Here is a 72,089-nt window from a genome sequence, read left to right as displayed (position 1 = left end):
AGCTGACCAATTAAACGACTCTGTTTTAATAATATCAGATTGGTATTTGAACAACTAAGCTTGTTTAGCTTGATGGGTGGAGCAGTGCTATTATGACACGAAGCACGTACGCTGATCGTATAGTGATCATAAAAGGGGGAAACCCTAAGCATTATTTTTAGCAAAAGAGGGTTTACCCTCCGATTTCTATAAAAGAAACCACCATGGAACCAACATGATCAATTAAACCCTAAGCATGATCAATTAAACCCTATTATGACTGTGCCATGGCAAATTTAAAGCTGCAAACCGAGAAATGCTATTTAGCATCCATTGTTTTCTTCGAACTAAGAACTAAATTCTAAGAGCTGAAAAGAAAGTACAATAACCAAGTTACGATCTATTTTTTGGTTGAGATCAAAAAGTTGAGCAGATACGAAGTACCACCTCTCTTGCGGCGCCATGTAGGCATCGGGGGTGCGATGGCTGTCGGTGGCGTTGAAGCAGATCTGTGCCGATAGGCGGGTGCATCCGGGGATAAGTCCCGTTGCGGTGGACGAGAAGGTCGTGTGAGCGGCCCCAACAAAGAGGATGACGACGCCGATGAAGCGAGAGGACGCGATGCAAGGCTCCTGGTCCGTCGCCGTGGATGAGAAACGTCCATCTCTAGCAATGGACGACGCGGTCTTGGTAGGCGCTCCGGCGTGGTGGAGGACGGTGGCGATGGATGGGGTGGAGGACGGCGGCGATGGATGGGGTGGCGGACGGAGGAGGCTGGTGTGGGGATGGTGTTCTAGCGCGGACGGTGTATGAATGGGAAAATGGAGGGAGAGGTACGGGGAACCATGTTTTTGGGACGCGCCTGTCTGAAATATGGGAAAGTTATGAACTTAGCGCTCGTTTAAAATTTGGACGTCTCCTTGGTTGGGGATAGGACGGTAATCTCGCATCTCCCCAATACTTGCCCAGAGCTATTTCGGGCGAGGAGAGGGTGTTTTGGCGCCCACGATTGGCGCCCACGGTGTATGAACGGGGTTGACAGGTAGGGCAGTTGTGTCAAGTCTGAGTGAAGTTACAAACCTGCCCCTATTGAAAATATTTGCCTACATCGATTTCGGCCGAGTCAAGTTTGTTTTGCCGCCCACCGTGTATGAATGGAGAAATGGAGGGAGAGACAGAGGTCTTTTGGACGAGCTTGAATCAAATGTGTTTTGCCGCCCATGTTTGGCGCTCACCGTGTCGGAATGGGCTCAAAGGCGGTCGTGTCACGTCTAATTGAAGTTACTAACCTACCCCTATTGAGAGCAGTGGAAATCGAGCCGATTAGGATGTCCGTGTAAAGGGTAGACAGTAATTTCCATCTCCCAAACACTGGCTTCGGGCAGCCAACATGGGAGTAGACATTTTGCCGCTTCTTTCTAATTTTGGGACAATAAGCATCCACGTTTAGCCTGGCAATTAAATTCGAATCCATTTTGTATTCCTATACGAATCTTTATAAATCATTCTATGTGTTTTTATATATCTTCAAAAGCACGACAAAGATCTATTCCACTGTCATATATGAATATGATTTACAAATTCCGATACTCAAATTCAGAAGCTAGAATCCAGTTTAAGGTGAATTCGAATATTCGAAACCACTTTATGTCCAACTCAAGTGTCACACGCAGCATAATGTGTACTCCCATTTAGATATGTACACAAGCGATGTATCAAGATTCAAAATACCGAGTCAATCAACCAATAATGTACAAAACTAACAGACATATAAACACTTATAGAGTATATGGATCAATAATCACTAGTATGCGTCAGTGCTATACAAATGGTTTAAACCCCTTTCCGCGACGGCATTTGGAACCGTCGCCTAGTGAGTGACAGCGATAGAGGGGGTCCTTCCCACACGACCCAAAAACCGTCGGGGATAGGGACCCTACAGTACTCCTACTCGTTTGTGCTTGCATTGCCATCGCAGTCGGTATTCTGTGGTGCTACGTTTACGATGCGCGGCCCATCACAAATGGTTCACTATTGTAGAACGTGTATGATAAGCATACAATCACACACATTCACTTTTCCCAAACCGTATGCGATAACTAATTAAGAAGATTAGCTAATCATCGTACGAGTGTCAGACAGGATTACGAAACGCCGGACCGTCGTAACATCGTCGTACACGACAACTATCGCACACGCTATTCTGTGGTGCAACGTTTACGATGCATACTTCATCAGAAACAGTTCATGGTTGCGAATCATGTATGATAAGGCAACTAACACAAACGTTTAGTTTGCTCGCACCGTTTGTGATATTGTCTGACATCGCACACGCTTTGCAAACGGCAACTGTGTGCATGCTTGCACACGTTTCCTCTCTGTGAACCGTCTCGGATTATGGTGTATATCGCAAACGTTTGTGTTTACCAACCGTGTGTGCCGTAACGACCTGGAGAGCGTAATTTGACCATAATTTAATTGCCGCTGTTTCAAATTGTACCGGATTTGAATTTGAATTTGAATTTTAATGTATGCTATAGCTTTATTTATATCCATCAGGTTCAAACAACCAATGCATTATTGGATTCATAGGTACGTATGTTCAAGAATTACATAAGAACCAAATAAAGAATGATGAACCACAGTTGTATACTTGTACTATTAAATACGGTAAAGAAAGGGGCGAAATACATTCTGGTTGCTGAACAAGGTGAAGCTGAATGCCCATATTGTGCCCTCCTCCATGCAGAAGGCACGCACGACTCTAGTCCAACCCCTTGTGATGGCCGACTGCCCATCCTTCACGGTCTTCATGAAAACATCTAGATAATCATCGTGTTCTGGTAGAAATGCTTTAACCTTTGCATGCCCACCAATCATGTAGTTCGAGAGGTAATCTTGAGTAAACTGCTTTGGCAACCACTGCAAAGGAAAAAGATTCAGACATTGTCATCTAACACAACTCATTATGGGCAGTAAAAAGAAGGCTGCTGAGTTCTTACTTACCATCCTGCAGTTCGCTATTGTCTTGGATAAAGTGTAAACAAATAGTTTAATTGCCATCTTTGGACCCATTTTACTAACAATCTTTATCAGCTTCCTCACTTGATGCTGGTACATAGATATCTCATTGCCCCATACACAGAAAGGGTCGAAGCGCGGATCTTTACCAATGACATATGTACCTAAAAGCACCAAGTTAATATTAGAAGCTAAACAGCAATTGCACAATGATGTAGTACAACACTCTTTTATAATACTCCCTCCGTGCCTAAATATTTGTCTTTCTAGCAATTTCAACAAGTGACTACATACGGAGCAAAATGAGTGAATCTACACTCTAAAATATGTCTATATACATCCGTATGTGGTAGTCCATTTGAAATCTCTAAAAAGACAAATATTTAGGAACGGAGGGAGTATCTTATAACATCCAATATACTCACATATTATATGAATTAACATCTTATATTATGGGCCGGAAGGAGTTTAGTGCATTCTTACAAATTATCAGCTGATTAACAACTGTTGTATCCATGGGTTACAGTTAGTTTGAGCTAGTTCGGGCTCAAATAGCCCTAAAGTATATCTAAACATGAGGGCTAGTTTGAGCTAGTTGCATCTATAACCCACCCAAAAAAACTATCCAACCCAAGAGGTGCTAATTGGAGCTAGTTCTCCTAGTGTATTTATTGTCAATCTAACCCTGCCATCCAAACAACTCTTCGGATGGAGTTAGTTCAGGGTTAGTCATGAGCTAGAAACTAATTCTAACCTCTAGCTAAGTTGGCTAATTTTTTTTAAATAATACATTTTTTTAAATTACAGAAATAATACGCAAAAAAAAAGATTTTTCAAAAATAATACACCATCGGCCTACTGCAGGCCGACTGAGCCCAGTCAGCCCACAGCAGGCCGACTGGTGGCCCATCAGTTTGCTGCTGGCCGATTGGGCTGTCGGCCACCAGATTCAAGCCCAGTCGGCCTGCAGTTGGCCGACAGGGTCCAGTCGGCCTGCAGTACACCAATAGGCCTGCAGTGGGCCGACTATGCTCAGTTGGCCTCCTGTGGGCCGACTGGTGCATGCCTATTTTTAATAATACATGATGATATTTTTTTAAAGTATATATTTTAACACGTTATGAATACATGGTAACATTTCTTCAAATACATTTTTAATGGAAATACCATTTTTTTAAACCACAAACATTTTTTAAAATGCTTTTCTGAAATTTTCACAAACTTTTTTTAGAAACACGCGAATATTTTCTAAAAATGTCATGATCCATCTAAACATTTGTTAACCCACGTGATATGTGAGTATATTGATTGTAATATCATCTTATATTATGGGATGAAGGGAGTACCATTTTTTACAATGTCATGGATATTTTTTGGAAACACGAGAATATTTCCAGCAAAGGTGACGTACATTCATTTAGTGGCACGAACCATTTCTTTTCATATTTTCCAAAAAAATGCATGCATTTTTTGAAAGGCGGGAACCTTTTTCCATTGTGATGAACATTTGTTTTGAAAGTTATCGACATTTCCAAATTGCGCTTTTCCCGCCACCCATTTCCCGCCACCCATTTCCCACCAACCCTTTCCCGCCACCCATTTCCCGCCACCCATTTCCCGCCACCCATTTCCCGCCAACCAATTTCCCGCCACCCGTTTCCCGCCACCCGTTTCCCTCCTCCCATTTCCCGCCAACCTTTCCCGCCATACCGCAGTCGTTCTTTCCCGCCATTTTCTCGTCTCTACCTATAAAACCCCCTTCAGACGGAGCTGGATAAGCATTGCAGTGTAGTGTAGTTGAGATGTCCCATTATCCTTTCGATCGTAGTTTTCACCCTGGGATGAGCAGGACTCTTCTGAGGCTAGCTACCGATTTCAGGATGGATAATAGGATAGTTCCATGGGACGAACTCACCGGTAGTGACACCATAATGAATGAGTTGGCTCACCAATTACGTAGGTCTGGGTGGCCTGAAAGGACCTATGAGGAGGTACGTAAAGAACTTCTTAGGTTGCATGACAGGTGGAAGAAGGTAGTGGTGCCGAAGAGTGAAACTTTCAGAAGGATTGCAGCAAATAATCCATGTTTATGGACTGAGGAGAGCGAGGACGAAGATGATATCTTCATGCCGCCGCTTCCGGGTTCTGCATCGTCGAAGGGCAAGAGTTCTTCATCATCGAAGGGCAAGGTTTCTGCATCGTCGAAGGGCAAGAGTTCTTCATCGTCGAAGGGCAAGAGTTCTGCATCGATCGAGGATGACGATGATGACTTCATGTAGTTTTTATGCTGTATGTTGTGAGTTCAGTTACGTGCCATTTAATTTAGATGTAGTTCTATCTAGTTGTTTGTAATGTCTCGTTGTATGAATATTATGTTCTATCTAAATATGATCTTGTACTTCCGATAACAGAGTACTAAAATAGAGTAGGCATATGTCTCGTACATAAGTACATACTCATTTGTCTCATACATAGAATAGACATAAGTCTCACACAGAAATAGATGGTAATGTCTCTACTGATAGATAGGAGCGGCAATGACGACGTCTGGCCTGCCGGGGAGGCGGATCTCGAATGACAAATTCATCACATATAACTCGGTTTCCTATAGCAATGCAACTGAACAACCCTTTTCCATTCCCATTCGCTCAGCATTTCTTGAATCTTGCCATCATCAGTTATGTCAATCAATTTTCTTTCCCCAGGGCCATCTGAATGCTTCCTGCTGACGTAGTACACAAAATCGTCTTCCTTCAACCCTTGCTTCAACATGAATTTAGTCTTCAACCAATCAAAAGTGAGGTCCACTTCACTAACTTGCACAACACTTGGAGACAAGCCTTGGACATGAACAATAGGGCTAAGCACCCACTGAGTACCCTCAGCCATCTGCAACACACAAATCGCATTGAGTACCTAACCTACCCCTTAATATCCCCACTAACAAATATTAGACATGTCTATATATTACGAAGCTATATATTACAGAATATTAACGGATCAACTAATACAATTCACCCACCTACAAGTATATTACGAATATTTGCCGTAGCAACTACAAATATTGACAGATTAATATATTTGACTGGACTGCCTATATTACGGACCTTTTTTCTGGACTCCTACATATACTGACACTCCTAAATACTTGACATCCACATATAGGACGGATTATTACCGGAGCAACTACACATTTTTACACAACTAATTAGTTGACATGTAAATATATTAACAAATACTACCGGAGCACCTACGAAAAATAAAATGTGGGCTGAAATATACCCTTGAAGCGTGCTTGCGAAGGAAGAACGACGAACAACAGCTTCACCTCCACCACAGTGCCCCAACTTCACCACCAGCACACTGCAATGCTTATCCAGCTCCGTCTGAAGGGGGTTTTATAGGTAGAGAGGAGAAAATGGCGGGAAAGAACGACAGCGGTATGGCGGGAAAGGGTTGGCGGGAAATGGGAGGAGGGAAACGGGTGGCGGGAAATGGGTGGCGGGAAACGGGTGGCGGGAAATGGGGTGGGAAATGGGAGGAGGGAAACGGGTGGCGGGAAACGGGTGGCGGGAAATGGGGCGGGAAATGGGAGGAGGGAAACGGGTGGCGGGAAACGGGTGGCGGGAAATGGGGCGGGAAATGGGAGGAGGGAAACGGGTGTTTATGCTATATGTTGTGAGTTCAGTTACGTACCATTTAATTTAGATGTAGTTCTATCTAATTGTTTGCAATGTCTCGTTGTATGAATATTATGTTCTATCTAAATATGATCTTGTACTTCCAATAACAGAGTACTAAAATAGAGTAGGCATATGTCTCGTACATAAGTACATACTCATTTGTCTCATACATAGAATAGACATAAGTCGTACACAGAAATAGATGGTAATGTCTGTACTGATACATAGAAGCGTCAGTGACGACGTCTGGCCTGGCGGGGAGGCGGATCTGGAATCGGGGACCATCCCAACCTGTCGGGTGCCCTAATGTGACGAGGAGGAATCTCAGACTCTCCCTGGTCATGCTGTGTATCCTGTGTGGGGCCTGGTGGAGGAGTCGAAAACATGTTCATCCACTGGGTGTGCTGCGACATCTGAGCCTGTATGTTGTCCTCGGGATGTTGATCACTCCCCCACGTATCATGTGATGCCGACATAGACGCCTGATATCCATAGGCCCCTACGCGATGGAACGTTTCATCATGAAGAATGAGGTCGCGTCAATTAATATTGAAAACAATAAATATGAAGACACATACCTGCTGGGTGTGACGTCTGCTCTGGCTGAAACACGAAACTGGACGAGGGACCGTGCTGCTGTGGCTGTGGAGATAACACGAAGCTCGACGAGGGACCGTGTTGCTGTGGCTGTGGAGAAAACACGAAGCTCGACGTGGGACCATAGTGCTGCGGGTGCCACGTAGAACTGCCAGGTTGGTCAGGACGGGGAGGCCTGGTTGTCGGGTGCTGTGCTAGACGTGGACGTGGTTGATGTCGGTGCATGGAGTGACGCGGCTACTCCTGCTCGTGCTGAACAACATCGGTTCTCCGGGTGCACGTGATAGCCTCGTACACAGTCCGTATCTTATTCTGAATTCTTTCCAAGAAGGGCTATACCACTGGACGATGATGAAGAAGAGGTCCAGACGATAGTGATCGTCCAAAGGTGGTCACGTCGTCGTACAGTTCGCGTGTCAAGGTAGCCTGCAAATTTCCATGTCGATTAATAATGTCGGTCTCTTGCACGTCAAAGTATGTGACAACGTTACGTAAAGAAAAAATATCTTACCGCGTACTGCCTAGAGCCCGAAGTATCATAGCTCGGGTACATATCCGACGGAGTAGGATCCGGTAACTCCTCTGGGTGGGAGTACTCAACAATGCGTAACCGTGTTCCGGTCATGTAGCGCCGCAAATAGAGATTGAATTCATCGAGATCGAAATTGTGATTCTCATGCCATAGATTTGTGTTTGCTGTCTCCCATTCTATAACATACGGAACTAGCCAGTCAGCAGTTGTCCTGTTCATGCCCTTCCTTGTCGTCCTAAAATTGTGGTGTGTGTTCAACAATTACCTAAAGCTTCGAATGGAGTACTATGAAATAAAATGCAACATTGAAAAACTGGTTAATACCTATGGATGTGTGATGGCACCGGGTTCTCTATAGGGGGAGGTAGCTCCAACTGCAGAAGACCAAATTGCCTCATAACCCTCTGTTGTGCCATCTCCTCGACGAAGACATCGAAGATGATCTTCGATTTTGTCATCCAGTAATCTCGGTCCCTTGTGCATAGCACAGACATACCAGCAGGGTATCTCGCTTGTATGGCTGCTTCCGTGTAGGGCTGCGAGATGACCCCGGTGTACGCATCGAACTGCTCGTTCAATGCTGTGTATGCCTTCCTGGTCTGATCACTAGCAAAGCGTCTCTGCAGAGAATAAAAGTTAGTAGCCGCTAGCATCGATCGATCTCTTGTGCAGAAAAAGTTGCATTAAACTACAACACGGTGCATACCTTGCGACGAGTCCAACACAGACCGAAAGTAGGCATGTCGATGCCGTCAACATCAAACATGGCGTCTATAGGCTCATGAACACGTACATCTGGTCGCCCTATAGAGAACCTCTCCCACGACCACAGCTGGAGGAATAGAGGGCATCCAAGAAGGGCTAGCTTTCTCGATGTAAGCTGGCAACCGTTGCACATACCTCGGTATGTAGCCGCTAACACCGCCGAACCCCAACTCCTCTGTCTGATCTGATCCGCCGTCTGAGCGCTCGCTATCTCGAGTGCCATAGGGATGTAGAGGGCGCTAATAGTGGTGACATGGTTCTCCGTGAACATCACCTTGCCGAAAAGCCACAGTAAGTAGGCCTCGAGGCTCCGAGTGATCTGTTCCGCAGTCAACGGCGCCCGGAAGTTCTGGATCTGCATTAAGCGAAGAGAAAGTTTTAGTAAGCCGCAATTATTTTCTGTAAAACTTTATGCGCGATAACTTGAAGATAATAGGTAGGGGAAATTACCCAGAAATTTAGAAACCACTCATACTTAGGTCCGTGATGCTCCCATACCGGATCCGGAGCATCCGGAAAAACACCGTGAAAACGTTCTGTAAGAGCTCGCTCCCAACCAGTCGGTGCGTCCAACGGTCCTACGGCATGACCTGCCAACGGTAGTCCAAGCAAAAGTGACACATCCTCCAAAGTAGGAGCCATCTCTCCCCATCTGAAGTGAAACGTGTGGGTCTCTGGCCTCCAACGGTCCACTAAGCAGCTCAGCAAAGACCCTTCGATGGCGACGCGTTTCTCACCCGGGATAGACTCAACCAGACGCGCGAAAGGTAAAAGGCCGGCCCATTTCAATCTTCATCAGAGAACTTTTCAGTTAGTGTCTCCATTTCAACCATTAATATGCATGTCAGTGTGCAAATTAATAAAGCACGTACCGCTGAATCCATCCTGAGTGTATCTTCCAGTTTTCCTTAGGAGTGCGAGTGACCAGAGGCTCAAGCTTGCGCTCATACCATATCGCAGCACGATGACCCCTATCAATGTCCCCATTCAGCAACCACAATCCCGACATTTCTGCACATACAAAATTCAGAACGTAGTGTCACACTTAATAAAAATTCAGAACATAGTGCCACACTTAATAAAAATTCAGAACATATAGTGCCACACTTAATAAAAATTCGGAACATAGTGCCACACTTAATAAAAATTCAGAACATAGTGCCACACTTAATAAAAATTCAGAACATACTGTCACACTTATTACAAATTCAGAACATAGTGCCACACTTAATAAAAATTCAGAACATAGTCCCACACTTAATAAAAATTCAGAACATAGTGCCACACTTAATACAAATTCAGAACATAGTGCCACACCACACTTAATACAAATTCAGAACAAACTAGTGCTAGCTTAGCTTCTTCCTCTCGCCCTTACTCCTCTACTGCCTCTACCTCCTCTTCTTCCCCGGTTGCCTCGTCCACGCCCAGTGACGAAAGTAGGACAATTAGTGTCCCTATGGCCAAATTCATTGCATAGAATGCATTGCCTAGTCGGACCTCCTGCTTCAGATTCATCCACATCATTTCGGATGCGCTGACACTGCCGTCTGCCTCTACTTGTACGCATATGCTCTGGGTTTGGAATGTAACGCCTTTCGGCGGGGTTGACGCTGTTGAAATTACCCATTGATCGAAAACCCATCAGCTCACCTGTCCAGGTATTGAGGACAGCCTCTTTCAGAAAATATGGAGACACAAACGATATTGCGTCCATTCCAAGCTGCCCGCAAGCAGCAAGTACATGTGAGCAAGGTAGGTGAAGCAATTTCGGTTTATTGCGTGTGCACTCACACGTTGGCCAGGCTTCATTGCCAATTTTCACCTCATGCGTCCTCAACTCATTTGCACATCCGAATTTGTTGTTGGCTAAGCGGACCTCAAACCTTCTTTCTTGATTACCGATGGCGACTACAGTGTGTGACCTAGCTTTTTGCATCTTGTTGTCCATGTACTTCGTGACTCTTTCACAGTACCGTGTATTTGGGTTGTTCAAGATATGCTGCTCTGCTATTTGACGTCTGTCTCTGAAATACTTGACGGTGCCATAGAAAATACCCTCAACGATGGCTGTAAGTGGCAATGCCCGGTTTCCTCTGAGGACAAAGTTGTATGTTTCCGCGAGGTTCGTTGTCATGACACCGTACCTTGCTCCATGTGTGTCATGTAGCAAAGACCACCTCTCAGAGGCTCATGCTCTATCCACTGCTCGAAGGTTTTAATCGACCTCCCGAGCCTTCTCCTAGTACTAGGTGGGTCAAAGCCTGGCAGGTCACATAGCCCAACAGCCTCCTCCTCCACGGCCGCTGTTCCTGTTGCCAACTGTGCAGCTACTGCTTCAACATGTGCCCTCACCGCTGCATCTCTTGCAGCTTTCCTGTCCCTCACGTGTCTCTGCGTGCACACATTAAGTCTGTCGCGTATCAAATTGTACTTCCATAACTGGTTCTGCTTGCAGAGTTTTTTGAACAGATTCATCAGGTTCTTATTTCTAAACTGCGAGAAGAAATTAGCCCCGAGATGGCGCATGCACCAACGGCTCTGCAAGTCCTGCCATGGAACTTGTTCCTCAGGGCCTGGGTTTGTCAGTGTCCTTATCGCACTGAGTATACCTGCATGCCTGTCATGAAGGATGCACACATTGGGCTTCTCCTTCACAACTGATATTTTCAACTGCCTGAAGAACCATGTCCAACTTTCAATGTTCTCACTCTCCACAAAAGCAAATGCCAGTGGGACGACTTGATTTTGGCCGTCTTGACCTATGGCTGTCAGGATCTGACCCTTGTACTTGCCTGTGAGAAAAGTACCGTCAACACATATCACCGGTCGGCAATGCCTGAAAGCTTCGATGCATACACCGAAAGAGAAGAAGAGACGATGCAAAACCCTCACAGTTGGGAACTCTGGCATGAACATGTCTTGGATATCGATATAGGTGCCTGGATTCCGCTGCTGCAGGGTGTGGAGGAGGTGGACAACAGAGTCATATGCATCAAAATAAGAACCAAATCTCCTCTCAAGCGCTGCATGCTTAGCCCTCCAAGCCTTGCCATAAGAAATTCTGTACTTCAACCTGGCGAACACTTTTGTCTGCACTGCCTTCACTTCCATAGCTTTGCCTTGCACTATCTCATCGTAAAACAGTCGAGCAATAAGCGTGGATGAAAGGTTGGCATGATCTTGAGGGATGCAGGGAATAAGACAAGTGTGATTAACTAAGTCACTTATCACCCAACTTGTGCCATACTTAGGGAGAAAGCCGTGCACCCTTGCGGGACAATCTGCGTTCTTGCATACCATTGTGAGGAATTTCTGACTGGACACCTCAGCTTTGAAAACCCTTTGCGTGGACATTGCCCAATTAATTATTGCATCCTTCAGGGCTTGCTTGTTCGGATACATAGCACCCGTCGCAATATTGTTCTGATGATATTGCCAGGCTGAATCATGTCCATCATTCACGGTCATTGCAGATGATAAGTCATGATTCCACCATGCAGGATTCGGGACCTCCTCTGCATTTTCTTCTTCATCTGACTCGTCAGAATCATCGGCATGACCCCTTTCAACATCGGTGTCTTCTTCTTCCATCTGGTTCTGCATGTGCCCATCTACCTCGTCAGCGTCCACCTCGCCATTGTAATCAACATCGGCATTTCCTCCTTCTACCTGACTACTCTGCCCTGGTTCATAACCATAAGCATTTCCTCCTTCTACCTGACTGCTCTGTCCTTGTTCGTAACCATAAGCATTTCCTCCTGCTACATGACTGCTCTGTCCTTCGTCGCCACCCTCCCCTTCATGTGCAGTGACCTCCTTCACGACGAGAAGCACTAAAGCAACAGGATTGCATCCCCTTCGTTCACAACCTTGTAACCACCGCACCCAATCGGAGTCTCCCTCTATTGGCCTCAAATAAAAGTAAATTTTTGAACTTGACCGTGTCCACAATGCATGAACACCGACGGTGTGTGTTTCAGTATCAAGACCTAAACTTGCTGCAATCCATTCTTTCAACTGACTAACAGACCATGTTTGCGGTGCGCTGATTGCCACCTCTATGTGAGTAAATTCACTCAGATCTGCTCCCAACTCATTTGTTTGGACAGTACCAGGACCATAGTAAAATCTCAACTTCACTACATCGGACATCTCGACTCACCTATTTTTTTTCAACATAGAAATACAAATATTAGACATGTCTATATATATTACCAGGACCATAGTAAATTTCACGATCAATCTAATTTAATCTATGTGGACGATTATGATGAGTTGCTTGACTCTTGTTTTAATAATAATATAATAAATAGGCCCATGTTTACTAATAATAAATAGGCCTCAAATAATAATAATAATATAACCGACAAATATGATAATTCAGTTTATTTGAATTATATGGCCCATGTTGATGTATTTTTTATTTTAATCTATGTTAAGAATAATTTAGAAAAAGGCATGCATCTTATTTCTACGATCATGTGAAATTCTTCCTTGCAAAGAAGTTTTTTTGTTAAACTACAGCGTGGCCGTTTAAAAAAAACAGTGTGGCATTGCTTGTTATGGGTTAAACCTTAGAAAATACGCATAATAAAGGTTAGCGGGTAATCCGCTTCATATTGGCATCGAGTACGGACTGAAACGTTTTTTAACATGTAGTTCTACTTTTCCTATTTTTTGTTTGCTTGTTAAATTTTCATCACACTAACATGCTATGCACATGCCGACCCCAACTCTTCAAAAAAAACTTGTCTCTTCTTTCCAACTTTTTATTCATGTTTCCAACTTCTTATCCCGCACCTGTGTACGTGTCAAGTATTAAGCAACAACTTATTATCCCCACTAAGAACTAATACAATTCACACACCTACAACTATATTACGAATATTTGCCGTAGCAACTACAAATATTTACGTATACTACCGGGGCAAATAACAATAATCGCACACAAATTTATTTTCACATCGAACGAAGCGTGCGTGCGAACGAATAATATTTACGTATACTACCGGGGCAAATAACAATATTTCCGTATACTACCGGGCCAAATAACAATAATCGCACACAAATATTTATGTATACTACCGCGGCCAATAACAATATTTACGTATACTACCGGAGCACCTACGAAAAATAAAATGTGGGCTGAAATATACCCTTGAAGCGTGCGTGCGAACGAAGAACGAAGAACCACGAACGAAGAACGACGAACGACGAACGACGAACGACCTCCACCACCACCTCCACCACCTCCACCACCTCCACCACCACCACCACCTCACCACCCCAACTGCCCCAACGACGAACACTGCCCCAACTTCACACCACCACCTCCACCAAAATGCTCACCACGACCACCACGAGCTACCCCGTCAGTAGATCGACACCTCTTTTGGCTGCCCTAAATGAGTTGAACCCATTCACGGTGCCAAAATCGCGAAAATGTAGCTCATTTAGGTGTACAAATGTGTGCCATTTTTCTGTAGAGAGAGGAGGAGGAAGAACACAGCAGAAATGAGCCACGGGAAAAAATAATGGAGTAGGAGAGGATAAGGGCGGGCACGGGAGAAGAATAATGCAGGAAGGAGAGGAAGGAGAGGATAAGGGCGGGCTGGCCAGCGCGCGTCAGGTCGGCAGCACCCTGTCGGCCACCAGGTGGCCGATCGGCGGGGGGCAGGCCGACAGGGGCGCACCACGCCGACAGGCCGCTGCCTCCCCCCTCGCGACGTGGCCCGACCAACCACAGGCCGCCGCGTGCCAGCCCGGCCTGCAGTCGGCCTCCTGATAGCCGATCGGCCTGCTGTGGGCCTACTGGGCTCAGTCGGCCTGCAGTGGGCCGACGGTGTATTATTCTTGTAAATTCTTTTTTCTGCGTATTATTTCTGTAATTTAAAAAAATGTATTATTTAAAAAAAATTAGCGCTAAGTTGAGTATCCAAACAGGGTTGTGTTGTTGTTGCTGCTCTTCTACGTATATCTAGACATCATTAGAACATTAATATAACACTCTTCCTTGTAGCTATGTAGCCTAGGATTGCATATTTACACATTAAGTATAGTGCATGTTGCTATGTAGCCTCAGATATACATATGGCCCTAGTTAACCTAAAGATAAATGGGTGCAGATATATTCAGTTAAAAGTCCGATTCACTGGTTAGTCCCTTATCAGCCGCCGGCCTATATGGTACCAGCTACCGATATCCTGAACAGTGAGCAAATATAAGCCATGGGATGAAACTAACCTCGATGGAAAAGAGCAGTCGTTCCCAAAATTGTCCTGTGTAGGTACATCGAGTAGCATGTGAAGCACAACAGGCTAAACATTGATATGTCTCCAACGTATCTATAATTTATGAAGTATTCATGCTATTATATTATCCATCTAGGATGTTTTATATGCATTTATATGCTATTTTATATGATTTTTGGGACTAACCTATTAACCTAGAGCCCAGTGCCAGTTTCTATTTTTTCCTTGTTTTTGAGTTTTACAGAAAAGGAATACCAAACGGAGTCCAATTGACGTGCCAATTTTTTATGAGTTTTTATGGACCAAAAGAAGCCCCCGGAGTAAAAGAGTTGGGCCAGAAGAGTCCCGAGCCATCCACGAGGGTGGGGGCGCGCCCACCCCCCTGGGCGTGGGCCCCTATCTCGTGGACGGCTCGGAGACCCCCCCTGACGTGAAACCGACGCCAAAAATTCCTATAAATACAGAAACCTCCAGAAAATAACCTAGATCAGAAGTTCCACCGCCGCAAGCCTCTGTAGCCACGAGAAATCAATCTAGACCCTCTCTGGCACCCTGCCGGAGGGGGCCATCATCACCGGAGTCCATGGAGGAGGATCCCGGAGGGGCCATCATCGCCATGAAGGCCAAGGCCAGAGGGAGAACCTCTCCCCATCTAGGGGGGAGGCCATGAAGGAGGAAGCACAAGGGGGAGAACCTCTCCTCCTCTCTCTCGGTGGCGACGGAGTGCCATCGGGAGGGGAATCATCGCCGCGGTGATCGTCTTCATCAACATCACCATCCTCATCTCTTTTACGCGGTCCACTCTCCCGCACCACACTGTAATCCCTACTTGAACATGGTGCTTTATGCCACATATTATGATTAAATGATGTGTTGCCATCCTATGATGTTTTGAGTAGATATCCTTTGTCTTTGGGTTGATTGATGATATAGATTGGTATGAGTTGTATGTTTTATTTTGCTGCTGTCCTGTTTTTCCCCCCGTGTCGCGCAAGCGTGAGGGATTCCCTCTGTAGGGTGTTGCAATACGTTTATGATTCGCTTATAGTGGGTTGCTTGTGTGACAGAAGCATAAACCCGAGTAAGGGGTTGTTGTGTATGGGATAAAGGGGACTTGATGCTTTAATGCTATGGTTGGGTTTTACCTTAATGATCTTTAGTAGTTGCGGATGCTTGCTAGAGTTCCAATCATAAGTGCATATGATCCAAGAAGAGAAAGTATGTTAGCTTATGCCTCTCCCTCATATGAAATTGCAATGACGACTACCAGTCTTGTTAACAATTGCCTAGGATAATTCCGCACACCGACCCATCATTATTACACACTAGCTATTTATAATATTTAGTAATATATTCTAACTTTATGATAACAGCACCTACTTTTATGTTTTAGCTCTCCGATACCATGCAAAGTTATCCTCTTCATACCCACAACTTAGTTTTATTTCTCGTTTCTAGTTGGAAGCAACCGTTCGGTGTACATAGAGTCGTATCAGTGGCAGATAGGACTTGAGAGAATATTGATCTTACCTTTAGCTCCTTGTGGGTTTGACACTCCATACTTATCACTTCCACCATTGGGAATTGCTACGATGATTCCCTGCACTTGGGGATTATCAAGCTCTTTTTTGGCGCCGTTGTCGGGGAGCAATAGCGTGGGGTTGATATTCTCGTGTGTGCTTGTTTGCTTTCTCCACTAAGTAGATTTTGTTTTTCCTTTTTGTTTCTGTTTAGTTGTGGGTGAAACATACAAAAAAAATTAAAGAATGAAAATACAAAAAAAATTACTTGCCTATCATGCCTAAGAAGTTTTTCAAAAAGAGAAGTGATTGGAAAGTTATGCATTGAAGAAGTGAGGGTCGACCTTGAGGACTTGTGCTCATGCTCATGGAAACAATGTAGAATTTTTAATAGTAGTTTCTCTGTAAATAATTATCCCCTTGATTATATCCATTGTATATAAAAATAATGTGCCAAGCTTTGGTTTTAGGATGATTAGATTGCTTGTTTACTATGTGCAGAACAAAAACAAAAACTTTGGCTGTAGCGCGTGATTTTACATTTTTTTACTGGAAGGTCAAATGGGTCTGAAACTTTTTGCACATTACTTCTGTACAAATTGTTTAAATTGTCATATTTTGTTAGAATTTTTTTGAGTTACAGAAGTTTACTAAACTTCCAGATTACTACAGACTGTCCTGTTTTTGATAGATTATGTTTTTCGCGTGTTGTTTGCTTATTTTGATGAATCTATGGCTAGTATCGGGGGGTATTAACCATAGAGAAGTTGGAATAAAGTAGGTTTAACACCAATATAAATAAAGAATGAGTTCATTACAGTAGCTTAAAGTGGTAGTTTGCTCTATTACACTAACGGATCTCACAAAGTTTTTGTTAAAGTTTTGTGTGGATGAAGTGTTCGAAGATCGAGGAGCTATCAATATGAGAAGAATAAAGAGAGGCAAGAGTTCAATCTTGGGGATGCCCAAGGCACCCCAAGTAAATATTTCAAGGATACTCAAGCATCTAAGCTTGGGGATGCCCCGGTTGGCATCCCATCTTTCTTCTTCAACAATTATCGGTATACCTCAGTTTTTGTTTTGTTCACATGATTTGTGTCCTTTGTATTTTTATTTTTCTTTAAGAACCATGCTAGTATGATATGTCCCTTCATCAATTTATAGAATGATTCATGTGCTTCACTTATATCTTTTGAGTATGACCTTATAGAATGCTCTTTGTGCTTCACTTAAATCTTTTGAGTATGGTTTTATAGAATGCTTCGTGTGGTTCACTTATATATTTTGAGCTTGAATATTGGTTAGTCTATATTAATTGTAGAATGCTCCATGAACTTCACTTATATCTTTTGGAGTATGAATAATACTATCATCTAAAGCAGGTTTGGAAGAGTGTCAACTTTAGGAATTAGTGATCCCACTATTCCGAATGAGAAGAATTTTGCTTATGTGGAGAGTAGAAAAATTTCTATGCTTGTAGATCATGAAAAGAATGCTTTATGTGATGGTCATATTGTTGAATTCATTCATGATGCTACTGAAAGTTATTATGAGGGAGGAATATGTGCTTGTAGGAGTTGCAATAATATCAAGTTTCCTCTCTATGTGCTTAAAGTTTTGAAGTTATACTTGTTTTGCCTTCCTATGCTAGTTGATTCTTGTTACTATAAATTATGTGTTCACAAAATCCCTAGGTATAGGAAGTGGGTTAGATTCAAATGTGCTAGTCATATTCTTCATGATGCTCTGTTTATGTTTCAATTCTTTTCTTTTATGTGAGCATCATTGAAACCAGCATGCCTAGCTAAGAGGCATTAAAGAAAAGCGCTTGTTGGGAGACAAACCAATATTTACCCTTACTGTTTTTGTGTGTTTACATGATTAAGATACTGTAGTAATCATGTTTTATAGCTTTTTTTTCAATAAAGTGCCAAGTAAGACCTTTGGGAAGACTTGGGTGAAAGTTAATGTGATCTTGCTGTAAAAAACAGAAACTTTGCACTCACGAGATTAGCTGTCATTTTTTATAGAAGAGTGCTTCTGAGTTGATTATTTTTGAAGAAGATTAATATACAAATTACTCACGTCCACCAATTTGTTTCATAATTTTTGGAGTAGCATAAGTATGGTTGATGTTCAGATCATTACAGACTGTTCTGTTTCTGACAGATTCTGTTTTCATTGCATTGTTTGCTTGTTTTCTAGTTTCTATGGCTCATATTTCTCAATATAAATTGTAGGAATGATATGGTACAGTAGGCATTGTGTGAGAACAATTATGAACCTTATCTTTGACAGTACCAAAGTGAATGTTTTACTCTTTATCATACTAACCTATCTCACGAAGTTCCATTAAGTTTTGTGTGATTGAAGTTTTCAAGCTTTGGGTGAGATATCGATATGAGGAGAATAAGGAGTGGAAAGACCCTAAGCTTGGGGATGCCCAAGGCACTCCAAGGTAATATTCAAGGAAGACTCAAGCGCCTAAGCTTGGGGATGCCCCGGAAGGCATCCCCTCTTTCGTCTTCAAAACTATCCGTATACCTTACTCGGAGCTATATTTTTATTCGTCACATGATATGTGTTTTCCTTGGAGCGTATTTTCAATTTTACTTGCTGTTTGAATAAAATCATTTGATCTGAAATCTTGAATGAAAAAGAATCCTCCCATGGCTAGCTAATTATTTGACTACTCAGTGTTCTTCACTTATATCCTTTGGAGTAGTTTTTCATTTACTCACGTGCTTCACGTATATCCTATGAGTAAATGGTTAAATAAATTGAATATCATAAATCTGAATTTATATGTTTCATATGCTTATACCATGGGGAGTAATGACTTCACACAGAATAAGTATAGGTAGTAAACTTATTGAAAGTTAGCAAACGCAGAATTGGTCACTTGAACAATTCATGAAACAATATTGAAGGAAGAGAGATTTCACATATAAATACACTATCTTGGACATATTTTGTAATTGTGAGCACTCATTAAAATATGACATGCTAAAAGGTTGATGTTGGACAAGGAAGACAACTTAATGGGTTATGTTTTCCTATATCCGAAATGTTATATTGTCTTGGATCATTCAACATGTTGAGCTTGCCTTTCCCTCTCATGCTAGCCAAATTCTTTGCACCAAGTAGAAATACTACTTGTGCTTCCAAACATCCCTTAAACCAGTTTTGCCATGAGAATCCACCATACCTACCTATGGATTGAGTAAGATCCTTCAAGTAAGTTGTCATTGGTGCATGCAATAAAAATTGCTCTCTAAATATGTATGATCTATTAGTGCAAAGAAAATAAGCTTTATACGAACTTGTGATAGGGAAGAAATAAAAGCGACGGATTGCATAATAAAGGTCCTTATCACAAGAGGCAATATAAAGTGACGTTCTTTTGCATTAAGATTTTGTGCATCCAACCATAAAAGTGCATGACAACCTCTGCTTCCCTCTGCGAAGGGCCTATCTTTTACTTTTATCTTCTACCCTTATACAAGAGTCATGGTGATCATCACCTTTCCTTTTTACACTTTTTCCTTTGGCAAGCACTTTGTGTTGGAGCGATCCGGATATATATATCCACTTGGATGTAGGTTTTCATAAAGTATTATTGTTGACATTACCCTTGAGGTAAAAGGTTGGGAGGCGAAACCATAAGCCCCTATCTTTCTCTGTGTTCGATTAAAACTTTGAACCCATAAATATCACATGAGTGTTAGCAATTGTGAAAGATTAAATGATAGTTGAGTATGTGGAGTTTGCTGAATCAAAGCTCTTACATAGACCCTTCCTGAAAATAAGATGAATTGCAGTTGTTTGATGACTAAGAGCATGGTTTGTTAGTTTTCAAGAAAGTTTATGATCTATACTTTAACATGTGAATAGCTTGTTACTTGATCATGAGAAGTTTTATGAGTTGAGCTACTGTTATGATATATAATGATGCTAGAAAAGGTGATTGAAATTATCATTGATCAAACTTGTGCACCTGCTAGCATTCACACTTCATAAATTATTTCTTTTATCATTTACCTACTCGAGGATGAGTAGGAATTAAGCTTGGGGATGCTGATACGTCTCCAACGTATCTATAATTTATGAAGTATTCATGCTATTATATTATCCATGTAGGATGTTTTATATGCATTTATATGCTATTTTATATGATTTTTGGGACTAACCTATTAACCTAGAGCCCAGTGCCAGTTTCTGTTTTTTCCTTGTTTTTGAGTTTTACAGAAAAGTAATACCAAACAGAGTCCAATGGGCGTACCAATTTTTGATGATTTTTTATGAACCAAAGAAGCCCCCGGAGTAAAAGAGTTGGGGCGGAAGAGTCTCGAGCCATCCACGAGGGTGGGGGGCGCGCCCACCCTGGGCATGGGCCCCTATCTCGTGGACGGCTCGGAGACCCCCCCTGACGTGAAACCGACGCCAAAAATTCCTATAAATACAAAAACCTCCAGAAAATAACCTAGATCAGAAGTTCCACCACCGCAAGCCTCTGTAGCCATGATAAATCAATCTAGGCCCTCTCTGGCACCCTGCCGGAGGGGGCCATCATCACCGGAGTCCATGGAGGAGGATCCCGGAGGGGCCATCATCGCCATGAAGGCCAAGGACCAGAGGGAGAACCTCTCCCCATCTAGGGGGGAGGCCATGGAGGAGGAAGCACAAGGGGGAGAACCTCTCCTCCTCTCTCTCGGTGGCGACGGAGTTCCATCGGGAGGGGAATCATCACCGCGGTGATCGTCTTCATCAACATCACCATCATCATCACCATCCTCATCTCTTTTACGCGGTCCACTCTCCCGCACCCCGCTGTAATCCCTACTTGAACATGGTGCTTTATGCCACATATTATGATTTAATGATGTGTTGCCATCCTATGATGTTTTGAGTAGATATCCTTTGTCTTTGGGTTGATTGATGATATAGATTGGTATGCGTTGTATGTTTTATTTTGGTGCTGTCCTATTGTGCCCTCCGTGTCGCGCAAGCATGAGGGATTCCCGCTATAGGGTGTTGCAATATGTTTATGATTCGCTTATAGTGGGTTGCTTGAGTGACAGAAGCATAAACCCGAGTAAGGGGGTTGTTGCGTATGGGATAGAGGGGACTTGATGCTTTAATGCTATGGTTGGGTTTTACCTTAATGATCTTTAGTAGCTGAGGATGCTTGCTAGAGTTTCAATCATAAGTGCATATGATCCAAGAAAAGAAAGTATGTTAGCTTATGCCTCTCCCTAATATGAAATTGCAAGGACGACTACCGGTCTTGTTAACAATTGCCTAGGACAATTCCGCACACCGATCCATCATTATTCCACACTCGCTATTTATAATATTTAGTAATATATTCTAACTTTATGATAACAGCACCTACTTTTATATTTTAGCTCTCCGATACAATGCAAAGTTATCCTCTTCATACCCACAACGTAGTTTTATTTCTCGTTTCTAGTTGGAAGCAAACGTTCGGTGTACGTAGAATCGTATCAATGGCAGATAGGACTTGAGAAAATATTGATCTTACCTTTAGCTCCTTGTGGGTTCGATACTCCATACTTATCACTTCCACCTTTGGGAATTTCTACGATGATTCCCTGTACTTGGGGATTATCAAACATGAACCAAAATTATCCATGGCAGACAAAATAATCTCCAAAAGATAGCTTCAGTGTGCAGGTTTAAGCACGCTACTAAAGCAAAACAAGTGGAAAGGTGTGTTAACTACAACAGGCCTAACATTTAACAACAAGCAAACATAGTCATTCAAACTGGTATTGTGCCGGTCTAAGTACACTGGTTATTGTTAAATAAAAATGGAAATGCATGTTAACCACAAGATGCATCAACCAAATGTAGTCATTCATAGTGGTATTGTCGAAACGGGTACTGATGAAATCTAACTGCACAGTTCATACTTGCACATATAGAACATCACATTGTGAATAACTGGAATAAACAAGGCATACTATGAACAACCAAAGATAGCATTTGAAACTGGACATTTGCTAACTACAAACAACCAAACAATCAAAAAACTTTAAAAGAGGCACATGCTAGCTATAACAGGCTTAACAACAAGCAAATATATGCATTCCTATCGGTATGTTTGAAACTGGGTTGATGAAATTTACTGCATAGTAAATAATTGCACATATAGAGCATTACATTGTGAACAACTGAAATAAACAAGGCATACTGCAAACAACCAGATATAGCAATTAAAACTGGACATATTCTCACTACACTACAAAAGGGACTCGACAAAACAAATCATGGGTTTCCCCCTGTGAAGAGGCACGGTAAAACAAATCATGGGTTTCCTCACTTGTCACAGATGGGCTCGTTCCCATGGGAAGAGCACGGACCCGTCTATGATGCTAATTTCGAAAGGTTATAGATGTTGCATGTGAAACTTGGTGCTGATGCAGTTGTGTAAAGGGGTAGCTGAGTGCTGAAGCTATATGATGTTGTACTCTGATGTATTTCAATGATGAAATCCTACTTCCTTAATATGGAAATGAAATATATTGCGTGCTTAATATGAAATGTCAATTAGATTAATAAATGAATTATTAATAATAGGACAATTAGCCTGCTAATGGCCAATTAGCCTACTAATTGAGTTTTTCTATTGCAAACGGTTATTGAGAAAACACTGTGGGCGATGACCTCAGGCAACGCATACAGTTTCTAGGAATAAACTGTGTTGGATCAATAAATAATCACACACGACATCCTCTTGAAAACTGCTTGCGTTAGGCCAGCTTGCGCAAGCGTTTACCACATAAAAGGTGTGTGTGTGTTGGACAACCTTTGCCACACAGTTTCTTCTACGCACCGTGTGTGATGCATTCAATAATGTAAACGATAAATTTTTTAATATCCTGTGCAATGGCAACGCTATCACAAACTATTTAATGTGGAAAATTGTGTGTGATGTACCTGCGAACGAAAAGGTTTTCCTTGGAGTGACTGTGTGGGATGTATATACGAACGGAAACGTACTTCTTAGATTAACTATGTGGGATGTACATACTAACGGAAACGTATTCCTTGGATTCACTGTGTGGAATGTACATACGAACGGAAACGTTTAGCCGGCACTGACTGTGTGGGATGTACTTACGACCGGAAACGATTTGGCCTGTATAATTGTATTTATTTAGCATAGTTGTATGTATAACCGTATTTCATCGCTCGTCCGTCGCACACGACCTCATTTTGCCGACCGTGTGTGCCAGTAGGGCCTATCCCCGACGGTTTCTGGGTCGTGTGGGAAGGACCCCCTATCGCAGTCACTCACTTGGCGACGGTTCGAAACGCCGTCGAGTAAAGGGGTTAAAAACCGTTTGTATAGCACCTCATTGTACCAGTGTATAACTTGTTTACTCCGCTCCTCCTGTTTTCTGTTTTAGCCATGCTAGCGTTATACATAGATCTGTCTGCAATTAGCCTAGTATGTGCTTGCATGATTGAATATCAGTATGTGATTATTTCTGTTCATGCCATGCTAGTGATTTACTCATGATTAAATTAATCGAAAAATTGCCTATTTACTTAGCAATCCAAAAACCTATTATGTGTAGGAATTTTTCGGCATTTGGCTTACCGTTGCACTGAAACCAGATAAGTTTATTGGTACGTACTTTAAGTGTTGGCAGACTAAGACCACTTTATGTCTCACGTCTATGAACATGTTCTGGGTCACCGGTGTCTCCACAGGAACGATTGCTCCTGAACAGGAGAAGGCATTCAAGGAGGCCACCGTCCTATTTCTCGGAGCACTTTTTTGCGTGATCGGAGATAAATTGGTCGACTCATATTTTACATGTGCATGTTGCCAAGGACTTGTGGGAGGCGCTCAAATCTAAATTTGGGGCCACCAATGCTGGGAGCGAAATGTATATTATAGAGCAGTTCCACGATTACAAGATGGTTGAAAACCGTCCTATACTGGAGCAGGCTCATGAGATAATATGCATCGTTAAGGAGCTTGAGCTTCTTAAGTGCGATTTACTGGGCAAGTTTGTCGCGGGCTGCATAATCTCTAAGCTCCCTAATTCCTGGAGGAACTTTTCTACCACTCTGAAACATCAGAGGCGTGAATTCTCAGTGGAGGATGTCATTGGCCATCTGAGTGTTGAGCAGAACTCGAGAGTAAAGGACTCGAACGGGAAAGGGGTCGAAGGAACTTCTGTCGCCAACATGGTGAACCAGAGGAACTTCAACTCCCACAAGCACAAAGGAAAGAGCGTTGTCCAACACAATACCGACTTTAAGAAGAAAGGCAAGAAGACCTTCAAGAAGAACAAGAAGGATGTGGGCTGCTTTACTTGTGGTTCGGTTGAACATTGGGCCAACAAGTGCCCAAACAAGTATAAAAAGTCAGGACAAGACTCCAAGTCTATCAACATGATTGTCGGCAACAATGAGAATGGTGCATCTGGGTACGATAATTTATTTACTATTTTTTCAGTGTTTCAGCCCACCGATTGGTGGGTGGACATAGGTGCATGTGTTCATGTGTGTGCTGACATTTCATTGTTTTCTTCTTACCAGGTCACAGGCCACGGGTCCGTATTGATGGGGAATGGTGCGAGTGCTTCTGTTCATGGTGTTGGCATGGTCGATCTGAAGTTTACTTCGGAAAGGATCGTGCAGCTAAAGAACATGCAGTTGTCCCCGCCATCAAGAAGAACCTGTTAGTGCCTCCCTTCTATGTACAGAAGGGTTTAAGTTGGTCTTCGAGTCTAATAAATTAGTTGTTACTAAATATGGACTATTTGTTGGAAAAGGTTATGAGAGCGGAGGGATGTTCCGCCTTTCCCTCGCAGATTTTTGTAATAAAGTCGTGAACCATATTCATTCGAGTGTTCGTGAATCTGAAGTTTGGCATTCACGTCTTTGTCACATTTGTTTCGGTGTTATGACGCGGCTAGCTAAGTTGGATTCAATCCCAAGTTTCACTTTAGCGAAAGGTTCTAAGTGCATTTCATGTGTGCAAGCTAAGCAACCTTGGAAGCCTCACAAGGCTGCGGAGGAGAGACACTGGGCACCATTAGAACTCATACATTCTGATATTTGTGAGATGAATGATGTGTTTACTAAAGGTGGAAAGAAATACTTCATGACATTGATAGATGATTCCACTAGATATTGCTATGTGTATCTGTTAAATACTAAAGACGAGGCTCTACACTACTTTAAAATCTATAAGGCAGAAGTTGAGAATCAACTTGAAAAGAAAATTAAACGAGTCCGATCAGATCGTGGTGGAGAGTAATTGTCGAGTGAGTTTGATTCTTTTTTTGTGCAGAACACGGCATTATTCATGAGAGGACGCCTCCCCATTCACCCTAGTCAAACGGGGTTGCCGAGCGGAAAGACCATACTCTAACTGATTTGGTTAACACCATGTTAGATACATCGGGTTTATCCAAGGCATGGTGGGGCGAGGCTATATTGATGGCATGTCATGTCCTGAATAAAGTTCCAACAAAGGATAATGAGATCACTCCCTATGAGAAATGGGCGAAGCGAAGGACAACACTCTCGTACTTGTATACTTGGTGCTGTTTGGCGAAAGTCAATGTGCCTATCCCCAAAAAGCGTAAGCTTGGACCAAAGACTGTGGACTACGTTAATTTTGGATACGCTAAGAATAGCGTTGGCTATAGATTTGTAGTAGTGAAATCTGAGGTACCTGACCAGAGGGTCGGTACAATTATGGAGTCTAAGGATGCTACATTCTTCGAGGATATTTTTCCTATGAGAGAGAGGCAAAGCACTTCTAGACAGGAATCTGAGGAGACTCCCGAACCTGCCATTCCTATGGAATATTATGAACAAACACATGATGAATATCCTGAGGAGGATTACGAGGAAACCCTTGGCCGGGGCAAGAGACAAAGGACTGCAAAGACCTTTGGTGATGATTTCTTCGTGTACCTCGTGGATGATACTCCCACTTCTATTTCATAAGCGTATGCCTCTCCAGAAGCTGACTACTGGAAGGATGCGGTCCGTAGCGAGATGGATTCCATCATGGCTAACGGGACATGGGAGATCACTGACCGTCCCTATGGTTGCAAACCATTGGGCGATGTAAGTGGGTGTTCAAGAAGAAGCTTAAGCCCGATGGTACGATTGAAAAGTACAAGGCTATGCTTGTGGCCAAGGGCTATGACCAGAAAGAAGAGGAAGATTTCTTCGATACTTATTCACCTGTGGCCAGACTGACCACCATTCTGGAGGAAATATGCCCTAGAGGCAATAATAAAGTTGTTATTTTATATTTCCTTATTCATGATAAAGGTTTATTATTCATGCTAGAATTGTATTGATTGTAAACTGAAATACATGTGTGAATACATAAACAAATACCGTGTCCCTAGTAAGCCTCTACTAGACTAGCTCGTTGATCAAAGATGGTTAAGGTTTCCTAACCATAGACATGTATTGTCATTTGATAACGGGATCACATCATTAGGAGAATGATGTGATGGACAAGACCCATCTGTTAGCTTAGCATATGATCGTTCAGTTTATTGTTATTGCTTTCTTAATGTCAAATAAATATTTCTTCGATTATGAGATTATGCAACTCTCCGATACCGGAGGAATACCTTGTGTGCTATCAAACGTCACAACGTAACTGGGTAATCATAAAGATGCTCTACAGGTATCTCCGAAGGTGTTTGTCGAGTTGGCATAGATCGAGATTAGTATTTGTCACTCCGTGTATCGGAGAGGTATCTCTGGGCCCTCTCGGTAATACACATCATAAGAAGCCTTGCAAGCAAAGTGACTAAGGAGTTAGTTACAAGATGATGTATTACGGAATGAGTAAAGAGACTTTCCAATAGCGAGATTGAACTAGGTACGAAGATACCAACGATCGAATCTCGTGCAAATAACATACCGACAGACAAAGGGAATTACGTATGTTGTCATAAGGTTCGACCGATAAATATCTTCGTAGAATATGTCGGAACCAATATGGGCATCCAGGTTCCGCTATTGGTTATTGACCGGAGAGGTGTCTCGGTCATGTCTACATAGTTCTCGAACCCGTAGGGTCCGCATGCTTAACGTTCATTCGATATAGTGTTATATGAGTTATATGATTTGGTGACCGAATGTTGTTCGGAGTCCCGGATGAGATCACAGACATGAAGAGGAGCTCCGGAATGGTCCGGAGGTAAAGATTGATATATAGGATGATACTATTCGAACACCGGAAGAGTTTCGGAGTGCATCGGGTAGTCATCGGATCACCGGAAGGGGTTCCGGACAACCCCGGGAGGTCTATGGGCCTAATGGGCCAAGGGGAGGGACACACCAGCCCAGAAGGGGGCTAGCGCACCCTCTCCCTGGCCGCCGGCCCTAGGGGAAGGAAAGGGCGAGGGTTGGCCCCTCCTGCCTTTCCCTCCTCATGTGAGAAAGGAAAGGGGGGGCGCCACCTTTCCCTGCCTTCCTCCCGCACACAAACATGGCAGGGGGGCGCGACTAGGGGCAGGAGCCCAAGTGGGATTCGTCTCCACTTGGGGCGCCTCCTGGCTGCCTCCCCTCTCCCCCACCTATATATATGTGGGAGGGGCGCCACACATAGCCCACGACAATCTCTTAGCCGTGTGCGGCGCCCCTCTCCACAGTTTCGTCCCTCGGTTATATTTTGTAGTGCTTAGGCGAAGCCCTGCGAAGATAACATCACCACCACCGTCACCACGTCGTCGTGCTGCCGGAACTCATCCACTACTTCGCCATCTTGCTGGATCAAGAAGGCGAGGACGTCACCAAGCTGAACGTGTGCTGAACGCGGAGGTGCCGTACGTTCGGTACTTGATCGGTTGGATTGCAAAGAAGTTCGACTACATCAACCGCGTTACTAAACGCTTCCGCTTACGGTCTACGAGGGTACGTAGACACACTCTTCCCTCTCGTTGCTATGCATCTCCATTGATAGATCTTGCATGTGCGTAGATTTTTTTTGTTTTTCGATGCAACGTTTCTCAACAAACCCACATGGGCCCTTAGAGATTTTTAGAAATTGTTAGATGGACCCTAGGCCCACCCTAATATTTCAATAGCTACTCCTCCATGAGCGAGGGGACAAGGACCGTGGTGGCGGCGGGGTGTGGGAGAGGCTGCGAGAAGTCGAAGCGAAACACCTCCATATCGAACACAAAGGCTATACGCAATCCTGGCGACCCCTGCTGCGAGTTGACCCCAACGACCTCCCCGACTTATAGGTGGGGCCGAAGTGACTTTCACCAGCCACGATTAACCAGAGGGCTACATTTCTCGGGAGCTTAATATCCGTAAGGATTTTATTATTATGTTTGTGTAAACAAGATTTTTTTTATTTGGCCTTGCAAAGGTTCTTTGTTGAACATAGCTTCCTCTATCCTGGGCAATGCTGATAGAAGTAACCTGCAGAGAACATGACCAAAGATAGTGATCGAGCAAGGGCGGAGCTGAGTATGCCACACTCGAATATGATGGTTTCTCCTCTGTTCTTTTTGGCAATCCTCTTCATCACTGACTCAATTGTTTATGGGTGGGCCAACAAGCTGGTATTATGTCTTCCTCTTTCTTTGTAAGTGAATGTTTCAAGATTGTTGGGCATTATTCAACCGCTATACATGTGAAAAACATGTACAAAACTATAGTAGTAAATTACTATTCAATTTTTTTGTTGGTCTGATAATAATTAAGCTTAAAAATATATGTCATCTTGCATTACCCTAATAGAGTAGAGCCAAGGTGGCACAAGTACATGGCCCTGTTTTTTTAGGACGGGTCTAGCGGGTGGCCGTTGGCCCGCTAGCCCTCCGTGGCGGTCGGCCGAAAAAGGAAAGTTTTTTTCTCCCTAACTCATATTAAGAAAAGTAAACATGTGTGGACATGTGTGAACAGGATAAATAATTGCAAAGAACGCATTTAATTCATATTTTCAATTAAAAAAACCATAACTTCCAAACCTCGCATCGAAATTAAGACCCGTTTTCACTGTTGGAACCCTCGCGGCGTGCTCTTCGAAACTAGATCCCGCATGGGTATATTTCGACGCAATTTTTTTGGTGCAATTTTGTCCCCGTTTTGTGCAACTGCTTAGCCGTCGATATGCAACTACCTGACAGGGATGTGCAACTTTTCTCCTACACCGTAGAGGTGCAGTTTTCAATTATGGTACTTACCTCCACCCCAAACTACCTCCTTCTAGTGAGATGTGCAAATTCGTCTATTGTCCAGGCCAACTGCATAGTAGTTGATGTGCAACTTTCCCCCGCCCATGGATGTGCTTCACTGTTTGCTGCATCGGCCAGCAGCCTAACAGTGGATGTGCAACTTTGGATACTGCCACGGCCAACTGCCTAACAGTGATGTGCAACTTTATCTCGTACCCCCATGGATGTGTAGTTTCCCTGCCCTGCTAGTGAGATTTGCAACTTTAGCACTCTATTTATATGTAACTTTTCACTACCCTCATGAATGCCAATTTTTCACCATTCAACTGCCTCTGCCTGTGAGATGTGCAACTTCGTATGTTGCCCTGGCCAACTACCTAGCAGACTATGTGCAACTCTGTTTGTCACCCCCGCCAACTGAAAATACATGTCCACAAATAGGGATGGCAATGAGTTGCACATTGACTAATAGGCAATTGGCTTGAACAATAGGCTAAGTTGCACATATCGCTTGCAGGGCGGTGGGGGTAGGGTGTGCCAACAGTGAAAAACTGCACATCGACTACTAGGTAGTTGGCCGGGACAGTAGACTAGTTGCACATCAAAGTTGTCATGGTTGCTAGATTGCAATCTCATAGGAAGTTGAATCATGCAGATCCAAAATTTGGTTTTGGAAAAAGTTGCACGATGTAGTAGTAAAGTTGCACCATATAGCACCAAAGTTGGAATCGAAAAAAATTCGTCGAAACATACCTCCGCGGGATCTAGTTTAAAAGATCTCATCGCAAGAGTTCCAGCAATGAAAACAGATCTGAATTCCGACGCGCGGTTTGAAAGATATGACTTTTTAAAATTTAAAACTCAATGTGCGTGGATTTGTTCTTTTCAGAATGAAGTAATCAGTGTGAACACATTTAATGCTAACATCCACATGCACTAGGAGACAAAAAATTAATAGCCACATGCATGCGAGATGGGCGCTCCATTCAACCAAATAGTGCGTATGCACTTTTTAGATTTTAGGTTTTTTAATGTTTATTATTAAATGAATGGAAATACATCTGCACAATTATGGGTTGCTACTACAAAGAATGAGTTTTTTTTGCGAGGAAAATGACTGCATTAATCAGGGAAGATTGTTACAATGCTGTTGGCAAAAGGGTGCCAATTTCATCAGGTCCAGATCGCAGCCAAACTACAAAATAAATAAATAAAAATAGAATCAGATTAGGCTTTACAATTTACAAACAACTCGATAAGTGTAGAGGTAACAAAAATATGTGTCAATCATTGAAATTCTTCTGGGAGGCCTACCTGCATTTTCATCCAAGGGAAAATGTTTAGGAATCTGAGGGTTTCATCGTCGCCTACTGTAACTACTGTGTATATATTTGCCGCAAAAAAGAAAAAAACTACTGTGTATATACGTGACATGTTTGCTTGCAGGTAAATATTTCCAGACATGGCGCTATTGGATTCTGAATAATTCAACAGTAAAAGAATTGACAATACACAAGATATGCATGAGGATAAAGGTATATGTTTGACATTTTTGGTATTGAGTCATTGGAATATTTATGCCCCCGTAGACACGCACAGGCAATTACCTAGTCATAAAAAAAAGGTTCCACAATTAACTTTCTCGTTTATTTATACTAGTAAGCCTGCACGTGCAACGCACGTCTTGACTAATATAAATGATAAATGCCAGACAAATTTGTAAACTATATTGGATGTTGTACAGTTTAGCCGTAACTTCAAATATTGTGTCCACTAAAATTGTTTTCCGTCCATTGTTTAGGTCATATACATAGTATTGCGAAAATTGCATTGATCACATAAATAATAATAGGTGTACTCATTTCACAATGCAATGCAACTTGTGTTAAAGGGAAAAAAATGGAAAACATGTACCATAAAAAGATAATCTAGAAAATTTGTTGAACAATCACAAAATAAAGAAAATAATGAATGAATAGGTCCTCTTCATTAATACTTCAGCTGCACCCAACTGTTCTTGTTCCTCCTCTTAACTGGCTAAAAACTGTACTCAACCACATCAGTGATGCGCCATCACCTGTACCAACACTTTTACACTCTCCTTCGTCCTTTCGTCACTCGAGAGAACCTGTACCCTGTCCAACAACGCACCGCCCTTGACATGCAGAGCCACAGCATGCTGGGATGCTCACAATATTGGTCCAAGCGTGACGAAACACGCGCGGAGAGTGCCAACGCTACAATTAGGTGCATTTTACAACTGGTATATACATGTAACAATAAGTAAATTACCAAAGAACGATAGTCAAACTACCAGATCATAAATGTATTTGTCCAAATCCGGTGATACCCATCAGTTCAAGAAAGATACATGGGTGTTTAATGCGCTCTGAGGGCAAATGATTAAATATAAAACTCAATTAGAAGCAGTCGCAATGGTACATTGTTCCTGGAGTGAGGCATACCGTGCCCCTAAAATATTGATGTTAAGAAGGCAATTAAAATTATTCTCCGAGCAAATGTTATTTTGCATATTCTTTCCGAATAGTACATCAAGGCAATGTTATTGTGCATGTCAAGGCAAGGTACATCTAGGAGCAGTGTTATTGTGCAAGTGAAAGCAGAGCATTACAACTTAGAAAATGCATGCCAGAGAATCTTCCTTTTCGAAAGTACCCAACTTTCCTTTTCAAGTGTGTAGAATTTTCCATCAAATATTTTGAAATTTCCCACAATATTCATGGTCAGAGAACTGGATTGTTTTATATCTCTCATAAGCAGACTACTTTAATTTAAAGAAGCAACTATTGTAGACCTATATAATTAATTTTAATGAAGTGTAAAAAAATACACTGCAAGAAACATGACTTAGGGGTTTAGGTGTCATCTAAATAAAATTAATAAATTATTAGCATTGAGGGTATTCCAGTTCGGAAGAGCACAACAAATAAATCTATTGGCTGCGATAATAGTCAGTGTCTTTACTCATTTTCCATTCAAAGTCGTCTCTTTAAGCAGTCAAATATATGATGATGTTCTGCTAAAGAAGTGTATGGAAAGCAAGAGTTAGATAGCTGAATACGGTATATCAATTGAAGAGCATAAAAGGGAAAGATCAATTCTAGCAATCCATGATACATAACACAAGTATTAGCACCTTTGAGTAACCAAAGTTGCAAATTTTCACTGGGATGTTCGACTCTCATCATGTTTAAGATCATGGTGACAGATTTCCTGCATTTCTAGCATCAGTTAATGAGGGGGGAAATCTGCATTGGTTTCCTTTGATAATTTTCCAAAGCAAAGTGTACCATGAAATGGCAGTAGCAGACCTCCGAAAGTAGTTGCTGAAAGAAGTACCTTGCTTGTTGACAAGAGAAAGCATACAAGTTATATGGTTACATCATTAGAGAATAAATAGAAGCATCTCCGATTAAATTTATTCTTCTTTACGAAAAATGTTAGTGTTGTACATCAGGCTGCAAAGCAATTCTCAACATTCAATTCAACTGGAATCACCAATAACATCGAAACAGAGGTATTTGAACTGACAATGAGCTCGAATATATAAATTTGGAAGTCGTACATGTTACGAAAATTAATTTTGTTACATATACTTCTTTTTATCTGATTCCTCTTATTGGAAGGTAACATTCTACAAATTTAGCATGTGCAGGTGCAGGTGCAGTTAGTGGAAAACATAAAAATCAATCTAGTTCAGCTTCAAAATATTGATGTGAACTATATGATTCAGAAATTAGAACACATGACATGTTCTCTAATCAGTTTATGCCTTTAAATCATTTGTCAAGCAACAACCATACCAATTGTCATGCGGAGAAAAATCTGATTCATAATGCTTATCATTCTGTAATGTTGGCAGTCCAGGAACACAACATGAAACATTACAGGTGCATTACTCATGCAGAAATCAAGGCTATCCCTCGCCGTGTTGTAAGCTTCACCTAAAGTTTACATTGGTGCACGTCGGCCTTATACAACGCAGCAGCTCTCACAGACAAACGCAGCAGCTATCATTAGTACACAAGTACACACGAACGAAATGATATTAACAACTTCATTCACACCCAATCTGCAGTTCCTCAGGTTGACTTATCAAATCAAATTAATAAGTAGGCACACCCACCAACAAACTACTAAAGATCCAACCTTTGATGTAGAAGTCGTGGTAACTCATCTTCTAGTTGTTCTAGGGAGTTGGATGAACACCATGAGCCGCAGAAACTTGGCGAGAACCCACCCATCTCTTTTCCGACCTTCGCCGGCGCCGCAACCGCGTGCCTGATGCTCCTTCCGCTGCGTTCCTCTATTCCGTTGACACTGCCAGAACCACAAGAATTTGAATCAGAAATTGACAGAAATTTTCTCCAAAATAGAGCGCCAACAAACCATTAAAAATCCTATGAATTCCATTCCTACAAATCAATCGACCCGCAGAGCGCTAAGCCACCTTAATTAGTAGCATCTTCGTGGGTGAAGACGATGAGGAGCGGCGGGTGGCGGCCGTGTTGTCTGTTCGGCGGCCACATACCTGGGGTAGCAAAGGAGGAGCAGCGGGGCGGCGGCCTGCTCTCGCATCCGTTGGAGGAGGAGCGGCGGGGGTAGCGGCCTGCTCTTAAGTTCGTTAGAAAGGGACCGGCGGGGGCGTTGGCCTGCGCTCGCGTCCGTGGGAAGAGGATCAGCGGCCTACATGGGGAAGCAGAGGAGCAGCGGCAGGGGCGGCGTCCTGCAATTGCCTCCGTCGGAGGAGCGGCGAGGACGGCAGCCTGCTCTCGCGTACGGTAGAAGTGGATCGGCCGGGGCGGCGACCTGCTCTCAGATGCGCCGGATGAGGGTTGGTTGTCTTCGCGTTTTCCGCGGCCCTCGCGTCCCTCATCAGGAAGCCAGGACGTGTTTGTTTCCTTTTATGATTCCACCTTTTTTCCTACTTGTGCGGGTGTGGGAGGACATCGATTCGGCAAAGTAATCGTCCGCCAGGGAAAATTGATAAACGCACTCTTGGCTGATGGTTAGTGTAATCTGAACGGTTAGACGAAATTAAATGACTTTGAACGTGAGGCTGTAATTGGTCGGGGTTGTTGTGTGTAGATTAGGCTGAGTGCGTTTAGCGATGAATATGTTTGCTTGTTTAATAGTAGTATAGATTTTCAAAAAATGAGAAGTGGCCGTTTCTCTGGGCTGTGGGCCAGGTCAGGTTGGGCCCGGGCTCGTTTTGAGGTGGGGCTTTGTAAGGTCCGGTCCTGTGAATGCCGGGTTACACTGGACTACGTCGAGGTTGGAGTGGCCCACCTGTCAGCTCACTTCATCGTCTCGTCTCCAACCCTTCCCCTCTCCTCTCCTTCCCACCCCCCGACCAACAATGGCCGCCGACGAAGCCGCTCCATCCCCGCACCCGAATCCCACCCCGGAAGCCGTCGCGCCACCACGGACGACCCGGCCACGGCTGTACTGCTTGCCACCTCCTCGTACCCCCCGTCGCGGTGTCGGCGGAGGCCTCCTGCTCCTGCCCTCGGGCCAGCCCTGCCTGCTGCCTTCCCCTAGCCGCCGCCCACAACCAAGAAGTCGGCGTGCGCGCGAGGCAAAAGCCCACCTTGATGAGGTGGCATCCGGGAAAGATTCAGTTCAGATCCAGTTGGATGGTTCCCTGCTCTTCTGCTCTGTTAATCTTTAGTTTTACTCAAAAGAAAAGCAAAAGAGGCTGCTTGTGCTTTGCGGCCGTGCTTTGCTCGCTCCACCGACGGGAATGGCATATGCTTTGCTTCTCTGCGCCGGTTGCGGTGGGAATGAGATGCTTTACCCAGCTCTAGCTGCCAGCGGCGGCAAGTATCTCCCAACCCCTCCAGCCTCCAGATCTCCCCCGGCGTTTCAGCAGCAGTCATATGCCCTCCAAACACCGTCGCCTCTGCCGCGGTCGCCATCTGCTGTCATTTCTCGCCGCCGACCACCGTGCATCCCATCCATCCCAAAGGTTTGTGGCCCAGTTCAAGTTTAATTTGTCTCACCTAGCTAGTTAAGCTTCATGTTTACTTTCTCTTCAGAGGCAATGTTCATGTTTTATTTCATTGTCTCCGGCTCCTACTTAAATTAAATTTCACCTTAATTGTGTTCAATTCTTATCACAGCAAAAATCCAGCAAGTTAAACAATGGTGATGGTGCTGGATGCGTTTGCATCCTACCTGGGGGACTACCTCAAGCAGGTGGTAGAAGATGAGCTCGGAACGAGGCTGGGCGTGTCGGGCGAGATCAACAAGATGGGCGGCAAGCTCCAGGACCTCAAGAACTTCCTCGCCGACGCTGATAGGAGGAACATCACGGACGAGACTGTGCAAGCCTGGGTGGGCCAGCTCAAGCGTGCCATGTATGAAGCTGCTGACATCCTCGACCTCTGCCAGCTCAAGGCCATGGAGCGTGGACCATCCACCGCAATTCCAGGGTTTTTCAATCCCCTGCTTTTCTGCATGCGGAATCCCTTCCATGCTCATGAAATCGGCACCCGCATCAAAGCGCTCAACAAGAGCCTTGACTCCATCAAGGAGCGGAGTGCTGCTTTCAACTTTATCAACCTCGGATCCTACGAGGATCATAGCAGCAACATCCACGCCTCTGGTCGTGGCAATCCTAGCCACGAGACATCAGGGGACCTTGACCGGTCCTGGTCAGGTCTGGTTGGGGACCAGATCAAAGAAGACACAAGAGCACTGGTGTCCCAGATCATGCGCCCAAGAAATGAGGTCAACACCAACATCACAGTGTTCGCCATCGTAGGTGTTGGTGGGATTGGCAAGACCACCCTTGCCCAGCAGGTCTTCCATGACGAGGTCATCCAATCTGAGTTCAGCAAAAGGATATGGTTGAGCATCAACCAAAACTTCAGTGAGATTGAGCTGTTGACAAGAGCCATCAGTGCAGCCGGAGGAAACCACCTGCCGGCTGGAAATGCAAAGGCTACACTTCACCAAACTCTCAAGGACACCTTGATTGGCCACAAGACTTTACTGGTAATGGATGATGTGTGGAACCCTGGAGCATGGGAGGGTGTGCTCAAAATACCCTTTCTTAATGCTGCTGCTCCAGGCAGCCAGGTCCTCATCACCACTAGAGATGAAGGTGTTGCCCTAGGGATGGCAGCCACATGGCCTTACCATCACGTTGGCACATTAGGGCTTGACGATGCTTGGTCGCTGCTAAAAAAGCAGGTTCGTATGCAATTAACACTAATGTCTTCTAATAGTGTGAAGAGTCTATCCATTCAATGGCCTGTATGTACTATTGGTCTTTTACCTCTTGGATTGTAAGATGCTGTCAATAATTTTGTAGGGCTAATATTAACAAGGAAATATATCACAACCCCATTTGGATTTTCCATTATTACTTTATGCCTACATGACACACATTCAGGACACTAAGATTTCATTTTGCCAAACTTAGTAATTATTAGAAAATTTGGATATTTAGTAGATGTATCATTTTTACCATCGAAGAAATATGGGCTGTATATTCATGCAGTGAGTAAACTGTTGCTAATTTTCAGTCTCTTTTTGTAATCCCTGAATGAAGATCAAGTGATCAGCTACTCATCCACTACCATAGGACATCATAGAAATGAAAATTTATTTTAAGAATTAAGAATAATAATTTCTGTGAGCCCACCAATACAAGAAAAATCACATAAAAATTAGCTAGACTTAGAGTTGTAGTAGTTCTGAAAAATAATTGCACGCGGATTTTAGGCTGTAATGTTTAGCCTAGTATTATGAATTTTACATTTTCTGAAAAATTTAGAGTACTCCCTCTGGCCGGGTGCATAGGGCGTGCACGTGCTTCTAGGTGACAATTTGACTAACCAAATATGTATACATGTGACGAAAAGTATATGCTTAGAAACTTCGCTCCTATATGAATCCAATTATATGCTTTTGGTGACATATAAGATATAACACATATTTGGTTAGTCAAATCAACGACCTAGAAGCACGCGCACACCCTGTGCACCCAGCCAGAGGGATTATTAAGAGAGTAGTGCAAAATTATATTTTCGGGCAATGCATTCCATTTTGTAGAGAGAAAAGGAAAGAAAATTTGTTATCTCTGTGCACAGGAGCAAGATAAGTAAATACGTATGTTTGTATTTTTTTGACAAGTACTTTCTGTACTTTGAATATTACGTAGTCAAACCTACCCTTGGTAAATAAAAGTTTACATCAAGCAGTCCTCTTGTCTCTTAAGAGGTACTCCCTCCGTCCGGAATTACTCGTCAAAGAAATGGATGTATCTAGACTTATTTTAGTTCTAGATACATCCATTTTTATTCATTTCCATGACAAGTAATTCCGGACGGAGGAAGTATATTTGAGCGAGCTTGGTACATAGTTAATTTACTGTATTGGTCCGTTGAACTGCATGTTTCCAGGCACTCTCAAGTGAGATAGATGAAGACCATCTCAATATGTTGAAGGATGTCGGATTGAAAATTATACAGAAATGTGGTGGTTTACCTCTCTCCATCAAAATAATAGGAGGACTCCTGCGTAAAAGGGGGGAGCTACGTCGTGACTGGGAGCATGTTTTGGATGATTCTAAATGGTCAATAACTAGAATGCCCCAAGAGCTCAACTATCCAGTATACTTGAGCTATGAAGATATGCCTCCTTATCTGAAGCAGTGCTTCCTATACTACTCTCTTCTTCCTAAAAGCAGAAGTTTCCATGTGGATCAAGTAGTTGGGATGTGGATCAGCGAAGGATTTATTCATGGGAACTCGAATGATTTAGAAGAATCTGGAAGAAATTACTACAGAGAGCTGATATCTAGGAACCTTATAGAGCCTAATATAAATGATGCCGATCAATATTATTGTAGCATGCATGATGTTGTTCGTTCATTTGCTCAGTATATGACTAGAGATGAAGCATTCACAGCTCAAGACGGAGACAATGATATGCTAACTAAACTTAGCTCGCAGAAGTTTCTTCGGTTGTCTATGCAATCAGGTGACCTTGACTGGAAATCTTTGCAGGAGCAGCAATCAGTGAGAACATTAATCTCAACTACTCAGATCAATTTGAAGCCTGGTGATTCATGGGCTGCCTTTTCTAGTCTACGGACTCTACACATAGAATCTGCAGATGTGGCTGCACTGACTGAATCGTTGCATCAGCTGAAGCACCTGAGATATCTGGCACTATTAAATACTGATATATCTGTACTTCCAGTGAACATTGGCAAGATGAAACTATTGCAATTTCTTGACCTTGGTGGATGTACAACAGTGGTGAATCTTCCTGATAGCATTGTGAAGCTTGGCCAGCTGAGGTTATTTGATCTTCCCTACACAAATGTGATACCTAGAGGGTTCCATGGTCTGACAAGTATGAGGAGACTATTTGGATTTCGAGCCCTCATGGATGGTGATTGGTGTAGTTTGGACGAGTTGGGGCCTCTTTCCCAACTCAGACGTCTTCATTTATTTCAACTGGAGAATGTACCTGCTGCTTCGTTTGCTGCTAATGCTAGGCTTTGTGAGAAAAGGAATCTTACAAACCTATTCTTGTGCTGCACCAGCAAACTGGGAGATGATGGGTTGCTCATAGAGAAAGAAGGTGTCTCTATTGGAGAGCAGGAAAGAAACGAGAAGGTGTTTGATGAGCTCTGCCCTCCACCCAGTATAGTTGATCTTTCTATCCAAGGGTATTTTGGCCAGCAACTCCCGAGTTGGATGATGTCTACGTCAATGGTGCCCCTCAACAACTTGAAGTATCTATGGTTTGATCACCTGGTTTGTTGCACACAACTTCCCAATGGGTTGTGTCAGCTCCCCTACCTGCAGATCCTTCATGTCAACCGCGCTCCATGCATCAGGCGTGTTGGGACTGAATTCTTGCAGGCGGCGGCAGCTCCATTTCCAAGGTTAAACGTGATGAAGTTAATTGGAATGGTGGAATGGGAGGATTGGGAGTGGGAGGAGCAAGTACAGGCCATGCCCCGTCTGGAGACGCTTTTGCTCGGTAATTGCAAACTGAGACGTGCTCCTCCTGGGCTTGCCTCCAATGCAAGGGGTTTGAAGATTTTAATTGTAAGAGGCGTCCATCACCTCAACTACCTTGAGAGCTTTTCTTCTGTTGTTGAGCTTACGGTGCATGCATGCCCTGACCTCGAGAGGATCACTAATCTCCCCAATCTGCAAAAGCTCACCATCAAAGGTTGCCCAAAGTTGAAGATGCTAGAGAGTATCCCTGCACTCGAGTGGTTGGTTCTGGAGAATTACGCCATCGAAGAACTTCCAGAATACATGCGAGATATAAACCCAAGGCATTTGCAGCTGCTCTGCAGGATATGGTTGGTATCTTCGCTAGCCGCGGGACAATCTGGTCCTGAGTGGGACAAGTTCAGCCATGTGGATCATGTCCAGGCATATGCACGTGATGGAAACAACCAAAGGAAATGGTATGTGTTGTACACAAGAAGAGACAACTTCAAATTGGATTCAAATATTAGCAGCAGCTCTACCATTTTTCAAGGTATAGAAAATATGAGATACGAGCTTTGTCTTAATTTGCTTGGGCACTCTGACTCCTCTGCCAGTTTATAAGTTCATTTGATTTTATCTCCTGCTTTTCATCCATATATACAGCATGTTGATTGAATTTATTCTGTATGTTTTTTTTGTTTCACATGATTACATGGTTTCAGATGATATATAATTTAAACATGTCTGTTCAGTTGTTCTAGGCATGCAACTTAAGTTTTAGCTACAGCACTAGCTGTACGTGTGGGTATTTTCTTGGCTCTTACTTTCTGATTTAGTTACACTCTCTCATATGTAGCAAAGTTTTATCGTCCTAATTACCTGTTCTGCTAGTTTTCTCTGAGTTGAACAAATCTAGAGTACTATATTGCTCTTGCCTTTAAAATTAGGGATTATTTATAACCACCTTTTGTATCTTTCTTACGATGCAGAAAATTTATCATCTTCTATTGTGGATGCTCTAGGATTTGAGTCTGTGTGCAAAATGAGAAGAAGTACCTTCAGTTACATCTGCAGCTTGGTGAGGATCCCATTTTTTGAAGATATGATGTCAAGGGATCAGGATCACACCTTTGTTGACGGGAGAGAGCTGTCTTTACAAGATCGAGCATTTGTCGCTTTGGCAATGCTGAACTCAGGTGCCTCACCTGTTACCGTAGGATTCTCTCTTGGTGTGAATGAGTCAACTGTCTTGCTGGTAACTCAAGTGTTTGTTGAGGCTATGTATGTGCGAGCAATGCATCACTTGCATTGGCCAGGCTACACTAAAATGGAGAAGATCAAGCGCAAGTTTGACAAAATCCATGGCCTGCCAAACTGCTGTGGTGTTATACATACAGCTCACATCAAATTTGGGTCACAAAACCGTGACCGCGAGGAGAATGATGTCATCTTAATGCAAGCTCTGGTTGATCCAGATATGAGGTTCACAAACATTTGGTTGGGGTTGCCAGGTAGCATGATGAACCAATTGAGCATTTTGCATGACTCTAATCTTTTTAAGATGGGTGAGAAGGGTACTTTGCTGAATGGCAACAAGCTGAAGGTATCATCAGGTGGTGGATTGGAAGTCGGGGAATACATAATTGGTGGTGCAGGATATCCTCTTCGTCCTTGGCTCCTCACGCCTTACCAGTTAGAGAATGACCTCTCAGACTTGGACTCCAAAGTGGAGTTCAATAGGAGACACTTTGCAGCTATAGCCGTCGTGCTGAGGGCACTGGCACGGTTGAGAGGCACACACAAGTGCCTTCGTGGAGAAGGACCACATCTAAATAATCAGGGTTACATGTTTTCGATAATCTATGTGTGCTGCATGTTGAATAACATAGTGATAGACATGGAGGAGGAGCAGAGTGCAGGCATTGAGGAAAAGTATTACGTCGGGCAAGTGCGTCAGATTGCAGATGAGGATGCCGTCAGGATGAGGGATGTACTATCCCAGCACCTGATCGGATCTAGAGGTAAACCAACACAACTATGTTGCTAAGTATTTGTCTTAACCGCGCTGAATTAAGTTTAATGGCTACTTTCTGATTTGGTTGCCATCCCTCAGATATGTTGCTATTTGTCTTTTTAGTTCTGCTAGTTTACCTTGAGTTTAACAAATTTAGTGTAATATGTTCGCTCTCCCCTTGCGAATAGAGATTATGTAACTAGTCCTGTATTTCTTTCCATGCAGAAACCTTATCATCTTGTATGGTTGGCGCACAAGGATTTGAGTTGCTGTATAAAATGAGAAGAAGTACCTTTAGTTATATCTGCAGCTTGGTGAGAGTGCCATTTTTGGAAGATATGATGGCAAGGGTTCACATGTTTGTTGATGGGAGAGTATTGTCTTTACAAGATCGAGTAGCTGTCGCTCTGGTAATGCTGAACTCTGGTGTGTCACCTGTTACCGTAGGACTATCCCTTGGTGTGAACGAGACAACTGTCTCGCTGGTAACTCAGGTGTTTGTTGAAGCTATGTGCGAGCGAGCAATGCACCACTTGCGTTGGCCAGGCTCCGCTAAAATGGAGAAGATCAAGCGCAAGTTTGATAAGATCCATGGCCTCCCAAATTGCTGTGGTGTTGTGCATACAGCCCACATCAAATTTGGAATGCAAAACTGTGACCATGAGGAGAATGATGGCATCCTAATGCAAGCTCTCATTGATCCAGATATGAGGTTCACAAACATTTGTTTGGGGCTGCCAGGTAGCATGATGAACAAATTGAGCGTTTTGCACGACTCTGATCTTTTCAAGATGGGCGAGAAGGGTACTTCGCTGAATGGTAACAAGCTGAAGGTAACATCAGGTGGAGGATTAGAAATTGGGGAATACATAATTGGTGATGCAGGATATCCTCTTCGTCCCTGGCTCCTCACACCTTACCAGTTGGAGAATGATCTCTCAGATTCAGACTCCAAAGTGGAATTCAACAGGAGACACTCTGCAGCTACAGCCGTCATGCTGAGGGCGCTGGCAAGCTTGAAGGACACATGGAAGTGCCTGCAGGGAGAAGGGTGGCATCCAAATAATAAACGTGGCATGCACTTGACAACCGGCACATGCGTCATTTTGCATAACATACTGATAGACATGGAGAAAGACGAGGGTGCAGGCATGCCAAGCAATCAGGAGGAGAATTACGTCAAGCAAATGCGGCAGGTTGCAGAAGAGGACGTCATCAGGGTGAGGGATGCACTGTCCCAGCACTTGATCGAAAATGGAGGTAAAATAACACACCTGTTGATTCCATCGAAAGAGGAGCAAGAAATCAAACAAACGAGCTTTGTCTTACTTTTTTTTTGCACTCCAACTCTGCCAGTTTCTAAGTTCATTTGATTTTATCTCCTGCCTTTTCATCCATATATACTGCATGATGACTGAATATATTTCATATATATTTTTGTTTCACATGATTATGTCGTTTCTGATGACATATAAACATGGTTGTCTAGTTGTTTTAGACATGCAATTTAAGTTTTAGCCACAACACTAGCTGTCAGTGTGAGTTGTTTAATGGCTACTCTCTGATTTGGTTTCACTTCCTTGTATATATTGCTAAGTATTTTTATTTTTTACTTATCCTATCCTTATATACCTAAGAGAGCGATCCTCACTAACTTATTTATCTCAGCATGCAAGTATGCCACATCACCATGCAATTATGGATGGGATATAAAGCCCACATCAACATGCAACCATGCATTAGAAAAGACTCACCACCACATGCAACCATGCATGGGAAAATAATTTTAATTTTATTATTTTACTTATATTCAATAAATACTTTACAGCTATACATAATCAAATATAATAAGTCAGTATGTATTTTAAATCTTGGTTCATGTCTTATTAATCTAAATATTTATATTCTACACAATCAAATCTCATTGAGCTTCCCCTCCCCCCCCCCCCCCCCCCCCCCGCCTCCCGCGTCACTCCGAGGGGGCAACTCGGATGGCAAAACCCTAGCCGCCTCCCCAAGCCCCCGTCCTCCCCTCGCCGTCGCCGGTGGAAGGCGGCGGCGGGGCCCTTGTTCGTGGGCTCACGCGCTGCTCTTTGGTGCGCTGGAGCGGCGGGTGCGCGCGGTGGCGAGGCAGGCGGTCGTCTGTGCTCAAGGGAGGTCGAGATGGTGTGGAACGCGCGCACGGTGGCGCTGCTGAGGCGGTGGCCGGCCGCTGCTGCGAGCGGCAGAGATGAGGGCGCCCAGATCTGGGCCGTGCGGGCCCGCCCTGGCCTGCGATTCTCTTTCTGCCCCAACCCACCCGTCCCCCTCCTTCCACCCGTCCCGGCCGCCGCCGGTGGCAGCCACTGGGTGGGTGAGCACGCGCGCAGCGGTCCTTGATGGCCGCTGCTTGCTGTGCCCCGGCGGTTCCTGGCGGCGGATGCTGCGGGCCGGCACGGCGGCGGCGCGGTGCAGGTGGCTGCTGTCGCCTGCTTGTCGCGCTCCCGGTGGTGGCCGGCCTGCTGGCGCTGCGCCGGTCGGTGCTCCTCCTGTGACGACAATGTTTCTATGCATCCCTCCATGTGTGCTGGTCTTCTCCGACGTTCTTCGCCGAGTCCGGTCTGCCATTGCATCTGAGGTCTTTGTTCATGGGTCGGGGCGAAATCCCCGCGTGGCGATGGCCTGCGCTGTCAATGGCGACGCCCGAGGGTGCCGTCACCTCCTTGGAGGCGTTGGCATGACCCTGACCAGATCTCCTCCTCGAGCACCGGGAGAAATCCCAGGTCCGGCCTCCCGGACCAGGCAGCGGCGGCGTCTCAGCGCCGTTCCCCTCTTGAAGGCGCTGCTTTGGCTGCAAGTGGAGTTTGATGCGGCAGACTTAGGCTAGTGATGCATCGCTCTGGCGTAGACTGCTACACAGGGAGCAGATCGCAACATATGCCAGCGCCCATGCTTCCCCAACGATTGTTTCACCAGTTCCTGTCGGGCCCTGCCCTTCACCCGCCGACTCTCTAGGCACATGGGTGCGCGGTACGTTGGCCTGGGCAGTCCCGGAGCTGCAATCATCCCTGGAGGTGTCTGGCAATGGCGCTGCCGCTGCCCTGCTGGGCGAGGCCTAATGTCGTTGCGTGTCTGTAGTTGAGGGCACCTCCTCACCTAGTTGTAGTCGCTTGGTGAGGACTAGGGGTCGTGTATGTGTGTGCGTGTGTGTCCCTCCTTTCTGGATGTTGTACCCCCGATGTCTTCCTGTTCAATGAAATGAAACGCAAAGTCTCTTGTGTTTTCTCGAAAAACAAATCAAATCTCATTGAAGTATATTGCAATTGATTCCCGCAGCAACACGCGGGGTATCATCTAATATATATAAGAGAGTCATCCCTACTAAATTATTTATCTCAACATGCAAGCATGCCACCTAAGAGGGCAGGCCTTGCGCAGTGGTGAAGTCCTCCCACTTGTGCCAAGTGGTCCTGGGTTCGAACCAGACTCTCTGCATTGCACTTTGCAGGGGTAAGAATAGGTTCATATAATCCCTCCCCAGACCCCATCTTGTGTGGGAGCTTCTATGCACTGGGTCTGTCCTTTATGCAAGCATGCTACCTCATCATACAATTATGAATGGGATAAGGCCCACCTCAACATGCAATCATGCATGTCAAAAGACCCACCACAACATTCAATTTTCCATTCAATTATTCTACTTATATTCAATAAATATTGTTACAACTGTACACAATCAAATATAACATGTCATATGTATTAATTTTGGTTCTCATGTTGTCAACCCAAATTCTCATCAACCAATTCCCGCAGCAACGCGCAGGGTATCCTCTAGTTCTGCTAGTTTACCGCAGGTTCAACAAATCTAGAGTAGTATGTTAGTTCTTGTCTTGCAAATTAGAGATTATGTGACCAGTTTTTTATTTTTCCTTTCCATGCAGAAACCTTATCATCTTGTATGGTGGGCGCACAAGGATTTGAGTTGGTGTATAAAATGAGAAGAAGTACCTTCAGTTACATCTGCAGCTTGGTGAGGGTGCCATTTCTGGAAGATATGATGGCAAGGGATCACAAATTTGTTGATGGGAGAGTGCTGTCTTTACAGGATCGAGTAGCGATTGCTCTGAGAATGCTTAACTGTGGTGAGCCACCGGCCACCGTGGGATCCTCTCTTGGTGTGGACGAGTCAACCGTCTCGTTGGTAACTCACAGGTTTGTTGGAGCGTGGGCGCGAGCATTTCACCACATAAGCTGGCCTGGCTCTGCTAAACTGGAGAAGATCAAGAGCAAGTTCGACAAGATACACGGCTTGCCAAACTGTTGTGGTGTTGTACATACAGCTCAAATCACATTTGGATCAGAGAACAGTGGCCATGAAGAAAATGTTGGCATGCTAATGCAAGTGGTCGTTGATCCAGATTTTAGGTTCTCATTCATTTGGTTGGGGCCATCAGGTAGTATGAACCAATTGAGTGTTTTGTATGACTCTTCGCTCTTCAAGTCCTGCCAGGAGGGTACTGCACTGAATGGCAGTAAGCTGAACTTATCAGATGGCTCGGAAATCGGGGAGTACATCATTGGTGATGCAGGATACCCTCTTCTCCCCTGGCTCCTCACACCTTACCACCTGCAAGAGAAAGACCTGTCTGCAGATTTTCCTCCTTATCAAGCCGAGTTCAACAGGAGACACTCTTCAGCATCAACCATCACGCTGGCTGCGCTGACCAGGTTGAAAGACACTTGGAAGATCCTGGACAGAGCGGTTGGCTCATGTCCACCTTTTGAAACAATCTATGCGTGCTGCGTGTTACATAATATAGTGATAGACAAGGAGGAAGAGGAAGATGGTGCAGGCATGCCAATCAATCAGGAGAATTACATCAAGCAAGTGCGGCGGGTAGCAGATGAGGACGCCATCAGGGTGAGGGATTCACTGTCCCAGCACTTGATCGAATCTGGAGGTAAAATTAACACCACTCTTAATGTATTTGTTCGAATGTATGCTTTATTTTATTTGCTCCATCCTATCCCTATTGATTCCATGTTTCGTCTGCTTGGTTAGTTCACACAAAGGCTGCAGAGGAGGAACAAGAAGCAGCAGCAACTGTATCTGGTTCAGGAGATGGAAACAAGGAACAGGAAGCAGACTGACAACAGAACACTGATCGAGGAAAGGAGAAAGTGCATGTTTCCTCTCCACTGAAATAATTCGGTATTCTTTATTCTGTGCTGTTGTCAATTATGCCTCATGTCGCAGTTCTATTCCTAGTTCCTTCTTCTGCTATGGTGCTCATTAATTAATATTGGTGGAACCGTTGTGTCCCTTGTTGAGTATTGACATGTTAAATTACTTGTAGAAAACTAAGCTGAATGTTACATGCACCTACTCCCTTCGACTTCAAAAAGAAGGGGTAGTTTGACTCTCTAAACTCTAACATGAAGAATATGCAAACATGATGGCAGTGTGTGAGTCTTGTATGTGACAGTTCAAATGATGGGTGTGTGCTGACTGCTGAATGTTGCATATCATAGTGGCTGACTGTCCCCAAGATTAGTTGTTGATCTACAGGTTGCCCGAACCTGGAGGCCATGTTGCTCTGTTCAAGTAGTATGTTGTAGTATAAATTTCACCATCGGTGATTCCATCTTCCTTCCGTTTGTGTAGTTGACCGGCCAGTGGACGAACACAAGGAACACGTACAAAGCACATACAAGAAGAGCAGCTGAGCTAGGAGATGAGATCGTCATCACTGCTTAATTTGGTACGAACCTTGCTACATGTATGACACTATTAGTATGATTTTTGTACGACAACTGAACACAGCCTTTCGTCATGTCCATTCAATGGAGCAGCATCGTTGGATTAGTCGTCATATGAAAATCGGATGTTAGACCATCGTACGTGAAGTAGTTCCGATTTGGTATCATTTTTTTCTACTTCATGTTCATTTTCCCTTTTAGGGCTCCTTTGATTCAAAGGATTTACATAGGAATTTTGGAGGATCATAATCCTTAGGATTTTTTCCTATATTGGCTGTTTGATTCAAAGGATTGAATCCTACAGGAATTTTTCCTAAGGATTTCTTTGTACTACTTCCAATAGGATTTCTAGCATCCACTCAAACCTCTTTGAAGGAATCCTTTTGTTTTTCCTATGATGCAATCAAACAACCCAAAATCCTATAGGATGGAGATGAGCATGACATTACAATCATATGTTCTTCCTATTCCCGTGTTTTCAGAATCCTGTGAATCAAAGAGGCCTTAAGATGTTCTTAAAGTGACGTGACTCCCTGCATCCCTGCATGTCGAACTTCGTTCTTTTCCTTCTCAAAAACGAAGAAGTGGTTCTTTCGATACGTCAGCGAGAATCAACACTGTTAACTTAGTCAGAAAGCAATTATGCTTTGGACGTCAATTTAGCTGCTGTCCAAAACCTTATCTGGTCCAGGTATTACACCCAAATTAACTATACCCGGGCGTGCACTCATATACTGGATGGGCAACTCATTATTTGCTCCTCTACCCCTATATTGTTAAATGGATAATTCATGTTTCTGTGTAGCAGAATATGTTTAGTTTTTTTTGTGTTTGTGTGTGTTGGGGGGGGGGGGGGGGGGGTGCTGAATAAGTGACAGAACTGAAGTTTTTAAAAGTTCACTTGATAAGTCAACGACGCGGTCAAGTTTGTTTTGATTCCCGACAAGTATTTCTTTTCCTTTCCAGGTTGCGCTTTGTCTCGAAGCTGCGAGTTTAATTAGCTCAAAGAAATGTCATTCTCGGAGCAAGCGACTCTTCAGCATGCAAGTTTAGGACATTGGCAAAGATTTTGTTAAAAGACGTGATGTATCTGCCTGTGACACTAGAGACCTTTGATTGACATGTCTTTTTAGGTTTTGCACCCATTTTTTGCATGATGTACGCATATCATGCTGGTGGCCAAAGCCTGCTAGTGTCATTGCGTCTACCTGCTGGTGGCTTGGCTTGGCTACTGTGTAACTGTAACTGTATTTGCACTGCACTCGCAGTAAATATAAATGTACCGTGTCGCCTGTGTTGTGAACGTGTAATCCATAGTAGCTCCTTGTGTGAAATACATAGTAGCTCACTGCCCAGGAATATGCTTCACATTGGCAATTAATAACAATTGGCAACTTTTCTTCATAAATGCCATTTTTAGATTCTGGCGATGATTATTAAAAAGGCTTCAGTGATTTTCTTTTGAGATTTAGTTATAAAAATGCTGACATATTGGCGGTTGGAATTATAAAAAGCTTCAGTGGTTGGTGGCCGTCGACGCGAGCTCCTCTTGATCCAAGTTGGAGGAGGGGGTGGAGGAGGAGAGCGGTGGCAACTTCAGTGGTGTGGCTTTGGATGGCGGCGGCTTTTGGCCAACCGGAGGCTCGAGTCAGGTGCGATGTTCCGTGTCCTCGGCCACACCAATGATGCTGCCGCCGCCGTCGCTAACCACCCGATTGGGGGATGCCCGCCGACACCATGACCGAGGCCTCTAGCTTCGATGTCATCTACATCTCCGATGAGTAGTAGTTTATCGAGGTAAGAATGTATTTTTGGGTGCTGAAATTTTTTTTGGTGTTAGAAGGAGGTGTGGGGGTTCCGAGACCTATCCTTACTCGTTCGGATCAGCTTGGTGGTGGCCACGGGAAGACGTAACCTGGCGCCGAGCATGGACACACACCATGGGAACATGTAACACGGCGAGCGCTCGCGGCTTGGCCGCGCCAAAGATCCGAGATTTGGGGGTGGCCAAAAGTGGGAATGGTGGCTGAGGTAAATATAACTGATAGGTGCTCGACCACACATGTGGTTTTCAAACCGCCTCTATTGATTATAACAAACAGTTTCAAATTCGAACCACCTCCATAGCGAAAATAACTGCCTCCATTGGAATATTAGGGGCGGCTTTATCACGTGGGGACGTAATCGCCTCCCAATGACGCTGCTAATGCTTGTTTATTGGCAATATTTCACTTTACTGATCAAGACGTAGCAATGGGTAATGCAATTTAGGCGGTATTGACAGAAGCACGGTATGGATTGTGTATAATGCAAAATGCCATCAAACATTTACCTCCTAAGAAAAAAGATGAGGATGACCCAAATGTACTTGCTGATTTCAGTGCTTGCATGTACAAGTACGAGGAAGAGGAAGCCTTCGAAGAAGCTTTCGCTGCCATAAGAATCAATGTGGATACACAGACTTGGTTGGACAGTACCTATAAAGTAAAAGAGAAATGAGCAAGATGTTACATGAAGAATGCTTACTCTCTAGGCATGAGAAGCACACAATTAAGTGAGAGCTTGAATAGTGACTTGAAAGACCATTTGAAATCTGATCTTGACATTCTTCATTTTTTCAAGCAAGGAAAGAGAGACAAAGAGCTAAATGAGGAATATGAGTATAGAAAAAATTTACCTAGAGTTAGAATAAGAACTCCTACAATAATACAAGCAAGCAAATGCTTTGCAAGCATATGGGTACTATGCTCGTTTATTGACGGTATTCCACTTATCATGTCCAAAACTCCTAAAATCCATTGTTAAGCAGTATGCTTTTTTTGTGTAATCAGTTATATCTCTTTTTAATTTGCAGAGTGAAGCCGATGATATTTGGGACTTAGAAAAGAATTCATATTTTCCAAGGATACGACAATAGTTTGATAGAGTAATGAGGGCACTCATGCATTTGCGATGCGTTGTTGCTAGATCAACCTCAACAACAGCCGTGAACTGTAGCTAGTAATTCCTTTTATTTGTGATGTGCTTAGCACTTAGAAAAGACAGGGAGAGCATCCTCTGCATATGCTATGATATTTGTAATTCCTTAAGTCATATGAGATGATAGGCTATACAAAATGATATTTGAAATTCCTTGAGGCAAAGAGAAAGAAAGAGCAACCTTTGTATCTGTTTTAAAGGAGTGAATTGCAAAAAACATCGACATTGAAGGCTAGGGTTGCACGAACCACAGTTCTACAGGTTTGTGCCAAAAACAACTAATTTTGGGGTTAATTATTTGCAAAAAACACTAGTTGTCCGGTTTTCTCGTTTTAAACCTGATTATGACAGGTGGGTCCCGTTGAACAGGGTGACGTGGCATGATATAACATATCACGAATAGACATAATATCATGGACTAAACTGTAAAATGACCTAAGAGGATAAGGCCCGGTCCTGGACAAGATCTGGCCCGCGTCCCCTGCTCCCCCCGCCTTGCCTCGCTCGCGACCCCGCCGGCCACCGAAGGAGTCCAGCGCCCCTGCCATGTCCTTTCTCCTCCTCCCTCTCTCTCCCGCCTCGCCTCGCCCGCACCCGCTCCTCCCTCACCTCGCCCACGACCCCGTCGGGTCATCGGAGGCGGAGAAGATTGTTAGAATACAACTTGTATTAGGATTTAGACTCCTACTCGGTTTGTAATAAGGCTAGGTCAGGTGCGGCTTGGCTCTTATATATACTTCTTGTACCGGCACAATATTGCATCAACAATTATTCAATACAATTCTACATGGTATCAGACTTTCGATCCTAGGGTATGGCTAACCCGCCAGCCCCGCTACCGTTGCCGCCACCCGGCTACCTCGAGCGGCGCGCAACACCTCCTCAACCATCCGGCTGGCGTCCAAGTCCCAACTACCGGGGCAAAAACCCTAAGCCGTCGCAGTTCCGCATGGCTCCCGCTCCTGCTCCGCCCCGGCTCCCCCAATGGCACCACCACCGCCCCCCGCTTCCTCACCGCCCGGATGGCGCCCATCTCCTGATCCATGGACAGGGCTAGTCCCGGCGTGGCCTATGCCCTGGTCCGCCCCTACGCCATATGGTGCCCCGCCTGCCTGTACCGGTGGCTGGAAGCCCGGTGCTCGCCCTCACACCGGCGCGCCTCTCCTCGCGCCCCGACAGCCGACGGCTGCGTACCACGCTGCTCCGTCCTACGCGCCACCGATCTACAACACTAGTCCTTATGCATCCTCTGGCGCTCCATCGTCCCCCTACATGCAGCAGTACAATGATGGTGTCTCTCTCTTTACGCCGATGCCGGCCCTACTGCCGACGCCACCACACCCGCAAGCTCCCATGACTACACCGGCCTCTACTTCGACTCCGAGCTGGGACCAAGCTGCTTTTCTACAAGCCATGAACAACTTTGCTGCACAAGGGAACTCAGGTACGGATTGGATTTTCGATTCTGGTGCTTCTCGCCATATGTCTGCATCGAGTAATTTGCTTTCTTCTTGCACACCTTCGTCTTTTCCCTCTATTACTCTCGGTGATGGATCTTCTATTCCTATTTACTGTGTCGGTCAGGCTCAAATCCAATCCCCAACTAAGCCTTTGCTTCTTCGTGATGTTCTTGTAGCTCCTGCTCTTATTAAAAATCTGATTTCTGTTCGCCAAATCACCACTGATAATCATGTTTCTGTTGAGTTTGACCCCTTTGGTTTGTCCGTGAAGGACTACCCGACCAAGGCCGAGATCGCTCGATTCAATAGCTCCGATGACTTATATTCTCTCCATGGTGTTCCGGTCCCTGCTCCTCCAACATCTATGGTGGCCTCTGTTGATCTGTGGCACCAACGTCTCGGCCATCCCAATAAAAATGTGTTATCCACACTTCTTAGTGAATTTTCAATACCTTGTAATAGAGACTCTCATAATTCTTCTATGTGCCAGTCATGTCAATTAGGAAAACATGTCCGCCTTCCCTTTAGTTCCTCTCAATCCTCTAGTACTTTTCCTTTTGAATTACTTCATTGTGATCTCTGGACATCACCCATAGAAAGTGTATCTGGTTTTAAGTATTATCTCGTGATTCTTGATGATTTTACTCATTATGTTTGGACTTTTCCTTTACGCAACAAATCCGACGTTCATAATATATTTCTTAACTTTCAGCGCTATGTCTCGGTCCACTTTTTCCTCCCTATAAGATTCATCCAATGTAATAATGGACGTGAATTTGACAACTTTAAAAATCGAAATTTCTTTCTACAATATGGAATTCTCTTGCGTTTCTCTTGTCCTTATACCTCCCCTCAAAACGGCAAAGCCGAGCGTTCTCTGCGTACTCTTAATGACATCATTCGCACTCTGCTTGTTCAATCTTCTATGCCTCCGAAGTTCTGGGCTGAGGCCCTCCACACGGCCACATATTTACTCAATATTCGTCCATCCAAAGTTAACCCACAAACTACTCCTTACTTCTCTTTATTTCTCTCTCATCCAAATTACTCCGACGTTCGCGTCTTCGGTTGTCTTTGTTTCCCAAACTCCTACTCCATTTCTCCTAACAAACTTTCTCTGCGCTCTACCCCGTGTGTCCATCTAGGTTTTTCTGACGAGCACAAGGGGTATCGTTGCCTAGATCTTGTTAGTGGTCGTGTTCATGTGTCTCGTCATGTAACATTCGCTGAAAACATTTTTCCCTTTTCCGAGCGTCAACAATTAGACCCCAACTCACCCACGCCGTCCACTAGTCCCTCTCGTCGCAATCATCTTCCCTTCTTTCACCCGCCGACCTATCCAGCGAAACCAGCCGAATCCTCTGCCGCGGTAGCAGATCCTGCCACGACCACTTCTGTCATCACCTCTGTTCCGGCAGAGGCAAACCCATTACACTCTGTCGCGGCGGACCTCCTGCCGCCGCAGTCTTCACCGCCATCTCCCGCGTCCGCTTCCTCCGCTGCGCCGGACGCGTCCACCACATCTTCCCCCACCCCTCCTGCTCATGCTATTCCCGTTCCAGCTCCTACTAACGATCATACCATGCGCACACGTGCCAAGTCCGGGTTTCGTTTACCTACAAAAGATCGTCTTAATCTTCATGCATCTCTATCTCCTTCCTCTCTACCCAAATCTTACAAATCAGCTCTCCTAGATCCTAATTGGGCAGCAGCTATGAAAGATGAATATGATGCCCTTCTGCAGAATAACACATGGCAGTTAGTTCCTCGTCCTTCCAATACAAATATCGTTTCGGGCAAATGGGGTTTTCGCCATAAATTTAATTCTGATTGGAGTCTTGCACGTTATAAGGCTCGATGGGTATGCCGTGGTTACTCTCAGCAACACGGCATCGATTATGATGAGACTTTCTCTCCAGTTGTCAAGCCCAGCACTATTCGCACTGTCCTTAGCATCGTCGTCTCTTCTTCCTGGCCAATTCATCAACTAGATGTCAAAAATGCTTTTCTTCATGGCTCTCTTCAAGAAACAGTCTATTGTCAACAACCTCTTGGCTTCGAACATTCCTCCTATCCTAATCATGTTTGTCTTCTTCAAAAATCTCTTTATGGTCTTAAACAAGCACCATGTGCCTGGTTCCAACGCTTTTCTACTTATGCTCAAACCATCGGTTTTACCCCTTCCCGTTCTGACACTTCACTCTTCACCTTTCATCACAACAACAACACTGCTTACCTTCTTTTATATGTTGATGATATTATCCTCACAGCTTCCTCACAACAATTTTTAGATCATATTATCTCTCTTCTTCGCCACGAATTCTCTATGACAGATTTAGGTCTTCTTCACCACTTCTTAGGTATTGCTGTTATCCGTGACTCCTCTGGTCTTTTCTTGTCTCAACGTCAGTACACTCTGGATCTTCTTTCTCGTGCTGGTATGCTTGATTGTCAAACTTCTCGTACCCCTGTTGATACAGGTTCCAAACTCTCTGCCAACGGTGATCCTTCTCTTTATCGTAGTCTTACCGGTGCCCTTCAGTATCTTACTCTCACTTGTCCTGAAATTTCTTTTGCTGTCCAACAAGCTTGTTTATACATGCATGATCCTCATATTCCACACTACAATCATGTCAAACGTATTCTTCGGTATCTTAAAGGCACACTATACTTAGGTCTTCATATCAACAACTCCTCTCCCACCTCCTTGACAGCTTACTCTGATACAGACTGGGCTGGTTGTCCAGATACTCGTAGGTCCACATCCGGATTTTGTGTTTTTCTTGGTAACAATTTGGTTTCTTGGTCTTCAAAAAGGCAGGTTACGGTCTCCCGCTCGTCTACTGAAGCTGAGTACCGCATTGTGGCTCATGCGGTTGCTGAGACGGTTTGGTTGCGCCAGTTGCTGTCAGAGCTGCACCGTCCTATTGAGCAAGCTACCATTGTTTACTTGATAATATTTCAGCTATCTACATGTCAGGGAATCCGGTTCAACACCGTCGCACCAAGCATATTGAGATCGACATTCATTTTGTTCGAGAGAAGGTGGTTCTCGGTCAAGTTCGCGTTCTCCACATGCCTACTTCTGCTCAGTTTGCTGATGTCTTTACTAAAGGCCTGGCGACTACTCCGTTTCAAGACATTCATTTCAATCTCAACGTCGTCGAGCCTACCGTTGACACTGCCGGGGGATGTTAGAATACAACTTGTATTAGGATTTAGACTCCTACTCGGTTTGTAATAAGGCTAGGTCAGGTGCGGCTTGGCTCTTATATATACTTCTTGTACCGGCACAATATTGCATCAACAATTATTCACTACAATTCTACAAAGATGACAAGGCTGCCAACGATTGAGGCTCTCCCGCTTCGATTTGCCGACCTCATACATCACCCGCGTCCATGGCGTGCACCAAGCTCAAGACGACGAAGGCATCCATGGCGCCAGCCCCTGTCCCCCTTGAGCCGACGCCACTATGTGCCAATGCCGCAAGCTCGGCCGACCTCCTGCACCACGGTCGCGTACGCCCGTGGTCGCAGCCTTGCTTGCGCGTGCTCCTACAGCCCACGCGCGTCCTCCTCCGTCCGCCGCTCCCCTATGCTCGGCCATGCTCCGGGTGAGCACCTGCCGCACCCTGGCCCTGTCATGTGCGTGCCACCGCGTGTTGACCAGCCCTGGGCCACTGCCAGGTGGGCCCATTGCTCACCGTCCATCAACGGTGGCGGCCCGGAGAGGGAGTGGCCGCAGGCGTCCACCACTAAGGTGGGAGAGGAAGGTCGCGGAGGACCCGATTGCCTTTTTTTAGGGGTCTTTTTGCAAATCACAAATGTATCAGGGTGTAATTGGCTTTTTTCTTTGCCACATCACCCTGTTCAGCGGGACCCACCTATCATAATCAGGTTTAAAACGAGCAAACCGAGCGACTAGTGTTTTTTGCAAATAATTAAGCCTAAAATTAGTGGTTTTTGGCACAAACCCGTAGAAATGTGGTTCCTGCAAATCTAGTCTTCAATGTCGATGTTTTTTGCAATTCACTCGTTTTAAAGAGAGGAAAAATAAAAGTAGAGTATCACTTAGTTTTGTTGATGTGTGAAGCAGCAAGGACTTGAGCATATGTACATCACAGTGTCCTAGTTTCCAAATGAAATGAACTTCAACTTAGCCTTTTTCAAATAGATTTAAGATCATCAAAAACTGATTTACAGTATTCTGGAAATTTGCCATGCCAAAATCCCTATCAAGAGTGAGACCACGGCTCAGATGCAGTTGCAGTAAGATAAGAATCGGTATTTAGATCACAACACAGCAGCATTAAGAAACACAAGCTACATACATATAATTCAAAAATTTGCAGGGACAGAACAATGTACAAGGGATTGAACATAATGCCATGCTACACACAAGGTAGGAGCCAGCCACTGTAACACCCCTAGTGTCATGCTACAGTAATCTCACCCTAATGTGCCATGTCATCATGTTTATTAAGCCATTTTGCCACTTGATAAAAATCAAAGTCATTTTCAAATTTAAATCGCAAGTCAAATTATTAGTTCTTTAAACTGTCCAACAAAAATGTTCATTAGGTTGCAAATATTCATTAGCTAATTTTCCTGCATTAAAAAACGTTTTTGTAAAGATTTAAAATGCCCCTGGATATGAAAGCAGTACCCGAACCAGCCCCATTTAAGTCATTTTCCCTTAATCAAAATACAAACAACTTCAAATAACTCCCAAACTTTTTGTGGCAGTGAGGCATGTTAATACTAACTATTGAGACCAGCTACACATTTTAAAAAAGTGATTTATTGTTAAAAGAAAGTGCAAACAGGAAATAAGATAGAAAGCAGAAAGAAAAAGGAAATACCTAAAGCCTACTGTGCTACTAGGCCTAATTGAACTACAGTTGAGGCCCAACCCAGCTCCTCCTTCCTCTGTTCATTGAGCAGAGGCGTGGCGGCCATCCACCGGCGCCATAGCCGGCATGGTGCACGCGCCGGGCATCCACTACCTCCCCGCTGTCTATAAAGACCACCCCGACGCCCTGGACGAACCCTAGTTGTCCTCCCCCCTTTCCCCCGCGCCGTTTTCTTCCTCTCCCGCACACGCCCGAGCTCCACCCGCCATGTCCATCATCGTCCTCGTGTCCATCGTCCACCTCATCGGCTGAGGCCTCTGCAGGAGCTGTGTCTGCTTCTCTACATCGACTCCGAGGAGCAGCTCGAGCAGAAGATCACCACAATGCAGGGATCGACGTCGTCTTCTACCTCCGGCCACCGCGGCTCCATCGACGAATTCGTCACCTCCACTGCATCCCCGACCTCCTCGAGCTCCTCTTCCGACTTGCGGTGAGCTGCGCTACGTTTCCCCTTCCTAAACGCTCTCGATCCATAGCCATAGTCCCGTCGTCGTCTTTGTTTTGCTCCGGCCAAAACGCGCCGCCGCTGTGGTGCCCCCGCCGTGGCTACAGGCCATCCCGAGGCCAGCTAGGCACACGGGAGTGCTCCCGTGCCCATGTAGATGCTGACTAGCCTCTAGGTTCGCTCGATCTTGTGCTATAGTGCTGCGCCCGATCAAACCCATGCTCGCCGTCGCAACGTCCGGTGCTTCGCGCTCGCGACCCCCTGACCGAGCCCAGCCCCGCGTCCGCCCAACCCCGGTCCCCACTGCGCCCGTGTCCGCGCGCCCCGGCCCCCGCCCTTGCCGGCGCCGCGCCCCCTTCTCCGCTCACTGCCGCTGCTTCTGTTGCTCTGCTCCCGCTGCTACTTTGCTCTGTCGCCGCTATGTACTGCTGTTGCCGCCGCCCAGGCCACGCCCCGGCCGCGCCCACGCACCTCCTCCCGCGCGCTGCTGCTCGCTGCTTCAGCTAGTGCAGCCGGCCGCCCCTGCTGAACTGCCGCTGCGGCTGCTGCATTCTGCTGCTGGCGCTGCGTATGGCTGCTAGCTGTTGCTGTTCAGGCCACTACGTTGCTGCTTAGCCGCAGCTGCTGCCGGCGCTGCTACTGCTCAACCCTGCTGCTGCATTCGGCTGTCCATGGCAAGGCCATGGCCGGGTGTGCCTGTGTGTGTTCGTGAGTTTGTGTGGGTTAATTAGAGTAGGATTAGTTTACTAAATTAGTATACTAACAAATGACATGTGGGTCCCATTTAATTAGATTAGATAAATCTTTTGGGAGATTAATAAAATAGTGGCATGTGGGCCACCACCTCCACTTTTGACCAGTCAAGTTGACTTGGTCAATTTGGATTAAAAATTAATTACAAAATTTTAGAATATTATTAAAACTTTGAAAAATCATATAAATTAAACCGTAAGTCAGATGAAAATACTTTGTATATGAAAGTTGCTCAGAAAAATCCAACAAATCCGGATACGTGGTCCGTTCATCTGTCACATGCCCCTAGCATGCTGAACATGGAACCGTCCCCTCTCTTTTCATCTGTCCGGAAAACGTCAGACGCCGGAAAAACCCCTTCGGATGTTTTCCCTCTCCGTCTGCAACGTCTAGCACTGCGTTAGTTCACCCCTAACACCGCGTACTACCATGTTATGCTTTCTAATGCTTTGTTTGCTTTTATATTTATTGTTTCTTCCCCCTCTTCTCTCCGGTAGACCCCGAGACCGATGCTGCCCCTGTGATCGACTACGCCTCCGACAACACTTCTTCCTTTTCAGCAGTGCTTCCAGGCAAGCCTCCCTTCGATCATCCCGATATCGCCCATTCCATTCTCTCATACTTGCATTAGATTTTGCTATTGTTATTGTTTGCTCCTATTCTGATGCATAGCTTGCTTTTGTAACCTGCTTATTGTTACCTACCTGCTTATCTTAAACTGCTTAGTATAGGTTGGTTAGTGATCCATCAGTGACCCCCACCTTGCCCCAGTTGCCCCGCTTTATGTTCGATGACTCGATCAACGTGCTCGAAGACCAGGCCCCGACACCGCACATCACTTTCCCCTTAGTTGCTCGACAATACTGGGTTACTATCAAGTGCCGAGGGTGATACCTAATCAGCACTTCTGATGATAATCCTGTAGTGTAGCTATTTGGTCGTGGTCATCGAGGGTGATTCCTCCTTAACCACTTCCGATACGACGCTGTCGTGCAACCCCTCAAGTGTGAACCTCGAGGATGGTTCCTCCTACGTTCACCTTGATGATTACATCGAGTGGAATCCACCGAGGGTGATTCCTCGAGGTTTCCCCCTGGTGTTTGGACACACGGATACTTGGACTTTACAACTGTTACTTGGAAAGGCGGGTCGACCCTAAGGGGTACCCGCGAGTGATGTGGAGACGGGTTGACCTGGAGGGTACCCGAGAGTTGAATACGAGGCACGGGCGGGCATTCTTAGCCCTTGCCACAAGTCCTCGAGACGGGGCGACGGGGTCACATCTTTCGTGAGTCTCTGCTCGTGACCGCACTACCAACACACTGACGGTTTGGATATTTGATCCGAGGGGCCTCTGGCCTGATAGCACTAACCATCACGTGGGCATAGTATGGGCGTTCTGCGTCGTATGCATCAACCGAAGCTTAATAAACGTCAGCGACTGAGCGGCGCGCGCCGGGTTGGACTGCGTAAGCACCTGCCTTTTTAAGGAGGTAGCTAGGTCTGCTCACCGGCCGCGTTCGCAACGTGCAGGAGTTCCCGGGGCGATGGCCCAAGACCCCTGGGGCATAGGTTTAGTCCGGCGTGCTGACCTCTCTATTAAGCCTAGGTCGGGTTGCGGCGTATCGTTTGGCCGAGGCCAGACATGACCCAGGAAAGTGTGTCCGGCCAAAGTCGAGCGTGGTGGGTAAGTTGGTGCACCCCTGCAGGGAAGAAAACATCTACCGATAGCCTGTCCTACGGTAACGGACACTCGAAGTTGTATCCTGATCGATACAACTAGAACTTGATGCTGAGGCATGTAAGGGAAATGATGGCTTCGGGATTGTTTTCTCGCAGGGAGTCGAGGAAGTGATCTCTGGGCGATGTTTCAACATACTTACTAATATTATAATATGCCACTCTTATCTCTTCTGATGCTGCAAGATGCTTGGAGCGGATTGAAGATGCTAGTCTTCGATAGGCTAGGCTTTCCCCTTCTCTTCTGGCATTCTGCAGTTCAGTCCACATATACTACCCATTTCATTGACACCGATGCATATGTAGTGTAGATCCTTGATTGCGAGTACTTTGGATGAGTACTCACGGTTGCTTTGCTCCCCCTTTCCCCTTTTTCCATTCTTCTCGGATGTCACAACCAGATGATGGAGCCCAGGAGCCAAACGCCACTGTCGACGACGACTTCTACTACCACGAGGATGCTTACTACTACGTGGAGGCCGCCGACGAACATGAGTAGTTAGAAGGCTCCCAGGCAGGAGGCCTTGCCTTTTCGACCGATGTTGCTTTTGTGCTAGCCTTCTTAAGGCAAACTTGTTCAACTTATATCTGTACTCAGATATTGTTGCTTTCGCTGACTCTTGTGTATTCAAGCTTATGTATTCGAGCACTCGAGGCCCCTGGCTTGTAATATAAAGCTTGTATTATTTTAATTTGTGTCTAGAGTTGTGTTGTGATATCTTCCCGTGAGTCCTTGATCTTGATCATACACATTTGCGTATATGATTAGTGTATGATTGAATCGGGAGCGTCACAACCACATAATGACCTGTGCCTCTCGCGCGCTCTAGAAGCGCCCGCACGGCGGAAACCCACGCACCGAAGAGGGGGAGGAATAGCTCGCTCCTTATTGGACGGCGGCGGCACAGGTCCGACAGATCCACGTCACGAGCGGCGGGAGGAAGCGGGCAGCTTCCGTCGAGGTGGAGGGCGTCGGGCGGCGCAGCCTGGGGAGGGTTAAGGGAGCCCAAGTAGCTGTCGTCCACGGCATCAGCCGGTGAGCCCAGGGGACGGCGTCGATTGGTGAGGCCAGGGGGCGGCGTCGTACGGCGGATCCTGGGAAGCCAGGGACACAGCCGCGGCGCAGCATGCGGGCATGGAGGTTCAGCCGCCGGACCGTTGCTCGGGGAGGGAGTGGGTTTGGCCGGAAAGCCGAACCCTCGCCGACGACGAGGTCATCTGCTCGCCCCTCCCTCAAGCTATTTGCTCTCCAGTCCAGTTAGCGTGTTGTGTGCAGTGTCAATGGAAGTACTTATCCGAATACATAAAGGCTTTATTATCTAAAGAATTAAGTGGGATAATAAGAGCGGTCAGATTGAAATTAACAGCTGGTATGGATGCTTAGGCTAGTTATAGTGGGGAGTAACTTAGACTGGTGTCATGCATATGACACTAGCCTATGTTACCATGTTCATAGTGCAAAGTAACAAACAAGTAGTAATATAAATGATTGCATTATTAACTTTTAGACTCATTTATCCTTGGGAAGCGCTATGTTACAGTAACATATTATGTTAGTATAAACACCTCTCTCGTTAGTAATTACTTGTCACATAAGCAAATGTGCATTGGGGTGCATTATGTTACTAGCTATGTTACTCCCATTATGACCAGCTTTACAACACCCATGCAGTAATAGTTCGAGTACAGAGGAACTGAACCTGATTAGACTAATCATATTTTCTTTGAAAACTGGCGCAAATACATATAATCATTTGTATCAGCAGACTCTAATTTATGGTACTAGTCATCTACCCGTGCGACTGCACGGGCTAGAAATTTCTCTCTAATATGTTTCTATGGTTGAACCTTTCTTGTCCTATGAGCTACAGAGTCTTCAAATAATTGGTAGATATACCAGGTCAAAGCTAAAAACATTATAAATCAACTACAATTTGGAAGCCGTTAGGGAGAAATATTCTTTTCATTTTTGATTGATCGTTGGTTCTTTTCTTACAAAAGAAATGAAAAAAATCATTCATGAATAGACATTTTTTTCTAAACGTAATGCTTTTGGGAGCATTTATTTGTACGTGGTTTTTTAATTTCATTTTTCTAATGGGAACATGCACGTGGATGAAAAACAACATATAATTTTTCTAAGCGTGAGGCTTTGGGGAGCATTTGTTTGTACGGGGCTTTAATGTGTTTTTCTCAAGGGAGCACACACGTGGTTTTTATTTTGGTGATATTCGGGACATTGACTCTTTTTCTAACATTGGGCCTAAGAACGTTTCATTTGTGTGTGTCTTTATTTAATAACATATCTTCTTTTTTCTTTATGAATGGAGAAGGCAAATGGATTTTGTTTTGGCCGGTACTTGAAAGTCCGCATCCCGGACAATTTTTCGTGCATGTGGGTTTAATCCTTTTTTGTACTTTTGGTACGTGTCGTTTTTCCATTAAAAAATTATATGGCATGGCCGCCTAACTGAGCTTGAACATTAAATTCTAATATAATAGGTTTATGATTAATTATCATTTTTGGAGCATGAAATTAATGTATATTTATCTACTTTAGTTACCTTAAGTGATTTCTTGTAATAAAATTCTTGGTTTATGTTTTTTTTAAGTTATACTTTTTTTCTAGGAAACCAAGAGAGACCCACGGGAGGAAGTTTCCCATACGTGGTAGCATAGGACGTTCAGATTTTTAAGAAAGATCTTCTCTTTTTATATGAAACGGAGAGAGTCCCATGGGAGTAAGACTCTCGTACGTAGTAGTTTGAGACAACATGTCTTATCTTTCATCTAATGGCTACAGATACATTATATATTAATTTAATAGTTAAAATTCTTTAATTTTAAGGATTAATGTGGTGCCTCCAATTAGTAAATACTAGTCGTCAATCCGTGCGGGCTAACCTACAACAGTGAGTGCTAATTGGAATTTAATGTCTCAATCAGCTCCATTTCATTAGGTGCCCTAGTTGTACTGTCAAGTCAGTACTTCCCCGTATCAATTAAATCTGAATATCAGAGTTTTTTCCTAAATCAAAAATTTTATAGCGAACAATATGTATTTTATGTTGTAAAAAATATTCTGTGAGGATTCTATATATTTATATGGTAGTGTACATGCTAATAATTTTTCGGTAAACACAGACAAAGTTTAGAAGTTTGAGTTATGACAACATTAACATGGGAAGTGAAATCAGAATGAGTGATTAATTATTTGTTACAAATTTGGTAAAATTAGTTTGTATCTCTATAATATAATAACTGAGACGCCTAACAATTGGTTTTAGTTTGTCTCATCTTAACACCTTCATATAATAGCCTGATTTGTACAAAATGCTTTACGGTAATCATTATTTTACTATTTTTTGATAAACTATGCGAACATTGCTGGCACACAAATATAATTTGCTAGTAATACAAATTTTAAAATAAATTAGCATTAAAAAATTGAACATAAAAATGGCATAATTGTTAAATATGCAATTTAGATTTCTAGAAAAAATTCAACTACGTAATCAGTTTTCTTCTGCAACACTATGGAAGTTGTCGCGCACATCTCTTCTCTCTGATTTGTATGTACAAAAATACTTATATATTCAGCATAATAAGAAAGGCGACTGTAACAGTAAGGGAGTCATAAAATCTATTTGGATTTCCACCGTTCCAGGGATATCCAAATCACTCATTAATATGAAAATTAAAATGACATGTTCATAGACAAATTTACGTAGTAGATTTACCTACCATTGAAAATTAATGTTCATGTACCAACCGTGTGATAAATTCTTGACCAATTTGTTTAGTCTAATCTTCTCCAGACACATAGTTCAGAACTTAATGTCTTGCCTGTGTTTCATTGATCTGTCCTACATAAGTAGCTAATACAATGATGTCTTGTGATTGAAGCTTTCTTGATATATTATGGAAGTTGTAAATCAGATTGACATTTAGAATGTACAGATTTTCACCATTCGAAGAACCATGATGCTTACCTGAAACTTTGGTCCTGACCAAAAGATTTAGTATGATTTCACAATTGACCAGACTGAAACTGGTTGCCAATAGAATCTATATATTTGCAATCATGTCTGGCAAGATTCTTGAATCTGTGGCCTAAACTTGTCTATCTTGTGCCTTTTACAACAACACATATCATTGTGTCATGTACTCTTGCGATAGTCATAGGAAAAACTGAGAATAAATAGAAAACAAAACTTGAGCGTCTTTTCATACAACTCTGTCTCCATGTACGTGAATGTCAAAGAAGAGAGGTGATGATCATGGTGGCAAATTGATTATATAGGTTAGTAACATAGAAAAAAAACTACATAAGAACACGGGTAAGTTCACACTTTCGACATCATAAGAAAAAAATAACCTGAGATAGATTAAATACCACATAATGGGACCAAGTTCTGAAGGAGAACATATCATGTGCAAATACTACTTTTCACATTCAGATTCTTCATCTATGGTTGATTTTTATATCATGCATATACGCTGCCACAAATCCATCTCCTACATAATTTTATTCAGTATCATCATCACCACGTGGATTTTACATGGAATCCGATTCCATGTTGTGGAAGAGATAAATGTCTTAGTGGAAGATATATAGATTAATAGAAATATATGATTGCACCAATTAATCAGTACAAACCTCTGGGTGTCGGATGTCTTACCCTGTTGATCACGTTTCATCGATGTACACATGCATGCATCCCATCGTCCGTGATTGAAACTGCTTCTAGGATACCACACATCCTGTGCTGCGGGCGATGGGGCTACGCCTGACCGAACGCGTAGCAATCGCAACAACACAACAGAATAGGTGATCTTCTGGTAACTCATACAGATAAAGCTTCAAGGCATGAGATCGAGACAACATATGGCGGGTTACTATACCATGGTAGGGAACAGATATTTTTAATTTAAAGGAAAGATTGTGAAAATGTAAGTTGTAAATTGTATTATTTTTTCAAATGTATCTGCTGTAGTGTACCCTCCATAGATCAACCACCACATACTTCGGTTCATGCATAATATATACGCGTGCTGCTATGCTGGTACTGCACAGCCGAAATTGCTACATTTATGAATATCATTTGTGTATCACAGATGATTGCATACCTGAACATCCATGTATGTATGAAGCTCCTGATTTTCTGGGTCTATTGTACTGGACGGAACCATGCATGACTTGCGGAACAACGCGTCCGGCAGCGGCGCCTTGAACATTGCCAGTTTGTCTCCATGCCCCTGACGTCCAAACCGCTAGGCCTCAGATGATATAGCTTTCTTAGGCTATAAATTGTATTGTATAGTTTATATACTATTTTGTAGAAAATGATAGAACTGAATGACACTAATTAGAACTCAGAAAAAAGAGAATAACAAACATGAAAAGTTAAACATCTGGTACCATCTTGAGCGGTCTCAATTTTCAAAGTAGTTTTTCTCCTCAAATCAGACAACAACATATCCTAGACCTGCATTTGTTATTGGTATTTTTCCTGGGACTCCATCATAGGCTGCTCCAGTTGGTCGTTCATGTGCAGAGCGCAAAACCAAAGCATGGACATTGGTCTACTAACCTTGAAACTGGATGCCATAACATGCTCTTCTCTCCAACCATGGCGAAGATTTTCTCATGGAGTCATTCTGCTATTCAGCGACATATAAAGTAGGGATAAGTATATTTTGAATCCTCGAACTCTGGCGATAGTATAGAAATCGTCCCTCAACTCCGAAACCACTAAAACGCAGTCCCTCTACTATTTAAACCGGATACTTTTCGTCCCTCGCGACGCTTAAAGTGGTTTTAGTATGACGTGTACTCGGTTTTGACTAAAATCGTCCATGTGGCCTGGTTTTGACTGAAAATGTGACCGTAAATGTGTAGTCTAGTTCATCATTTACAGTAAATGTGACAGTAAATGTGCAGTAATATTTCGAATGTCTGCTTCAAGTTCAAATGTGACAGTAAATGTGCAGTCTAGTTGATCATTTACAGTCAATGTTACATCTGGTGCTGCAAGTTTTCAAGTTGGAGGAAATAAAAGAGCAAAGAAAGTCCCAGCAAAACTACTGGACTAGTGTACTTGTACTCATGTTTGTGGTTATCCCTTGTGGTTATGTCAGAATTCATGTTTGTGGTTGCTTGTAGTATTTCTCACTTACTTTGTCAGACTTTGAGAATTCCCTTGTGGTTTGCTTGTAAGACTAGTCAGTACTATGTTTGTGGTTGTCAGACTATGTTTGTCATGCAATCTGTTCGGTTCAGTACTCTGTCCAATCATCTATTAACAAGTGAACAATCTGCAATGCATTCAGTTTACAAATTGTCTAAAATCATGTGAACAATCTGTTATGAATCCCATTCAGTTTATAAAATGGTCTGGAACTGAAACCATCTAGTTAGCATACAATTTGTTGTGACCAAACTGGACAAACATGCGACTGAAATGCTCCGAGCAAACCCAAAATTTCATAAATAACATAGGTCAGATTACATGCAGGTCAAAACCAGGCCACGTGGATGGTTTTAGTCAAAACCGGGTCCATGTCATACCAAAACCACTTTAAGCGTCGTGAGGGACGAAAAGTATCCGGTTTAAATAGTTGAGGGATTGAGTTTTAGTTGTTTCAGAGTTGAGGGACGATTTCTATACTATCGCCAGAGTTCGAGGGCGAAAAATATACTTATCCCTATAAAATATACGCAAAGGTCTGCCATTAAGGCACTGCAACATGGGTAGAACACGTCCTTGTCTGTTTGATTGCTGATGGGCGTCGGTATCGCCGATGCAATTCTGCGCTAGGCTCCCAGCGTCAAATATGATTTGCCATACGTGTGCTTAAGTAAGAAATTAATGAAGGTAACCAGTTCCATTGTATTACACATATAGAAGATCAAACCAAGTTGATTCAATTACCTTAATTTTTCTGCAGAGGGAACGGGATGCAGGCATGTAGCCAGACACGTAGATGTATATTCCGGCAAGTACTGATGTGTCTTCCACCGGCCAGAAGATCAAATGTCCTGACATATGGATGATTAGTCTCTCATCATCAGCAATTAACATAATGAGGCAGTTAGTCGCTTATCAACATATCTACTCGCCAAGTGTTCTTAGACCACAATCTGAGATTTTTTTAACTACAATACATACCTCTCCATGCCTGCACAGATGCACATGAACAACCATATATTTCACGACCAGCCCACATGGCAAAGCTGAATTGGTTTACACAATATGTACCCACAAAGCCTGTTCAGATGTTCGGTGGAGGATAGAGGCGCGCAGACGTGCAGGGGCCTGAGGATTCGCAGGCCGGCCTGAGGATTTGTATGGCGGCCTAGATGTCTAACAGCCAAGATTTTCCAACCGTAGATTGAGGATAGAGCTCGCGAGAGAAGGGGGCGGTGTGGCGGCGGGGGAAGGGTTTGATGGTGAGGCAGAGAAGAGGAAGCATGAAGGGCAGTGATCTGCGCCGGCGCACCGGCCCAACGTTTCGTCCGGTCGCGCGCGGGCCGTCAGATCAAATCGCGGAGACCGTCAGATCTAGGTAAAAAACGATTCGCCTAGCTTCCTTCTTCCTCTCGCAGAAATGTTGTCTCCTCCCCGAGCGCCGCCGAGACCACGCCATACCCCGCGAGAAAACGGCCGAGCTTGAAGCACCACCGCGGCATTCCCTCGTCGCCGGCGGGCGCCCTCGCCGGCCTTCTGCGTTTGCCCAAGAACAGCGGTCGCCATGGATGCAGCTCCGCCGCCCGCGCTCGTCAGAGATCCGCGCTCGCCATGGATGTAGCTCCTCTGGCCGCGCTTGCCATGGATGCAGCTCCGCTGGCCGCGCTCGCCATGGATGCAGCTTCGCCGTCCGCGCTCGCCATGGATGGATCCCGCCTGCGCACGCCATGGATGCAGCTCCGCCTCGCTGGCGATTGACTGGTTCCAGCAAATATAATTGGCCGTTGTAGCATTTTTCGTTGTTGGTCGTAGCAAAATGGAGTCACGGTTGCAACAAAAAAGAAAGGTCGCCATTGTCGCTGGTTGTAGCTCGCCGTTGCAGGTAGCAAACATTTGCATTCTAAAAAAATGAACGGATGTAACAAAACCCGTTGCCGGACGTAGCAAATACCTATGACAGTTGTAACAAAAAGCCGTCGTCGTCGTCGTGGGTCGCAGCTCGGCATGATGGATGTAGCAAAACATTATGCCGGTTGTAGCAAAAAACGATGCTAGTTGTAGCAAAACCGCGACGCCGGCTGTGTGTTATAGCAAAACGTGACGCTAGTTGTAGCAAAAATGCTATGCCAGTCGCAAAAATCTATGCCGGTCGACGACGGCTGCCAGTCAATCAACGCCATTTGAATGAATGTAGCAAAAACCTTCTGCGGTAGTAGCAAAAGCAAACTACGGATGCAGCAAAAACGCCGTCGCCGCCTTCACGAGGTCGCAGCTCCGCCTTACATGGATGTAGCGAAAAACCCCAACGTAGTAGCAAAATCCTGCTATGGTTGCAGCAAAACATCGTTGTCGTCGTCGCGAGGTCCGAGCTCCGCCTGATGGATGTAGCAAAAAGCTTCGCCGGTAGTAGCAAAATTCAACTACGGCTGCAGCTTCCCCTTTTTATGCAGTGCCATTGAAGCTTTCTATGTCTATGGTTGAAGCTTTTTTCAATGGCTGTTGAAGCTTTCTAGGTGACGGTTGCAACACTTCTATACGTGGGTGGATCCGGGCATGGCGGGCAGGCAGCCATGGCGGGCGGCGAGGGAGCGCCTGGCCGCCGGCGACGGAGCTTGTGGTGGCCCAGTCGCTACCCGGGAGGAGGAGGGGGGAGGGGATGCACGCGCTTGAAGGCTGTAGGTAGGGGATGGATCTGGCCATGGTAGCAGGCAGCCATGGCGGCCGGCAAGGTAGCGCCTGGCCGCCGGCGATGGAGTCCGTGGTGGCCTAGTCGCAGCCCGGGGGAGGGGAAGGATGCGCGCACATAGGCTGGAGGTAGGGGATGGAGGCGCATAGGGAAGGAGGCGGGGATGCGGGGCCACTGCGCGGGCGCATTTGCCAGCGTGGCGTGCGAACCGGCGCAACGTTTCGGCCGGCGCACCGCGCCCAAACGTTTCCCAAGCATGAATTGGGGGTGATTTGTTTTGTTTGGGTGATCGAGAGGAAAGAGAGTGCTGATATATTGGGAGAGAGGTGGAGCATGGCTCTTTAGATCTGATCTGTTGGCTCCGATATTCTAGCTAATTTTTTAACGTAGGAATTTCTAATATTGATCTGTTGGTGCGTTTTTTTTCTTTCTGTTGCCTGGGATAAATCATGAGGACTTCTTAAGAGACTCATTTTTTTACAATCCAAAAAGCCAACCTTTTCTGGTTAAGGATTTCATGAGTGGATCTACACCGTAATAATTCGGTCCCACCAGGATGAATGGCTCGTAAAATCTAATTAACGTGGGAATTTCTTGAAAGTCTAGAATTAGTATAGGTATAGACACCACCGGAACAGGGCTCGATGCCGACGGCCAAAAGTATGCCGACGGCCACCGTCGGCCTATTCCAGACTATGCCGACAGCTGACCCCAGGCCGTCGGCGTACAACAGCCGTCGGGCTATTCCAGTATACGCTGACGGCCCTGATACGTCTCCAACGTATCTATAATTTTTGATTGCTCCATGCTATTATACATTCTGTTTTAGATGTTTAATGGGCTTATTTATACACTTTTATATTATTTTTGGGACTAACCTATTAACCCAAGGCCCAGTGCAAATTGCTGTTTTTTTGCCTATTTCAGTGTTTCGCAGAAAAATAATATCAAACGAAGTCCAAATGGAATAAAACCTTCGAGAGCGTGATTTTTGGAACAAACGTGATCCAGAGGACTTGGAATGGACGTCAAGAAACATACGAGGAGGCCACGAGGCAGGTGGCGCGCCTACCCCCTGGGCGCGCCCTCCACCTTTGTGGGCCCCTCGTGGCTCCACCGACCTACTTCTTCCTCCTATATATACCTACGTACCCCGAAACCATCGAGGAGCACCACGAAAACCTAATTCCACCGCCGCAACCTTCTGTACCCGTGAGATCCCATCTTGGGGCCTTTTCCGGCGCTCTGCCGGAGGGGGCATCGATCGCGGAGGGCTTCTACATCAACACCATAGCCTCTCCGATGATGTGTGAGTAGTTTACCTCAGACCTTCGGGTCCATAGTTATTAGCTAGATGGCTTCTTCTCTCTTTTTGGATCTCAATACAAAGTTCTCCTCGATCTTCTTGGAGATCTATTCGATGTAACTCTTTTTTGCAGTGTGTTTGTCGAGATCTGATGAATTGTGGGTTTATGATCAAGATTATATATGAACAATATTTGAATCTTCTCTGAATTCTTTTATGTATGATTGGTTATCTTTGCAAGTCTCTTCGAATTATCAGTTTGGTTTGGCCTACTAGATTGATCTTTCTTGCAATGGGAGTAGTGCTTAGCTTTGGGTTCAATCATGCGGTGCTCGATCCCAGTGACAGTAGGGGAAATGACGCGTATTGTATTGTTGCCATCGAGGATACAAATAGGGGTTTATATCATATTGCATGAGTTTATCCCTCTACATCATGTCATCTTACCTAATGCGTTACTCTGTTCTTATGAACTTAATACTCTAGATGCATGCTGGATAGCGGTCGATGTGTGGAGTAATAGTAGTAGATGCAGGCAAGAGTCGGTCTACTTGTCGTGGACGTGATGCCTATATACATGATCATGCCTAGATATTCTCATAATTATGCACTTTTCTATCAATTGCTTGACAGTAATTTGTTCACCCACCGTAATACTTGTGCTATCTTGAGAGAAGCCACTAGTGAAACCTATGGTCCCCGGGTCAATCTTCCATCATATTAATCTTCCGACAACGTTCTATTTCTGTCGCCGTTTATTTTGCTTTCTTTACTTCTAGTCTTTATCATAAAAATACCAAAAATATTATCTTATCATCTCTATCAGATCTCACTTTTGCAAGTGGCCGTGAAGGGATTGACAACCCCTTTATCGCGTTGGTTGCAACGTTCTTATTTGTTTGTGTAGGTACGAGGGACTTGCGTGTGGCCTCCTACTGGATTGATACCTTGATTCTCAAAAACCGAGGGAAATACTTACACTACTTTGCTGCATCACCCTTTCCTCTTCAAGGGAAAACAAACGCAGTGCTCAAGAGGTAATAAGAAGGATTTATGGCGCCATTGCCGGGGAGTCTACGCACAAGTTAAGACATACCAAGTACCCATCACAAACTCTTATCCCTCGCATTACATTATTTGCCATTTGCCTCTCGTTTTCACTAAAAAAAAGACACATCCGTGACATTTTGGGCCAAACAAATTTTTTTCTGTCATACTTATGACACTTCTATGACGATAATTGTGACAAAACCCGGTATCATCATAGATGTGGTGGGGTCCTACTTCTATGACAAAAAATCATGACAGAAAATGGGCTTTTCGTCCTGGGTGGGCCGGAGACGCAGCTGCATGACATTCTTTGGGCCGTCCATGACGGAAAAAACCGTGGTAGAAGTAACGGCGAGGAAAATATCAGGGTGTTCCCGGTTACGGTGGGTGGTCGGGGCCGAGCGATGCGCGTTTCTCTCGTACACGCACGCACGTGGGGGCGAGGCGTTGGGCTCTAACTGAACCCGAGCGATTGCACTCCAGGCTACGCGTTAGTGAACCCGAGCGATCGATTGATGGCTGTTAACTGAACCCAATCGAGCGATTCCTTCGCTACTGCTGCTAACTGAAGCTGATCGATGCTGCCTCTGGATGAACGGTGAGTGTTTCTGGGGGGGTTTGGATGAACAGTTCCCGGTGGGGGTGGATGAACAGGACCCCATGGTGTTGCCTCTGGATGAACAGGACACCGATCGATCGAGCCGGTTGGGGCTGGATGAACAGGACCCCGTGGAGGGCAGGATGAACAGGACCACCCCGTGGAGGGCAGGATGAATAGTAGACGGTGGAGGGCTGGATGAACAGTAGCCCGTGGAGGGGTGGTTGAACAGGAGCCCGTGGAGAGGGCTGGTTAAACAGTAGACGGTGGAGTAGCGCGCGGTGGAGGCTGGATGAACAAGAGCCCGTGGATGAACAGTCACAGGTGGAGGCTAGAGGAGGTCGACGGTGGATGAACAGTAGCCCGTGGAGGCTGGAGGGGGTCGATGGTGGAGATGAATAGTATCCCGTGGAGTCCCGTTTTGCGGTACACCACACCCCCCGATGAACAGGACCCCCGTTTCGACCGTAGCGCTCCAACACAAGTCCATTTCCTCCATTTTGCGGTACGCCACACCCCTTCCGATCAACAGGATCCCCGTTTCGACCGTAGGAGGTCCGTTTCCTCCGTTTTGCGGTACGCCAGACCCCTCCCGATGAACAGGATCCCGTTTCGAATGTGGCCGGTCGAACACAAGGCCGTTTCCTCCGTTCTGCGGTACG

The 72,089-nt window shown here is 44.6% G+C and overlaps 1 protein-coding gene across 3 annotated transcripts; it reads left to right on the top strand.

Moving 5' to 3' along the window:
• Positions 1 to 34,857: 34,857 nt before the first annotated feature.
• On the top strand, positions 34,858 to 48,614 carry LOC123167370 (uncharacterized). Of its 3 annotated transcripts, none has more exons than XM_044585214.1 (9): positions 34,858 to 35,551; positions 35,706 to 36,780; positions 37,995 to 40,101; positions 40,574 to 41,572; positions 41,791 to 42,825; positions 45,486 to 46,505; positions 46,607 to 46,756; positions 47,210 to 47,306; positions 48,271 to 48,614. In XM_044585214.1, the coding sequence occupies exons 2-7, from the start codon at positions 35,728 to 35,730 to the stop codon at positions 46,693 to 46,695; spliced, it is 6,303 nt and encodes a 2,100-aa protein (XP_044441149.1). In that variant the 5' UTR covers positions 34,858 to 35,551; positions 35,706 to 35,727; the 3' UTR covers positions 46,696 to 46,756; positions 47,210 to 47,306; positions 48,271 to 48,614. The 3 variants fall into 3 exon arrangements, with proteins under 3 accessions (XP_044441149.1, XP_044441147.1, XP_044441148.1); XM_044585212.1 differs by having other exon boundaries at positions 34,859 to 35,551; positions 40,541 to 41,572; XM_044585213.1 differs by lacking the exon at positions 47,210 to 47,306 and having other exon boundaries at positions 34,859 to 35,551; positions 40,541 to 41,572.
• The last annotated feature ends 23,475 nt before the right edge of the window (positions 48,615 to 72,089 follow it).

This window comes from Triticum aestivum, chromosome 7D, assembly GCF_018294505.1.
Source record: "Triticum aestivum cultivar Chinese Spring chromosome 7D, IWGSC CS RefSeq v2.1, whole genome shotgun sequence".
Taxonomy (NCBI): domain Eukaryota; kingdom Viridiplantae; phylum Streptophyta; class Magnoliopsida; order Poales; family Poaceae; genus Triticum; species Triticum aestivum.
This window is presented reverse-complemented; position numbering and strand designations above follow the sequence as displayed.

Bases quoted from the DNA above. Each gene is read 5' to 3' on its own strand.
- LOC123167370 (XM_044585213.1), top strand. From the start codon at position 35,728: ATGGTGATGGTGCTGGATGCGTTTGCATCCTACCTGGGGGACTACCTC. The intron at 41,573-41,790 runs GTAAACCAACAC...CTTTCCATGCAG, and splicing joins GCACCTGATCGGATCTAGAG to AAACCTTATCATCTTGTATG. The intron at 46,506-46,606 runs GTAAAATTAACA...CTGCTTGGTTAG, and splicing joins GCACTTGATCGAATCTGGAG to TTCACACAAAGGCTGCAGAG.